Source organism: Camelus ferus, chromosome 9 (assembly GCF_009834535.1).
Source record: "Camelus ferus isolate YT-003-E chromosome 9, BCGSAC_Cfer_1.0, whole genome shotgun sequence".
NCBI lineage: Eukaryota > Metazoa > Chordata > Mammalia > Artiodactyla > Camelidae > Camelus > Camelus ferus.
Genome location: NC_045704.1, coordinates 40,881,020 through 40,953,108, shown reverse-complemented (window position 1 = coordinate 40,953,108; position 72,089 = coordinate 40,881,020). Strand labels below are relative to the sequence as shown.

At 36.5% G+C, this 72,089-nt stretch overlaps 2 long non-coding RNA genes and 1 other non-coding gene across 3 annotated transcripts; 1 reads left to right on the top strand and 2 right to left on the bottom strand.

Moving 5' to 3' along the window:
- Positions 1 to 6,773: 6,773 nt before the first annotated feature.
- LOC116666082 lies at positions 6,774 to 25,361 on the bottom strand. The gene is made up of 3 exons (XR_004322956.1): positions 25,274 to 25,361; positions 19,108 to 19,110; positions 6,774 to 6,784 (listed from the first exon to the last, which is right to left on the bottom strand). It is a non-coding gene; the product is annotated as an uncharacterized LOC116666082 (long non-coding RNA).
- Positions 11,589 to 11,660, bottom strand: TRNAD-AUC. The gene has a single exon. It is a non-coding gene; the product is annotated as a tRNA-Asp (tRNA).
- A 14,252-nt stretch (positions 25,362 to 39,613) lies between the features above and the next one.
- LOC116665772 lies at positions 39,614 to 51,956 on the top strand. Its single transcript, XR_004322438.1, has 3 exons — positions 39,614 to 39,624; positions 46,164 to 46,166; positions 51,595 to 51,956. It is a non-coding gene; the product is annotated as an uncharacterized LOC116665772 (long non-coding RNA).
- Positions 51,957 to 72,089: the final 20,133 nt, after the last annotated feature.

The following is a 72,089-nucleotide window of genomic DNA, read 5'->3' as shown; positions in this document are numbered from 1 at the left end:
ATGGTGGAAATATACACAGCTATATCAATGATAATGATGAGAGGGTCAGTCCACAAGAAAGACAGCACGAGGTGCTCTATAAGCACAATGGAATGAAATTAGATATCAATAACCAAAAGAAATTTGAGAAACTGAGAAATCTGTAGAAATTAAAGAACATATTCTTAAAAACCCAATGGGTAAAAGAATAAATCTTAGGAGAAGATGGAAAATATTTTTGAGATGACTGAAAATGAAAACACAACATTATATGATGCAGCTAAAGCAGTTCTCAGAGGGTAAATGCCTCTTAAAAATAATAAGAAGAAAGATCTAAAATTCAATAGTCTAACCTTCCATACTAGGAGACTGGAAAACTGTAATGAAATAAACCCAAAGCCAGCAAAAGGAAGGAAATAATAAGAGTTAGACTGGAAATTAATGAAACAGAAATCCAAAAAACAATAGAGAAAAGTCAGCGAAACCAAAAGTTGTTTCTTTCTTTGAAAATATCAACAAAATTAACAATTTTTTTAGAGAGATTGTTCAAGGAAAAAGACACAATATTTAAATTATTAAAACCAGAATAAAAAGACTGGAGGTGGGGAGAGTATAGCTCAAGTGGTAAAGTCATGCATAAGGTCCTGGGTTCAATCCCCAATAACTCCTCCAAATATAAATAAATAAATAAACCCAATTATATTCCCCTCATAAGAAAAAAAAAAAAAAAGACTATGCATTATCACCTACCTTATAGTAATCAAAGGATTGTAAAATAATACTATGAACAATAGTATGCCAATAAAATAGACCACTCAGATGGAATAAACAAATTCCCAGAGACACTCAAACTACCAAATGTGACTCAAGAGGGAACAGATAATCTGAATAGACCTAGAACAAATAAAGAGATTGAATTAGTAATTTAAAAACTACCACCCAGAAAAAAAAAACCCTACAAAATACTAGCAATACAGATTCAGCAACATATAAAAATTTCTATACAACATGACCAAGTGGTATTTAGAAATGCAATGTTACTTGAACACACAGAAATCAGTTGATACAATATAGCATATTAATTAAAAAACAAAAAACCTATAAGATTATATCCATAGATGCAGAAAAAGCATTTGTCAAAATCCAACACACTTTCTTTATAAAAACACTGAACAATCTAAGTAGCAGGACTTTATCAGGTAAGAGCATCTGTGAAAAGCCCACAACAGTATAGTAGGGACAAGGACAAGACCAGGACATCAGCTTTCACTGCTTCTGTTCAACATTATGCTGGAGGTTATAGCAACATCAATTAAGCAAGAAAATGAAGTAAGTAATTACTCATATTAGAAAGAAAACAGTAATATTCTCTCAATTCAAAGATAATGTGATTTTACATATAGAGAGAGAAAGTTCTGAGAAATCCATTAAAAAATTTTTTTTGGTGGTAGGACATACATTATTTTATTAAAATGCTTTGTAAAGTTTTCAAACTGGATCAGATTTATCACCCTTACAAGCTCACAATTTATGTAACAAACTGACATAAACTGATACTCATTTTAAAATAAGATTAAGGAAGGCAGTTGCAAAGAATATGGAATTTATTTTGTGAAATCTTGGTTTGTAGTTCTCTTGAAGTATTTTTATTAACTTTATTGATATATAATTTATACACCATAAAGTTCATTCAGAGTGTACAATTCAGTGTTTTTTAAAATAAATTTACAGTATTGCTCCATAATCACAATACTTTTAGAATATTTTTATCACCCTAATAAGACATGCTTTGCCCATTAGCAGTCACTTTCTATCCCCTCTCACCTCCCCTCCCGTTCCCCCAGTCCTAAGCAACTACTAATCTAGTTTCTTTCTCTATAAATTTGCCTATTTTTGACATTTCACACAAGGCAGAATTAGGAAAAAAAATTATTGCAGCACAATTCCAATTATGATATAGCCAATCTTTCCTTATGCATAAGCATTTACATACGTATCTCCACATTGAAAGAAGCACACCTAAATATTAAAGTTGATTGTCTAAAGTTTTTAATATGTATCATCATTTTCCAACTTTTTGCAATGATACTGTGTTAGTTCTTGATCAAAAGTTGTTTTTTTTAATTTTAGAAGTTTTTACAACATTTAGGTAACATTGAAGATGCTATGAAATGACTGTAAAGGGTATATATGATCTCTGTTTTTATGAAGTAATGACATGCTAGAGTTTCTACTTAATGATGAATATTTCTTTTTCAAAGTTAGCAGCTTTGCCTTTTTAGTCTGTATTTTTCCTATCCTTTACTATAAATTTTATTGCAGCTTATATATGAAATAGTTTGCAAGAGGCTTTAAAATTCCTGAATGATGCCCAATACAAACGTGTAGGTAAATAATATAAAAGATTGATGAATTTAATACAGCTATATTAGCTAGCGATAGATGGAAGAAAAAAAATCATTATACTTAAATACATCAGCTTGCCTTTTCAAATTCGCTAACAAGGAGAAATGTTGACTGATTTGGATTCTCTCTTTTCTTGTCCCCTTGAGGAGTTCCTTAGATGTAAGGAAATGTGTCAAATTTTGGGAACTAGACAAACTATATCAGAATTATGCATGATGTTTATTAAAAATGTGAGATTTACTGAATCAAAAGCTCTCTAGGCAACGTCATGGAATTTAACTACTCCCTTAGATGCTTCTAGTGTAAACAGAAATTCACAACCTCAGAATGAGAGCTGAGGTGAGAGACTGGGGGTGTTATAGACAGATAGACATATGGCCCCCCGCCAACCACTTCTCCCACAATACCTTCCTTTTCTGGAGAAGGCACTGCTTGATTAAATGACTGCAGTTCGGCAAGCTTGAGTTTCTCGACTGTGGCCAGAAAGGCTGCCCTGTCCCTCATCCAGGGCCCTACTCCTATAACCCTGCCTTCCTTTGCATCCCCATCACAAACTCAGTCCTGAAGATTTGAGGGGCCCCAAGGACTGGGATTTTATCAACATGGATAAGAGCATTCATGTGTGAAAAAACTAGTGCCCCCACCACAAGACTGCAGATTTATTTTATTGTACTTTTCCTAAGCATGGCTTTTCGGGGGCCAGATTTGCTTTGTATCTGTTGTTTACTTTTTCCAGGATGGCCTTTAAAAACCATTATTAAAATTATTAAAGGAGTTCAGGAAAGTCTCAGGGTACAAAAACTACTCTTGTGCCTAAGCCAAAGGGAAATCTCCTAAATGTGAGTTCCTTGGACTTACTAATATGAATTTTCAAGGCTTCTTTTCCCTAAATTTGAACCAGCCTCTGGCATATATTCCTCACTCTACAAAACTATGTTAGTGTTTCTGATTTCTGAGTTGGCAGTGTTTACTGTTATGTTCAGCTGTTTCTTTGGTGTGTTGTAGAGCACAGTAAGCCTGTAAGTCACTCTCTGGAGTTAGAGTTTCACGGTCAAAGATATTTTGAAATCATATACCTGGATAATCTTAACATAGACTCAGTTTCACCTCCTCTTTTTATTTGTACTAGTTGACACGTGGAGGCATCCGTGTTCTACAAGACACACATTAAGGAATGCTGTCACAATGCCTATATTATGTATTTTTTTCATGTAGCCAGATTGAAAATAAACTTACTGGTTGACAGATGATTTCACCACAAATGGGCAAGGCCAAATATGATCTTCTGAAGTTGGACACCTCTGTTTCAATATTCAGATGGGCCCGTTGAGTCAGTTTGGAAAAGATGGTGATTTTCGGATGGTTAGAACTCAGGCCAATGCACTGCTGTGTACTGGATGGGAGTCTGTGTGTTAAGGCATAAAAACATGGCATCAGCTATACTGTTGTTCTCTGCTTGCCTCACGTTGTCTCAGAAAGATTACACACATTCCCTACAATTTCTCTAAAAAATGTTGATGGAGCTCTTCAAGTAAGGCATTATTGACCTGTGCATGTTTATGCTTATTTTGTGGCTGGCAAGATTATTTAGCTAAATTATTTATTCTGCATTAATACTCTTACTCTAGATAACAAAGAAAAGGACTTAAGTAAAGTACTAAATAGGCCACATTCATGAGGATTTAAGTCAAGTGAGAGGTGAACATTTCTACATCGCCCATATAAGGAGAGTTACATGGAAAAATAGTCTTGTAACGTGTTGCTCCTAGGCTGCCAATTAGTGTTTTGTTAAAATGGCTATAACTATCTGGCAATTACAGGATGTTGGAGTTAAAGTTGCCATTAAATTTAACCATATGAGGTACAAACAGAATATTCAGTTTTCTATTGATAATTCAGCTGCATGATCATTCATAAGTCCATTTATTTACTTAACAATAATCATCAGTGTACTAGTTGTCAGGTCACTGACTTTAGCTGTGGAAAGTAGAGTGCTAAGCAGGGCTTATAGGACTGCTGACATCAAGAAAATACGTTCTTAAGAGGAAAAAGATGTTTATGCAAATAATTATAAATTGAAGAATGCCATTAATCTCATAACTGTGGGCAGTGGAATTTATTAAGTGCCTCCTATGCATGGGTATTATGCTATACTCTTTATAATTAAAAATATATTGATTTGCTAGGACTGCCATAAAAAAAGTACCCTAGGCCAGGTGATTTAAACCACAGACTTCGATGTTCTCACAGTTCGAGAACTTAAAAGTCCAAGATGAAGGTGTTGGCAGGTTTGGTTTCATCTGAGGTCTCTCTCTTTGGCTAGCAGATGGCTGCCTCCTCACTGTGTTGTCACAAAATTACCCCTACCTTTGTGTATGTCTGTGTCCTAATGGACTCTTCTAGTAAGAATGCCAGTCAAGCTGCTCTCCCTTCTGGGTGAGACGGCCCGCACTCTGTCTATGGAGGGTGCAACTATCTTTTCTTTAAACTGAGCACCTAACACCCGCACCTGGTGGCCTTTCCTTGCCTTCTGAAACAGCCTGCACTCTGTCTATGGAGTTTGTACCTCTCTGAATAAATCTACCTTTACTCAAAAAAAAAAAAAAAAAAAAAAAGAATGTCAATCATATCAGAATAGGCTCACCCTAAAGATGTCATTTTAACTGAATCACCTCTTTAAAGATCTTATCTCTAAATATGGTTACATTTTGAGGTACAGGTGGTTTACGACTTCAATATGTGAATTTAGGGGGGGAAACACAATTCATCCAATACATTAAGTATAGCTTTTTCTTAATTCAAAGATGAAAACTCTAAAACTCAAAGTGGATAACCAAGTTACCATTGGGGGCCTAAGTGCCTTATGCTTCAAGACTCTTTATATCAATAATTATAGAAGCATTTTCAAGAAGTTACCATATTTCATGTTGGGAATTTTGCATACAGTAATTCATTTGACACTCAGCAGCATTACAAGATAGGCACTGACAATCGCACCATTTTAGAAATGAGAGAAGAATGAAAAAAGAAAAGTGAAGCTACCAACTCAGTGTCACATACTCAGTAGGAGTCAGAGCCTTATACTAAATCTTTTTTTGCTCCAAACTTATGCCTTCTTTTCTGGAACTTGCTAGTTTCAAATCTTCTGACTCATGAAAAAAACACATCAGCATATGTTATGATATTTGATTTTATAAATATGACCCAGTGAGGGTAACATTAGTATGTTTGGAAGATTGAAAGAAAAAAAAGGCTGCCTTCTTGAGCACACTGGCATCCAAGCTGAGCCTAGATTTAAACCAGAAGAAACAGACAAAAATACCACAAACACATAAACAATCTGCCCTCTGAACCTGAAAAACAATAGATACACATTTAAAATATTCCAGGATCTTTTTTCATTGCAAATGCTTTTGAGGTCAACGTGTTAAAATAATTCTACTTTCATTTGATTAACTTTTCATTAGTAATAAAAAGAACCCCTTATCTCCTTAGACAAATCCAAAATATCTCTCTGGATAAAAATTCAGTGAGTTGTGATTTGGAGACCAAAGAAGAAAGAGACTATCTATCTAATGGGTAGAGATGTAAATGAGCAGTGTAACTCAAAGGGAAAAAATAAGCACCTGATTCTGAACACTGTCAGCTTGAATAAGAATGAGAGAGTCCATCTGTCTGAGATGGTAGAAATGTGTGACCTCTGGAAGAAGTGGAGAGGGATCCTTTAAAGATGAGAAATGAAAATGTCACCAAAATTTTGAGAAAATACTACTTCCCATGAGCAGATTAATGAAGCAGAAGCAAAGCTCCAACTGTCAGCAGCTGAATTATTAGAGGAGGAAAAGCAGAATCTGTGGACAGGTGCAGGCTTGTCCAGAAATTGAAAAATCTTAAAACAAATCTCCAAGTGAATCACAAGGAGCTTCATTTGACTTTTATCTGAACACTTTAATGGTTCATTTGCTTTAGATTTTAACGTTTCTAAGAGTTCATTTTTTTCTTACATCTATACCTATTCTCTCCCAAAGAGCAATAGTCACAAATCTGTGTCAAGAATTGCAGATGGGAAAAGTGAGCAGACCGGCATTACACCAGTGCACTCGTCATATACGTCAAACACCCCAAATGCAGGCATGCCTTTGGAAAACTTCTCTAGCAGGTTGAACAGAAAGAGTGGTGAATTAAAATCTGCACCTTGAGTCATCAGAAATAGGTTTCAATCCTGTCTATGCAAAAATATTTCTTGTGTGACCATGGACAAGTATATCTAAAATCATTAACTCAGATTTTTCATTTGGAAATACCCCTTGATTAGGGTATATTGTGATGACTCAAAGAAGTAAAATATATAGAGCACAGCTGTTCCCTTTCCTTTTCTCTGTAATCTCTGCTCTTCTGACTTTGCTCTGCTCTGGTTTTGTCTCCCAGAACTCACCTTAGCGGAGAAGCGTGACGTCTTTATATCATTTCCCTCGGCTACAGAAGAAACCATTTGAGATCCATAGTTAGGGAGGAGTCAGACGTTCACATGACAGTTTTCAGCTCCAAGTATAACAGTGAACAATGTGCTCAACTATGGGCAGGAAGAAGTCAGGGCCGCTCACAGAGGCTTCATTTATTTTTTCTTTAAATTGATGAATAAGAAGAATCTACAATATCATTAGTCACCTGGATGCAGGAATTCAGAAAATTGTGCCTATAATGGATAGCAATCAACTGCCCTAATTCAAGGATCTAAAACAAATTTAAAGTTTAAGCACATTGATTTCTGCAGTTGAGTAGTTCATGAAGTTTTCAATGAGCCTTTTCTATCTAGGAATGATACAGATTTAGATAGAGATGTACATACATATTTTGTGTATGTAAGTGTGTATATTAAATAATTTGTAAGGTGTTACTGCGGTAATCGACTACTGCTGTAACCGCATTTGTTATTTATAACAGTACATTTATGCATATAATAGAATACATGTGTATATGCATATGTGTGCATAATTTATACTATTTTTCTTATAAATTAAAGAAGAGATTCATAATTACTACAGTGGATGCTGATGCACTGCACAGTCCCACTTTAGGAATGAACAGCTTAATCTTCCACCTGATCGGAGTGACGCCAAAATAACCCTTGGCCCTCAGTTGTCAGTCCTCCTTGTGGACTGTCTCAACAGAGTTGTTTCTGGATGCCTCTTCCCTAGGGCACCCTTCATGTGGCAAAGATACAAAAGCTCAGCCCCCAGAATTGAATAGACATCCAGCTCTCCATCAGCTCGACACCTTCCTTTCTCGACAGTCAATCTAAGAATACTCCCTCTTGAAAAACCTTGCATTGCCATTCCATCTCAGAATCTGTGTTCCAAGGAAGAAAACCTGAAACAGATGCTCAGAAGGAAGGGTCCTTTGAAATGCGAGAGATAGATCGTTAGCAACAGAAACAAAAACAAAATTAGAAAAGTATATATGATAGTTGCTTTTTGAGGGGATAAAAGACAGAGGAAAGGACAGTGATAAAACACAGTGATGGCACCTTCCCTGATGGAAGGATGGTGTTGACTGCGCACAGAGCACTGTTTTGTTTGCCCTAGGGCCCACTTAGGCTAGAATTTTGTCTCTGCCTCTACCTAGCTGGTGAGTCTGTCAGCAAGACACTTAAACCCTCTAATACTTCTTAGGAGAGAGTACATGCCTGGCACATAGCATTGTGTTTGGTACACAACAAACACTACATCAATTAGCAAACAAATAAATTGTAAAAGCTTGTAATCGTTAGCAACTGAATTACCCCCAGAATTGAAATTCCACAGGATTTTTCAAATAAGCTCTTTTTCCATTTTGCTTTATAATAGAGAGGTCTACCCATATTTACAAATCAAAGAATACACAAGATGATTATTTGTTTACAAAGCAATAATCCCCCCTCCCAAAGGATTTATCATAGAATCCCTTTAAAGAGAGGGTGCTTTCATTTGCCAACCTACATGCCCTTTCAGCACTTCTCTACCCTGCTCTGTCCCAGGAAACTGGTCTATATGGGTATCTCCTTTTCTCACCACCTGCCGTGTATGTCTGGCCGATGAGAGATACCATAGTGAGGTCAGAGGGTGGGAGGACATTCAATCAGGCTAACGCCAGGTCCCCTGTCCACCTAGCTCACTTCTCCCTGTTCCAGCAATCACTGTTTTTTCTTGTTTCATTAGTCCTGATATTTATCGCATCTTTTGGCTATTGTTAGATCTAGGACATTTCACTATCCCTTGATTACTTCTTTATACTCTGATCATAGCTTGCTAAACAGTGACTTTATTGGACTTCTTGAAAATTATTCAGCTTGAATGTTCCATCCCTCTCTTCCTCCTGCTGGTATCTTGACTAACTTAAGTGAGTTCACCTGGGGGTTTAAAAACTGTGTTTTTATTTGAAAAAATATATTTTCATTCATATGTTTTTCAGAATCACTTTTCTTCATCATGTGGAGCATTAAGGCAAATGATCTGAGCGGCATTGAATATGAAATCTCTATAATTTTACTCAGAAAGTAAACTTGTGTACTCAGTTCTCTTGAAGTGTCTCAAATGAGCAAATGGATTGATAAAAGTTATTTTAAAATGGAAAGACCTCAACCAGAAGGTTTGCCTACAGTGACAACTGTTATTTCTTTAGGTTTTTTTTCATGCTGAATACCTCTAAGAGATAAAAATAGATTTTTCTTGGTTTTGGCCAACTTAAAAAAAATGTTAAGAAAAAAATTTGAAGCTCTTAAAGAAAACAAACAAAAAGATTTTGTTCTCAAATATGTTAACTACCATTAGCTCAAAGCTGAAAATTGCCTACAAAGCAAAAATATATAAAAATCATAATATAAATCAAGATACAGCCAGCTCCTAGAACATCATGTAGGCACTAGAAGTGGCTTTATGAAAAAAAAGCAGTAGTGCCTTGGTGGAATATTATATCTTCATGTTAGGTGAGAAAAAAAATCAGGATATTCACTTTTAAATGTGAGGATTTCTAGAAGAAAACACATAACGGCTACTGATATGATTTCATCCAAGTTGTAGGACATGGGTAGTATTATCTGCTACGTTAAATTTTTTTAAGTTTCAAATTGTTAGTAATATGTGTAGAATTCATTGTCAGAAAAAAGTACTCATGGTATTTTCATTTCTAAAATGAAAAAAAAAGTGAAAAAACAGACTATTTCTTAATATATTTTAATGTATTCAGGGGAATGAATTTGTCTTGGTAATATACAAACTAGCCTGGATTTGGAATATTAAAGAATGAAGTGAACAGCTCCAAAATTACTGCATCTATATCTATATCTATATCTGTATCTGTATCTGTTTTTTTGGTAAAGATCTTATTTTAGTCATAGAAACTTGGATAAGAAGAACATCACAGGTATCATCCTAATTCCGTCTAAATTATACTTAATTCATGCACTGATCTTAGTATTATCTCTTAGAACTTAAGAAACTGCATCAATTCAATATAAATTTTTCCGAGACAAAGAAGTACTAATATACCAATGCCGGGGATTTCAGAACAAAATCACCTAATTCTCTGGGATTTAACTCATGGTCTTTTTTGTCACTTTGACATATTTTTGTTTCAATACTGCCAGAAAAATCATAGGAACTTGGCATGATGTTACTGTTAGGCTAGGAGTAAAAAGAAACACACAGACACACAAAACTTTAAAAATATTTTTTGAAGGGAGCAAATATTCAGTTTGGAAAAAAACCCAAGTGTTATCACAAGTTATATCAGCAAATAATAAACTGCAAAAGAACACCTGTATGATAATAGTGCATCAGGATGGTGTATCCCCATTTAGAAATGTTAGTACCTCTAGTCTCCCTGATCTGGTTCTTCCAACCTCCCCTTACTTCAGGAAGACCTGGAATACTATGCAGTACTAGCTTTCATTGCACACGTCCGACGTACGCATTCTTTGTCAACGAATGCACAACCATCCTTGAAGTGGAGGTAGTAAAGCTTACTTAGTATTCTTCTCTTTTGTGAATCTAGGTGATTTTTGTTGTCTATAATTATAAATAGCATCACAGTAAATGGCGACCCATGTTGATATTTCTATAATGTAAACCTAAATCAAGCCAGTTGTAAACATGCAAATTAATTACAGAAAAATGTATTGATGCTTTCAATTTAATAGGACCCAGTCAATTAGGCCTAGCCTTCCTTTAGTTTCATCTTTCTTGAATTCTTTACTCAAAATATTTAAACATCTCAATGTCCTGAGGCCCTTCTTCCAAATATCTACACATTTCTCTAGATTCCCCCTACTCTATCCTGTACCTAAATTGCTCCTAACTTTATTGTCCAACCACTAAAAATTCTCATTATTTCAAAAAAAAAAAAAAAATCCTTAAATATTGCCTCTGGTAGGAAGCCTTTCCTAATACTCTACTTAAGATTAAACTCTCTTTCTGCCTTTCTCCCACAGAATTTCACATGCCTCTCCATCAGTATTTACCACACCCTATTGTTGTTTCATGTCTATAACTGTTAAAATCAAGCCTAGTCTCTGCAGGTTTGGCTGGGAGTGACCTGGACCGTGGTGTTCCTCACCTCACTGTAATGTGTCCTTGGAAGCTCTAGAGTTAAGATAGATGGAGACTGTTGCTTAGCCTCATTGTGTTATTTGGGGATACAACTGGTTTTGTGAAGCTCAGTAGTCAGGCAGGTGTTGGACCTCCATGACTCAAATCACAGACACCTTGTGTCTTATTCATGGAAGCCGTGTATAATCCGTGTAAGTGAAGAAGCAATAGACACTGCACTCAACCCACAGTCAGTCAGGTTTCCCATCATTATGAAGATGTCATATCTGTTGTGTCTGTTGCCCTGTGTACTTTTATGAATCTAAGTAAATGCAGTGTTAGATTAAGGCTTAATTTTGTTTCATGAGTCTGATTATCAGCTGAAACCCATATCACAGCTTTGGTGCTTGAATTATAGAAATACATAATATATTATTTATACTCATTTGCTTACATTTTTTTTTAAATAAACTATGTGCTGTGCTGCTCCTTTCGGACAGTTCCCTCTTAACATAAAATTGTTGGAAGATTACTCACATAGTTGGTTTCTAATGTAATTTATTTTTTATAACATAACTTTTGTTTTATTTTTTTTTTTGGTCAGAAGGAGGTGATTAGGTTTATTTATTTATTTTTTAGTGACGGTACTAGGAATTGAACCCATGACCTCGTGCGTGATAGGCATGCACTGTACCACTGAGCTATACCACCCCCACAACTAATGTAGTTTATTTTTAAATACTGTTTAAATAAAATAAGAACAACAGAAAAACGTGTTAAGAAGATGCTTTTTTCCTAATGATTTCGTTTTGTTTTTTCAATACAATTGAAGTCTCTTTTATAAACTATATACAACCTCTGTGTCTACCTCAACTCAAACTGACACTGTAGAAACACAATTATCCAGAATAACATTCTCCAAGTAAGCAATAATGACTTCCTGTCATATTAACTTTGTTGCTGGCATTATCTGGACCACTCGAGAGTCCGCCAGAATGCCAATGGTCAGTCTTGTCTTTTGCCTTCATGATCTAGCTATACACTGAAAATATATGGCTAAATTTTGACATAGACCATTTTGCAGTCTGAGGACACAATTAGACCACAAAATTCAGAGATGTATTTCGTCTCTGAATTTGTACTTTGCATTCAAATAGGGCTCAGCGTGAAAAAAAGTAGATAGTATATAAAGGAGCTTCTTCAAGTTTATCTAGCTACTGGTTCACGTAGTGAAAGATGATTGGGCAAATCACTTGGCCATGGGTGTTGCAACCCCTCTTCTTTGAAGAGCTGGAGCAATCCTGGGTGAATACTAAGTGATTGACCATGATGTAGGTTGTATTTGATAGACTTGAGGCTGAGGAGTGGAGGCAATCTTAGGGATTAGATAAGCCAACAAGGAAAGATAAATTATATACTAGAAAAAAAATACAAAGAAGCACCAATCATGTAGAACATGCAGTTTGGGGACCGCATGAAAAAAATGCTACTTATGAAGTCAACATTAAGGGAGGTTAGGAATAAGGTTGGGTAGGGACTGTTTCTTAATTTGGATGGAGAAAGACTTGTGGAGAGGTGTGTTCTACGGTTGTAAATGACCAACAACATACTGGAAACTGGAGATGAATGTTCATCATTAACTCAGCTTGTAACAGTGAAGATTCCTGATTCTGACAACAAAATCTTCTTTTGTATTCTTTTGGTTTCTATACATTTTGCTGAGGAGAAGCCACAGCTTATATCCATTGTCCAGCAGAGGCTGGTCCCAACACCAGTTTCTAGGATTCTCCTGGTTTTAAAAATCTCATGCAATACTGGAAAGAAAGGTAGATATTTCTCCTTTTTTTAAATAACTACATTTTGAGAAGAGTTTAATAATTCTTCCAGTGGCCTGTCTGAGGCATCAATCTGTGGAGATTCTAATTGAATCCAGCATCCTTCTGGTTTATAATATCATAGGACACTGATAACCCAATCTGACTTGAGCAGGCATGCTCATCATTTCTTAAGAGGATTCATACAAAAGGGTCAGCATATCCAAAGAAGCATGTTTATCTTTCTCTCTTTGTAGGACTGACTACCATCATTTCCACAAGAGAAGAACATCAGTACCATAGCCCACGTATTTATGTAGCAAGTACTTATCACAAATCTTCTGGGTTGGTGGTTCCCACATTTCCACCTATATAAGATCAATTTCAGAATTTTTATAAAATGCGTAGGTATAACCTCTGGCATTCTGAATCGGGTTGTATGAATTATGGTCCTACATTTTATTTTAAAAAACCTAGTGACTCTGATATTGGTGGCCCATAGACCATACTAAACATTATGTAGCCATCGTAAGAAGATGTGTTATGCATATACTCTGTTCTCAAGGAGCACACAGGGAAGAAAGGAGAAAGCTGGGGGGGAAAGGAAGCATAGAAGGAACTGTAAGATTATAAGAAAGCATGTGACAAAAGAGGGGAGAGGTCTCATAAAATAGTGAGTGTTTATCTTTCATGCACTCTGCAGGGTGTTTTATATACATTATAGAATTTATGGGGGAAATCTCCAATCTGCATGTAACAAAATGGGTTAACTTAATGAATCAGTCAGGGGACCCATATAAAGTAACAGAATAAGAATCTTATTCCACGTCAGTCTTTCAAAAAAAATCAATAGTTTTACAGTGATAGCACAGCCAATTAAAAAATGTGTGCATGTATAATCATAATGCAGAAGAGACAAAGGCACTCCATTAATACAGGGACAACATTCTTTCCAGGGTGGAAAATAGCACCGTGACAAGCTATTTAGTTTAAGTAAAATTCACTTACTTCCTGTATTGTTTGGAGAGGATAATTAAGGATTCATTCAAGAGACCACTAGATGTGGAATATTTGACTTGTAGTTGTTATTTTCATGTTGACACACAAGAGCAACAACTAGATACATTAAAAAAAAAAGTTAAAGTCCTAAAAATCTTATATATGTATGGTAGCCAGCTCTTATTTTTTTAATGATCAAATGAGTCCCTGAAAGGGTAACTTGTTAAAACTCACAATAAATTAATTTTGCTAGCAAGAATTTTTGTCATAAAATACTTGTTTTTTGGCATAATATTGAGTCATGAGAAAATGATTCCCTTTTCAACTCCCTTTCAATTCTAATTTCATCAAAGAGAAAGTTTTCATTTTGGTCCTAATCTTTCAAACCTCTGTAAGAGTTGCTCATCTGCTTTTTTAACAGAGGGAAAGGAAGCTTCAGGCTCTAAGTCTTGGTCAGAGAAGGAAAATCTGGCTAAGATTTTACAAAATACCACTTTGTTTTCATTGTATTTATTTTTATGGTCACTTTCTATTTATGGCCAAGTGATTCTGGTCTCCCATTTTACGATAGTGATTAGAATATCCCTTTCTAAATAAATGTACTTCAGAGTCTATGTCAAGGAAAACATTAATAGGGCAGATGGTAGGTAGTTAAAGGCCAAAGATATGAAGACCATGCAAGAATGACAGTCATTTTGGAAGCTCTGTTTTAATGGAAAGAGTCATGAACATTAGAATCCACTCTAATAGAAGAACTGAGTCAGAGGCCCTGGTCACAAGCAAATCACTTCAGCTCCTTGTAAATGGTGGGCAGTGATGGGGAAAATACCTGTTATGCCCAACTAACTGGATCAAAGGGAATGAAAAGATGGGATGGTTGATAAACTTCAGAGGGAGAGTGAACAACATAGGCATACAGTGTTATTATCATTACCCTGTGCCCATAGGATTAATAATCTTTCATTTTTTTCTAAACCAGAAGAACATCTAGTCATACCTGGATTCTGAATTCTTCAGGTCAAGGCTGGCTTCTCATGGTGTCACTGGGAAGGTCTAGTGGTGGGGATGGGGACAGTCAGTGGAAGGACAGGTTACCATTTTGTCTCCCCTCTTCTGGATAGAACCCACCTGGAGTGGCCTGGGGCCTCAGTCTCCACCCATATTCACACCCCTACTCCCAAGTCAGAGGCACACCAGGGTCTTGGATGTGGCCTTTTGTGATATATTGTTGTTCAAAACAGGTGTTTTGCTAAACTGGGTGGGAAGAGTAGTGTAACAGATATTCTCATGGATCTTGACTCTGGGGCTCCTGGGTGGTTTAGTGTAGTAATTTCTCCTGGAGGATTTGGATTTCGATCGTTGGCATCCCATTGACCTAAAATTCCCAAATACACTCTTTGGTAATGTCTTCACTGTCTGCCAACAGGGTGCCACTTCAGTCGGATCACTTGTAGAAGCCCCTGGGTGCCAGCACCGTGAGCAAGTTGCTGCCTTCAAGCTCTGTACAAAAGTTGAAGGCAAACACTCCTCAAGTGCGAAAGCTGCCAAAGGATGTTTTTGACCAGAAGGATCGACCCTGTGCCTGGATGTCCTAGGTGGTGTGGCGGCAGGGCAGCAGGTGATTGCAGTGGGACTGATCCACATTGCACTGCGGGAGATCGTGTTCTGACGAGGCGCCCACGTACCCACATCATCCCTGCAAGGCGAGGAATGGACTGTTGACTAATTAAGTCCTGAATTCTTCATTTGGGCCTGGAATGGTGGCATTGGCCATCAGCAGGCCATTGGCTACGATGCCCAGGAAGCGTCCAGTGGGAGACTGTAGGATCCTGCCTCAGTTCCAGCGCATATGAGAGAAGGTGTCAGACTCCAGTGGATAAGGTATTTTTTCAATGTCTCCCCTTTATCTGCTGTTACTTCCCAAAACACAACCTAAAATCCTTCCATGCCAAATGTAACCATGGATGTGTTGTACCAGCCATGCAGGTCTTCCCTTTTGTGTCAAGGCAGCTGGGACTGCAGGTAGCTGAAGACTATCAACTGGTCTTTCTTGAGGAATTGCCCTCAGCCAAAGAGAATGTCCTCATCCAAGATGGTGCCTCCTCCCAGGTATGCAGCCTGCATCCTCTGAGTGGTAAGTATCAAGGTCTGCCTGCCTTTACTTTAAGACTGGACAATTCTGAAGGGCTGACCCATCACCAAAGCTCCCCAAGTGACTGTCTGAGCCTTTTATTGCAGCTCAATCACAACCCAGTACCTCCCTCTAAGCAACCCTACTGCCTTCATTCCCTTCCAGGTGTTGATCTTGAGGACACTCCTAATATGTGAGCCTGGGCCTGTTGTCCTAGGAACCTGACTCAAGACATCAAATTATTTGTTATTCCCTTCAGATGGTTTAATTTTCTGTGTATTAATTATTGTGAAATGCTACCTTTTGCTATATTCTTCCACGGACACTGCTATGTTATTTTCAGCTTAAATTGCATGTTAATTAGGATACCAGTGGGAAATTGATGACATCTTAAATTTATTATAACTTCAGGAGGGATTGCTAAAGGGACTATTTTAAAAGGTAAAGATAGAATAAATAGAAAACACCAGGATATTCCTTCCTGCACTGTGGGGGCAGAGTGATGCCACACTTGACTCCAAGGAGATGAGGAAAATGAAAGAATTTAGGGGAAGAGCTTATAGAGAGGACCGCATTGAGAAGGGCCAGGGGCTCTTGGCTGAAGGAAGCAGCTGATTCAAGCGTACCCTGCAGGGAAGGATCTGAGACAATAAACACATCAGGATGAGAGTAAGGGGATGAGCAGACCTGGACAGAAAATGGAAGAGACAGGAATGCCCAGGTACAGTAGGTATCTCAGAACCACCCACAAGAATGCCTGTTCCATCATTTGACATAAGAAGTATATTCCATTTCATTATCGTGGTCTATTTGTATGTTTATTTCTGAGGAAGATTTTGAGCTTCCTAAGATGTGGGGTTAGACATTGCTCATTTCAGAATTTCTAACACCTAGCACAGTGCTGAGTATAGAGCAACTTCCTCATTCCTTGCTTACTCTTTGCTTAATATCCTCCTCATCCTTTGATTTGCCTTTGCTGAAGAATAGGTAACCTGCCTCCCTCTAAAAATTATGCACTGTGGTTTCCTGGGGGATGTACCTGGAGGTGTTAAAGAGAATGGGACATCAGTCTAGAAAGTTGAAGCAGCTGACAAACTTTGGAGATGAATGTGGTGATGGCTGTCATCGCCATAATGCCATTATGTTCAGAGAAGTCAGTAAAAATGTATTAAGTGACTTAGTGAGTGGAAGCAGTTAATGACACAACTAGGGCGAAATACGAGTGCCTTCATGTCTTGCTCCGCTCTTTCTTGCCAACGCAAGATAAGACCGCTTTAAGTGAACGATGAACATGAGTGAACTGCTAGCATCCTCAAGAGCAGACACGTATTTCAGAATCGTGTATTAAAATCACACTGAAAGAAGAAAAGCGGATAGTCTGCATCTCTTTGGAAGTAAGGAGGTTACCAAAATATGTTGTCAGAATTCAGTCTTGATGAAAGGAATTCGAGTGAACAAATCACTGATCTTAATCAACCACCGTTGATTGTGTAGCATTGGGTTGAAAACAGTGGAGGCAGGTTCATCAAGCAAGAGAGAAATGGCAGTCATGAAGGTCCTCTCAATTGAAGCAAGTGTGGGAAGAGAAGGGGGAATTTAAGCCTGTCAGGGAAGAGGCTCTGCCAGGTTTCAGAGGCCAAGGAAACAGGCCCCAGATGGAGTCCTGTGGACTTCTGCCATCTCCTTGGCTGGGCTGAATTTCTGCCATTTGCCTGCATCTGTCAGTGCAAAAGGCAAAATCTCTCCCCTCCCACCCACCTACTTCTACCTCCACCAGCCCACCCCAGCCTTTTCAAAATGCATTTTATTTTATTGTCTCATTACTTATTGGAGACAAGCTCTGGAACTCCTCTCTCCACCCAAAGCAGCCCACTTCCTGCTGTACAGGAACTTACTTTTCTGCCTGGAGCAGGTGTTATTGTTTAAAAATATCAGACAAAACCCCTTTAGCTCCTATAAAAAGCATAGCTTCAGAAGCTTTATATAATTTTCAGAGCAAATGGCATCAAGGATTTGCTCTTGCACCTGCCTGCTCTGCAGATTTGCATAACTGCTCATTGCTGTACAAATGTGGCACAGCGTTTGGTTCTATTTAACGCAAAAAACAGAGGCCCTGTCCATCTGTAAAGCATCTTCCAAAAGAGTCACAGACACTCACTGTGCTTAAGCACATGAAAGAACAAGGGAAGGTTTCAGAATTTTCATGCTAAGAGAAAAATTTTAAAGCACAAAATATTAAAAATTGACAGGATAAGGCTATGCACATATTTTTGTCTCTGTAAGATTTAAGCGTCTACTTGAATACATTACATTCTGAACATTAGGCATTGGCTTGTGGGAGGATTTTCTTAATAACATTAAGCTAACAAGCCTAGTTTGGACCAATAATGTGAACAAATGGTCTTAAATTCTAGTACCATTGGTGTTGATATAGTCTAATAAATTGTCCAAAATTTAGAGTTTTCAAAATATAAAATATTTAAAAGAATAATAAGGGGGGAAATAGCACAAAGGGGAATTCAAATAGAGTTAGATTGCCGCTCAAAGTGCATACTTTTCTTTACGTCTTGCTTCAAATATAAATCTTTTCAAACACATTGTATTGAGCAAAGTAGTGAGCTCTCTGTCAAACTTGTTTTTTCTACTAAGTGCTGTTCTGTGTCCTTTTTAATGATTTGCTATCCTGTATCTTGTTCTCTCTATCCGGTCTTACTTCAGATTTTCATAATTACTTGCCAAAATTAATATAATAACTACTACAATAGTCTAATTATTGGTATCACAGCCTTTAATTTCCATACCAACAAATTCATCTTCTATACTTTAATTTGTATGATTTTCTTGGAAAATAAATAGGAAAAGGTAATTATCCTGTTAAAACAGTATCACTTCCTCCCATTACCCATAATAAAATATCCAAGGTCCATATTTGAGCTTTTTTTTACTTCATTTCCAACCTCTTTTTCTGTTGGTCCTTTACCTATTTTTTTTTAATCACTGTTGACATTTTATGCCAAAGACATATAAATTTTAGATTTGTTTTTTATTGAGGTAACATTATATAAGGTTTAAGGTACACAACATGATAGTTCTACTTCTGTTTTCCCACAGCATGCTCACTACCAAAAATTTAGTTTCCATTCGTCACCATGTAGTTGATTCCCTTTAGCCATTAGGGAGTCTTCCCCACACCCTCCCCCTCAGGAACCACTACTCTCTTCTCTGTATCTGTATGTTTGGTTTGGTTTGGTTTGTTCATTCATTGTGGTTTTTAAAAATATTACATGAGTGAAATCATATGGTAATTGTCTTTCTTTGCCTGTCTTATTTCACTTAGCATAATACCTTCAAATCCACATGTTGTTGAAAATTAGACTGACTAATCTTTAATGTTGTGTACCTGGAGGAAGCTCCAATTTGAAAAGATACATGCACCCCAGTGTTCACAGCAGCACTGTTTACAGTAGCCAAGACATGGAAGCAACCTAAATGTCCATTGACAGATGACTATATATATATATATATATATATATATATATATATAGAGAGAGAGAGAGAGAGAGAGAGAGAGAGAGAGAGAGAGAGAGAGACATAATGGAATACTACTTAGCCATAAAAAAGAATAAAATAATGCCATTTGCAGCAACATGGATGGACCCAGAGACTGTCATACTGAGTAAAGTAAGCCAGAAAGAGAAACAAAAATACCATGTATCACTTATACGTAGAATCTTTACAAATGACACAAATGAACTTATTTACAAAACAGAAACAAACTAACAGACATAGAAAACAAACTTATGGTTACTAGGGAGGAAAGGGTAGAGGGCTAAATCGAGAGTTTGGGATTTGCAGATGCTAACTACTGTATATAAAATAGATAAACAACAAGGTCCTACTGTATAGAATAGGGAACTATAGTCAATACTTTGTAATAGCCTATAATGAAAAATAACATGAAAAGGAACATATATAGTATATGTATATGCATATATAATTGAATCACTATGTTGTACAGCAGAAATTAACACATTATAAACCAACTATATTTCATTTAAAATATATATAAAGAAGTTATACAAGTAAAAAAATTTTTGACGTTGGATGTGGAACCTGTCCTGTACATTGGAGGGTGTTTAGCAGCACACCTGGCCTCTGCTCACTGGATTCCCATACCATTGCCCCACAAGTGATGACAATTAATCATGGCTCAAGGCATTGCCAAATGTCCCATGGTCACAAAATTTTGTCTCATTAAAAACCACTGATCTTAACACTGGTTTCATGGAACTCATGTGTATCCTTAAATGTACAAATTCATTTACATATTAATTTTAGTATCCACATAACATATTCCTACTCATCCATCATGATCAAACTCAAGTGCCATTGCTCATGTGAAGTTTTCTGAGGTCCTTCTAACAGTTATTTCTTTGTGCCACATAAGACATAACCCTATTTGATCACATAATACCCTGTGTTGAAATGTTTATTTCAGTCTTGCCCATAAATCTTTGAATTTATCAATGTAAAACTTCTTTTTTTAACACAGATCTTTGGTTATGCTATTACCTAGTAAAACAGACTGCCATGTGAGAGACAGGAACTTACTATGTTTGAAAGACTGATTGAGTGATCAACAGCATGTTAAGATGATGAACAGATGTTTGCCTATGTGCCACACACTAGCATAGAGTAGATTCTCAATTAATATATGTTTAGAGAAGTCTGTATTGTATTTAGAGAAATCTGTATTGTAACGGCACTCATAATGTTGGGAGCCTGTATAACACTATGACACTCCAGGAACAAATCCCATAACCTTCCTGGATATTCATTTCAAATTATGAAATCTCTCAGAATATTATCCTTTAAGTATAAGCTAAGTTGTTCATGTAAAAATTATCCTTATTTCATTTCGGATGTGCTGAATTAAACAGGTTCCTGTTCCATCTTGTCTATGTTGTAACCTTTACTAGACTAGAAGATGAATCTTAAATGGCCCTGGATAGTCTGTGATCCATGCAAAATAATTGCAGTCCACTTATCTCTCTCTCTCTCATTTTTACCCTTTTCTCATTGGAGCAATTCTCTTATCCTTCAATTTTTTGTGTGGTTTAGCATGAACTAATGACTGTACATGTATGCCTAGGAAAGTTTATAGTCTGAATTATAGCAGGAACGGCTTTTGACACGAATTTGCATTGTGAATATTTGTTATAAAAAATAAGAAAAGAGGAATAAGGTAATGGACTGTTTGTGAACTCTCCTCTCTTCTCTGACATCATGGGAGTCAGAGGAAGACAGGTCAAGATGGATGGCCAGATCCTTAAATGGTTTATAAATTGGTGAAAACTCAAAGAAAGGATAAGGCTCTGTCTTTATCCTCTTATTGTTACATTCTAGTTCTTGTGACAGGCCTTAAAATAAGCCATTTTCCTTCCCTGTGTCAATAAAGCAGACACAAAAACTCTTCCTTGGTGATTTCAGTACACTGGGGAACTTTTCTCTCTTGATTTGAATGGAATGCATTTAAAAAGTGATGATTAATTCTGCAATGATTTGAACAGCTAGCAGTTATAACTAGAGTAGGTTAGTAGATATTGGATCAGGAAGTGAGGATGAATGAAAGTACACTTCAGGAGATCTGTGTGTGTGTGTGTGTGTGTGTGTATACAGATATAACTGTATCTATACATATACCCATATCCATCTGTCCATCTGGAGAGAGATTCACTATAGGAAATAGCTCACAGGATTATGGAGGCTAAGTCCCACAGTCTGCTGTCTGCAAGCAGAAGAACCAGGAAAGCTGGTGGTATAATTCAGTGCAAGTCCAAAAACCTGAGACTTAGGGAGACAGTGTTGTAAAGCCCCATTTGAATCCTAAAGCCCAGAAACCAGGAGCACCAATGTCTAAGGGCAGGAGAAGATGGATGTCTCAGCTCAAACAGAAGGACTGAATTTGCCGTTCCTCTGCGTTTTTATTCTACTCAGGCCTTCAGTGGATGGATGCTTCCCACCTGTACTGCTGATTCAATGCCAGTCTCTTCCAGAGACACCCTCACAGACACATGAATTCATGTTTTACTAGCTATCTGGGCATCTCTTAGCCCAGTCAAGTTGACACATAAAATTAACTGTAACAGATGTGTTCCAAAAATATAGAATGAAAAATAACATAATGGAGAAAAGAGAAAAAAAAAGATTGGTGAAGCATGTAAAGACTTAGGCCCTCGATTCTTTTTCTTTATTAAATTGAAGTGTAGTCACTTTACAGTGTGTCAATTTGTGTCAATTTCTGGTGTACAGCATAATGTTCCAGTCATACATATACATACATAAATTCCTTTTCAGATTCTTTTTCACTATAGGTTACTGCAGGATCTTGAATATAGTTCCCTGTGCTATACAGAAGAAACTTGCTTATCTATTTTATATGTATTAGTATCTGCAAATCTTGAATTTCCAATTTATTCCTTCCCACCCATTTCCCCCCAGGTAACCATAAGTTTGTTTTCTATCTATGTGAGTCTGTTTCTGTTTTATAAATTAGTTTCATTTGTGGTTGGTTTTTTTTTTTTTTAGATTCCACATGTGAGTGATACCATATGGTATTTTCCTTTCTCTTTCTGACTTACTTCACTTAGAATGATGATCTCTGGGTCCACCCATGTTGTGGCATTATTTTTCTTTTTAATGGCTGAGTAGTATTCCATTTTATAAATATAGCACACCTTCTTTATCCAGTCATCTGTCGATGGACATTTAGGTTGTTTCCATGTCTGGTCTTTTGTAAATAGTGCTGCTGTGAATGGGCCCTTGTTTCTACTTCAGTGTATGTGTTTGCTGATAAATGAATTAGAAGCCACTTATAAATAAGAATTTATTATTGATATAAAGATCTTATTAGTAAGCATTAACACATAATTAGCAAATAACCTGGGATATAGCTAGGTTTAGAATATCTAGACACATTTTGAAATCCTGATGCTTTTAACACTATCATTCTATTCCCTGAGCTCTGGTTTTTTGGTCCTGGACACTATCTGGAATATAACACATTTCTTGCAACTTATAACTGTTGATGTAATATTGAGTAAAGTTTGCCTTACTTTGACAATTTAATACAGCTTTTTACTTTACTTAGAGTTCTGAAAATGGTGTTAAAAGTATTTTTAAGGTTATATATTTTACAGTTATAACATTATATATATATATATATATATAAAACCCCCTCTTCTAGAAAGGAGCTGAACATATGAAAAAGTATTTTTCTCTCCCATAGTCATTTTCCATGACTTTATGGTCTATTTTCCATGAGCAATCAGCTTTTTTCTTCTTCATGCTATCACATAAATATTGTTGTTTGGGAGGATAAAAATCAATGGCTTGATTCATATATCCATGTATCAAATATGTTATCCAAAACCATTTTCTAATATTGAAAAGCAAAGAGAAAAGTTATTTCTCTCAGAAATTGCAATTTGTTTTCTTGTGACTTATCAGCAGTGCCTGCATAGTTTCAGAAAATCCCATAACCGGATTTGTTTTTCCAAAAGAAGTGTTGGGGAGGTGAGTGTTCAGCTTTTCACACCACAGAAGATTAATTACTCTGATAGGACAGTGGAAGACATGAGAAAATGATGAAATGGAGCTGATTGGAAAGTGGAGGCCCTAGACTTCGGCAGACTCCCAGGGTACAGCAGTCCAGATGAGGCAAATATGTCACGGTATTTGTTACAATTTATTGAATTAATTTTGTGTGACACTTTAGAGCACTATCCGACTGCTGGTACATAGTAGGCAGACAATAATGATGCTCATTTTTGAAAGAGGGATTACTTGTCCTCATTGAAACTGTAGAGTAATATGCAACTTGGTTTACTTTCTAGAAGTAGGATTCACAACGTTGACTCTGCCTCTCTTCTCTGCCTATTCTTACATCCACATGTGCAGAGCGTGTAAACGGTGCACATGTGCACACACACACACATGCACGCACATGATTTCAGTTTTTAACTCCCAGTCAGTCCATGGTGATTTTCTTGACATAATTCAGTAAAATGTATTACTAAAATTGCTCTTACTTCATAATGAGTCCTCTGTTGTGAGGACAAATTGCCAAACCATGGACTCTGAAATGGATATGACGTGACACAATGAATTAAAAATCTAATCTCCTCTCATTGTATAAGCACCATAAGTCTTCTAATCCTATTTTTGTTCTGAATATTCATAGTCCTTTGATAATGAGATTCTTTTCCTGGAAAAAAAATAATAAAGGCTTCATTTGTAGTAGGAGATGTTAGAGTGGGTCTACTTGTTGATAATCACTTGAGGTAATTTAATAATTTACATTTCTTTCATGTGTGTTTGAAAAGTATACTCTGTTATAGGTAATAGGTACTAGAGTCACTCACATCAAACCTTGCCTTCTCATTCCCTCTCCTGTGAAATAAAATATCTGAATCAAGAATTACCATATCTTAGAGGCTCAGACTGTGTAATTATGCCAATTTTCAAGGCAGCTCAAATGGTTAGATAAAATGCATTTGAAAATCAGTATTTTGCACTGATCACTTGATTCAGTCTCATTAGATAGCATTACCTTACTTCCAGACATCAATTAATGCAACAGCTAGAGGATGAATCTCTCTACATTCTGGGCTTTAGCTTGCCATCATATTAGGTGCAGAGAAAAATGAAGGACACAGAACACTAGGCATGCAAAGAAAAAAATTAAAAATGATTATTGAATGTGATTATTTGAAAGAATAGAAATATTTTGAAGCCAGAGCTGAAGTCATGGCATCTCAATGCAAAAAAATAATTCCATAGGAGATTTAAGTCTTTTTTTTTTTTTTTTTTTCCCATAAAGCCCTGGGCCTTTTTGCCAAGAACACGGCCTAGGGTCGACTGAGCTTTTGATCTCAGAAATCACCAAATGAGTCCTTTTCTTTTACTAGTAAGGAAACCAGGTCCCAGCAGTGGTGGCAGTGAGCAATTTTTAGAAAGGCAAAAAGAAATCAGCAGGACCAAAATTTGAAAAGGAAAAGAAGAGGGAGAAGGAGAAGATTAAGAAGATTCTAAGTGTTAGGGACCTCCCAGCGTATTATGGCCACAGCCAAAACCAAGCTCCTGCCTCCAGCAGCCTTTCTCTTTTAATAAACAGATAGGGCATATCCATTCTGTCGTTCAGATTCTCCCAGGAAAAGAGCTCTTCCTTATTTGCATCATATGTTGAAGGCTACCTATTTGCTAAAGTAAGGACAGTTAGATTCCAAACATAAGAATGTGCACAACCTTTACTGCAACATCTTATTTTTCTTTCCAAATGACCTTTATGAAGGAGGCAAGGTGTTTCTTTTGAGACCCACATCACTTCCCCCATGTGTGGCCATGCCCTACATTTTGCCTAATGATGCTGAGTACATTACAGGTTATGAAGCAAACATATAATCTCACCTGCATGCAGGCATCCTCTCCACACAACCAGGTTTCTACATACCAGAGAAACTGTTGAGCATATCTGGTCATAGTGGGTAAGGATGAGACTCCAAACTCTGCCACTTGTTTTGACCCCGTGAGACCCTGACATGCCCTTGAAACTACCCAACCTCAGTTCACCACCTAGTTCTCTGATTTGTTATTTTCCTTCTGGCCCTGTGTTCACTGTAAGTTTCACTTCTCAGTAATCAGCCTTGGCATCTCATTTCTCCTTACTGATTACAACTTGTGATCTCTCTAGTTCCTGCTTCAAAGGGTTTGTCCCTGGACACCTCATCTGAGCTATTTCCTGAGAAGTAGTCATAGAGTATACTGTCCAGGTGGGTGATGAACTGGGCTCTGCTTTCCTTTTTGTCTGTCTGGACAGCCCTTGATTGTCTCAGCCTTGGCCAGTGCCTGTCCCCAGAGAGGGTAAGACTGCTGGTCTGAAGGCCCAGGGAAGAATCAGGGAGTGGGCACCTCTCGGCCCTGTGTCTGTTCACAGGTGTTAGTGGGTTGGTGTGCAGGGTGTCATGAGATCTTCTACCTCATAACAAAATGTCTGTGAGTTGACTAAGGCCATACCTCCAAAGGCTTTGCAATATTTTGGACACCTTGAAATCCAAGTAAGAAAAAAAAAAAAAGCTGGTCTTCTCTGTTGAGAATAATACCACTGAATATTCTTCTATGAACTGAGGGGGTAGTGATAACAGAAAATCAATGAGATCAAGCTCTGCTAGGCAAATTTCCAAAAGAACACCATCTTCCCCAAAGAGTCGGCAGGCTTTAAAGGAAGAAGCACTGTGTCTTTCTTACCCATGTTTCCTGCAGTTTCTTGAGCACATCAATTAACTTTGAGCTTCAGTCTCCGAGGATGACTATGAAGCTGACAATTTGCTTTGCTTATCTGGAGAACAGGGCAGGACACACTGAGATAGGAGAAAAACGGTTTTGTACACAATTGTGTATTTTTTCTTGTTTAATGCCCAATATATTTATCTTTTGAATTTACAAAAATACAGAAGAAAAAACAAAAGCTAACAATCTCTTAAATATCAAAAAGGTATTCTTCTAAATTAGGCACAGGCAGAAAGGTGTAGACAATATGTAAATGTGTGGACATGCTCATGTTCCATTATCATATCTTTTTTTAAAACTGTTTTTTGTTTGTTCGACCACAGCATTAACTACATTTACTTATTTATTCATTTTTGGGGGGGGGGTAATTAGGTTTACTTATTTATTTATTTTTAGAGGAGGTACTGGGGATTGAATCCAGAACCTCATGCATGCTAAGCATGTGCTCTACCACTTGAGCTATACCCTCCCCCTTACCATATTTTTAAATGAAGTGAGGAAATAAAGAAGGGGAAATTCCACATTAGAGTCACCACCTAGAGACAGTTTCATGTTTTATAAATCTGAGATTCTGGCAAGGCCCTGGGATCAGAAGCACTCAGGATCCTGGTTTCTCTCTTGGACCAAAAACAAAGTGTGAAGGCAATGTTATCCTGGGGCATAATCCTGTGTTTAGATAGACTCTGCCTCTTGGCTTGTGTCTTTGAAGAAAAGCACTCACCCAGCAGCCACTGCTCACAGTAACTGACCATTGTAAACGGTCTTTGTTGTCTTGCTGTCCCAAACTTTCTGTACAACTTGTTTAGAAGGGAACACAGTCCCTGATGTGTGCTGAGCACTTACTAAGTTGTGCCATTGGACAGAATGTTCTAGAACATGTTATATCAGTGAGTCCTCTCAACAACTCTGCTCAGTAAGGACTATTATGTTGTATTTTTTTATTTTTTGAATAAGGAAAGTCAATTTCAATGGCATGTTCAAAGTCCTATAGCTGGTAAAACCAAGCCAGAATCAGAACCAGTCTTTTTGAGTCCTAATGTCATGATCGTCCCCTGGTTTTTTCATGACATCACACTAAGGGAGTCAAGAAGAGGAGCGTGGAGCTTCTCTTACGGGGTCAGTGTTTCCAGCTCAGGGTACTGGGAGTGATGTTTTCTCCAAGCGAAAATAGACATTCAAACAGCATGACATTTAGGCAAGAAAATATAAACAGTCTTATTCTCTGAATAAACATCACCAGTCTTAGCCTAATAGCTTCTCAGAGGGATGCAAGTCTGGCTCCTTCAAGATGGCCTGAAAAGCATAAATACCCATAGTCCCTCTCTCTGGAGCTTTCACTTCAGAACGTCCAGGCTGGACCCTGAATGCCCTCATCTCCCTCCCCACACTGCCACCGCTGGGTGATTCCTACGAGTTGCTGAGGTTGGGACTGACTGTTCTACTCTATATTCTTCATATCAGGTTAGGTCAGAATCCACTCACAGAGGCAGAATAGCAAACATACTTGCCAAGCCCTGAAAACATCTTATGCTATCTTTTTGGGAAGTCAAATTTTGGACATTTAGAGAGGCTGTCTGATATGGTTATTAAGAACATGGGCACCAAATTCAGAATGCCTGGGTTTATTACTTATTATTTTTTGTATTTGAGCATGTTATTTAAACTCTATGTGTCTGAGGCTAATAACACATTCTACAATTATGAGAAGATCAAATGAGAGAAGCTACAGTAAGCACTTGGCAATCTGTTACTATTATTATGGATGCTGCTGGGTACCAGTGGTATACCTGTTAGCTACTGCACAATTGATGTAACAAATGATCCCCAAACTCAGTGGCTTACAACACTAAGCATTTGCTCTTACACTCAGGGAGGTACAGGTCAACTGTGATTTGGCTGAGCCTGTCTGGATCTTAGCTGGATGGATTTGCTTCAGGATGCAAATACTGTTGAGCATAGCTCTAGGCTCTGGATTGGGCTCAGATCTGTTCCATGACTGTTTGTTCTGGGGCCTAGAATCCAGGGCCAACAGATGCCCAGGGAATACTTTTCTCACAGTTGGTCACTGATGTGCAAAAGCCAAGTCGAACTGTATGGGCACGTAGAAGGCCTCTGCTTGAGCCACTTATGCTAACATCCTACTTGTCAAAGCTGATCACACAGTCAAGGCCACATCATCTGAGAGGGAAAATAGATTTCATCAACCTGAGGTTAGGGGCAGCAGGGGTGAAAATATATGGAAAAATAATCAAAACTATCAAAAACTATGGTAATAAAGATTCTCAATTAATAAATATGATGCTCTTTAACATTTGTTCTGAGACTATAGTTTACCACATCCTGTGCTAAACACTTGATACTGATTTTTCTTTAAAGATATGAGAATGAAAAACCATTGTCACCGTTACCGTCGTATAACAAGGACTGCCCCTAACTGCCTTTTCCTTCTCTGGGAAACACATTTATGCTATAAAACTTCTTTCATTTCTTGTAATAATTTATATCAGAGCAACCGATTTCTTCCAGGCTGTATCCTAGAATTCCTAGAGACATCAGAAATGGGCAGATATGGCAGAGATGCACACACTCTGGGGCCTGCGTATTATCTGCAGGAGAACATTGGCTGGGATTTGAGTTGAGGATGGCCAGTTTGATTAATTGTGCAAATGTTTATTGCAAACCACTGCTATCCTAGTTTCATGCCAGGAAGAATTTAAAAGTGAGTTTAGAAACTTCACAAGATTTGGTAAGGAAGTTAACTAAAGAGAAAGGTAAAACATAATAACAGTAATACTGAAATAAATAAAGCAGATCATAGAGGCACTTAAGTGGAAGATTAAAGTGATTAGACATTATTGTGTGGGAAGTTAGGAGGGATCGACACTGGCTGGTGAATATAAGTATGCACGAGATTCATCCCTCTAGGAGTATTTAAAATATATGTAATGTGGGTTTACTACTAATATAATTTTAAAGGACAAATTTTTAAATAACAAGAAAAGTGATCAGCATACCAATAAAAATTGAAAACATTATATAAACAGACTATTCATTGATGAGAAAATACAAAATACCATTGATATTTGAGAGGTTCAAGTTCAATAGTAATTTAAAGAAATATGTAATATAAATAACAACAGTGTCATCCTGGTGTTGTTTTTTTTTTCCAGAAGTTTTCAAAATTTTAGAATTGTTTGTATTTGATAAGAACACTTAACATGAGATATATACCCTTCTAACAAATTTTTAAGTTTATAATACATTATTTTTGACTATAGGTACTATCAAAACCTTTTTAAAAATTAAATATAGTTTATTTATAATATTATATTAGTTTCAGGTGTACAACGTGGTGATTCACTGTTTATATAGGTTATCCTCTATTTAAACTTATTATAAAACATTGGCTATATTCCCCTTTGCTATACAATTTATCCTTGTATCTTATTTATTTTATACAGAGTATTTTATATCTCTTAATCTCCTGCCCCTTTCTTGCTCCTCTCCCAAACCTCTCCCCATTGGTTACCACTGGTTGGTTTTCTATACCTGTGAGTCTATTTTTGCTTTGTTATATTCATTCCTTTGTTTTATTTTTTAGATTTCACATATAAGTGATAACATATAGTATTTGTTTTTCTCTTTTGGAGTTACTTCACTAAGCATAATGCCTTCCAGATCCATTCATGTTGTTGAAAATGGAAAGATTTCTTCTTTTTCCATGGCTAAATAGTATTTCATTGTATATGTATACACTACATCTTCCCAAAAACGCTTTTAAAGGAGGAAATATTACTAATATATGGCAGTGGCAACAGTGTAGGATAATTACAGTCTCATAAATTCTTAGTAGAAATGTAAATTGGTCTAGTATTATTAGACCAAAATTTGTTAGCATCTCTAGAAGCTTTCAATGTGCATTACTTTTGTTCAGTATTTACATTCACAGATATTTAACAAAGAGAAAAACCATAACAACAACAATAAAAATAGAAATAAAAATCAAACAAACCAAAACTATATCTGCATCCAAAAAAAAGCAAGTGGACATTTTTTTGAACTCTTTCAATAGCAAAACCGGGACTGAATTGAAAGCTTACATTTACTGAATAGTTATTCATGCTTTTTTCTTTTTTTTTTTTAACATTTTTTTATTGATTTATAATCATTTTACAATGTGTCAAATTCCAGTGCTCAGCACAATTTTTGTCATTCATCGACATATACATACTCATTGTCACATTTTTTTCTCTGTGAGTTATCATAACATTTTGTGTATATTTCCCTGTGCTATACAGTGTAATCTTGTTTATCTATTCTACAATTTTGAAATCCCAGGCTATCCCTTTTTTCTATCCATTATATAGAATTCCATACAACAGTTTTTTTTTAATACTCTGGTCTTGAGAAATGTCACAGAGAACCCAGTGTCTTTCATGAATGAAGTGACACTGATAGTTGTCTTACCGGCAGTGTTTCTGGGTTCAGGAGCTTGTCAAATGGTGTTTGCATTTTTCTCTTCCGTTTTTCTTTTTTTCCTGTGAAACGTGTTTCAAATATTTTTTTAAATGTCTAATTTATCATACTCTGGGCATATACAAAATGGTGTAAAAACTGGGCATACTTTTCCAAAGCCACAAGGTCTGATAAGATATGTAAACTGCTAGCTTGAATTCTAATGAAGAGTCAAAGCCTAAATCAAATCTCCTTTCCAGGTCTCTGTCAAGAAGAATTGCAGTGGCCTTTCCAATTAATTATCATTGAAGGTAAAAAGGAAAAGAGAATATCTGTAATTAATGCAAGCAATAGATAATACACTCATTAACATTGCTCCTGTATCATTTTGTGAAACATAGTTTTTTGTTTGTTTGTTTGTTTGTTTGTTTCTTTAAACACTAAAGGCTTCAGGAACATTTTACACATTTGTTTCAGGCATTCACTCAAATCTTAATCTTTAGATTCATTTATAGCTGAAACAACTAGCTATATAAATTACAATGCGAATGGTAAACTGGTAATTGATTAGTTCAGTGTTTACAAAGGCTATATTGTGTGCTTCTCAGCCAGAGAGCTACCAGAAGAGTTTACCCTCCACGTTTTTTTGGGGTGGGGGGGAACCTTAGAAGGAAATATTTAACCCACAAGGAGGAAATGGAACAATGAGAATAAATGAATCTTTAGTATCGACAGAGAAATCTGCAGTGGGTGATAAGTAGAGGTTGTTAAACTCATTATAAATGTATTGATTATGAAAAGAGCATGGTTATTTCAAGATGGTAGAGTGACAATGGGCTGTGTTGCGAGCTATTAGGGACTCATACGTTCCTCTGGTCAGCACTAAGCAATTATTACTTTTCCTTTTCATCCGAGTAATTGCAGTTGTAACTAGGCTGAAATATGTTCTTCTTTGCTTAATTTCCAAAAGAATATAATCACTGACAGAGCTTTACAATATTTCAAGAACAGCAGGCTTCAGTATTGTTATTTTACAGATCAAACTGCAATGAGATCATTGGCATGGCTTGTCCAAGTGCTGCAGTCAGTGTTGAGCACAGTTTTGTGTGGCTCTAAATCAGCACTCTTTCCTTTGTTCCACACCTTCTTGTGTTTATAAAATACTAGTATCTGGATCAGATGACATAATGCATATAAAAGTCATTCGTGCACTACCAACTTCTACTTAAATGGAAACTATGATTATAAAACAAAGCAAAATGTGTTTCTTTATAGTTAGCAAAACCAGACCCATTTTAACAACCTACATAAGCAAATTCCGCTCCAACAATAACCTAAATCGTTAAGTTATAAAATGGTAGTTTAATGTCTTTTAAGCAAATTTTCCATTGCCTGTTCCTTGGCATTCACTTCTCAATTTTGATTTCTTAAACCATGTAAAGAGTAAGATAGGGCTCCTTCTCTCAAGGGTATAATATTCTGAGGGGACGAAACTAAGCATAATAATTTCTTTAAGTATAATCATGATAATAATACAACCACACAACAATTGAAAGTAAAGTGAATCATTAAAAGACAGAGACTAAATCCCAGGCTTGAGGCACATGAAGAGTTTTAGGAAAATATTCCCTTAAGGAAGTAGCTATTGTCTAAATCTTGAATAAGTAGAATAATTTGCACTTGATCCCTAGACATCCAGCTCCATCCCTGTGATTTAGTGGAGTTAACAAACAGCTGCTCATTTTTTTCTGTTCCGGGAATTGTTTAAAGCACTGGATGTGCAAAATTCACGGACCCACTGTGCCCCCAAGAGGAAAGACAGGTTCTTCCAAGATAACTGCAACTCAGAGAGCAAAAGTGCTGAAGTGAGAATGTGGACGTGGTGGTGTGTAAGCACCATGTGGAAGAACTAAGAAGTCAAAGAGGCATTTAAGATAAGCCTTGAAGGACGGACCGTAGTTTATCTGGTACAGAAGGGTGGGAGATACTTCTGTGAGGAAGAAGCACTGAGAAAAGATATGACGGCGTGAAATTACACACAGCTTGAGAAAGCATACATGTTAATGTCAGGGACAATCCCCGCCAGGAGCTCTTCTTCTTCGCTTCAAGTAAATGTTAAGATTTACAAGACTATCAGAGGTCACACCTGGTTGCAGCTACTCAAGCTTAGACAGTAAAGCACAGCGTAGCAGCCAGTCAATATGCCTCTTGCAGAAGTGCATGCCACTGTTCACATAGTTAACCAGCAACTATTTTTTGCCAGCTCCCCTTACCTCCACCAGGTAAAAGCTCAGGGAATGGAAGAACACTTACATCTTGCAGGTATGTGATTCAACCTAGGTTAGAAGCCTCATTTCCAACATGATCCAGTATCTGTTAACCACTTCAGTATCCTTTAACTCAGCTTCCAGGGTCTCTACGTGGGAAATACCAGTGGAAAGAGTCCCTTCTATATAGAATTTCAAAGCTATGGCTCCAAATCAAATTTTTTGTCATCCATCCCAAACCATGACACACTTTAATAATCAGGGATTTATTAATAATAATAACCAGGGGTTGTTTTTACCATAAGCAATGCTTCTTAATAACACACTTGAAAAATCTACCGTTATTAAATCTTCATGGGCGCAGAGAAAGGTGACCAAAGGTCAAATTCTCACTTAGAATGTGAAAAAGTTTATTAACCCACATAAGCACACTAGTTCTCAAATTTTAGTTTGCAAACAGAGAATCTCCCTGTAAAACATTCATATTCTCCAGCCTAAACTTGATTTTATACATACAGTTAGAAGACAAAGGGCTCACATATCTGAATACGAAGGTGCTTTCCAGGCACGTTCTGAAATATCAGATGGTTTGAGAACCATTGGCACGGTACCTAGAAAGGAAGAGGGAGAAGTAGTTGGGCACAACTTATTCATTCATCTAATGCATTTATTTAATTCTTTTGCTAGAAGATATAGGCAGAATTGTGAAATGACCGTGTTCTTGTATAGAATTTGCAATTTTACTTAAAGCAATGGAGAATTTTGTCTGAAGCAGCAGAATGATACTCTTAGCAAGGTTTTTGGTTTGTGTGTTTGTTTTAAGGTAATGACGCCACTATTTGGTCAGTTGCGTGAAGATGGGGGAGTGGGGTGGCTAAATGGAAGGAGACCAACTGTGACTATATATATATATATATATATATATATATATATCTGCTCGCGGCTCCAGTTATTTCTAATTTAGGGTAAATGTTCGAGGAAACAGCAAGGTGGGTAGAGAGGAGCAGGAAGTTTTCAGAGGCTCACCAGAGGCACATTACACAGATCTTGGTACCAGGGCCCTGGCAGTAAGGGAGAGGAATTGGTCAAGTGTCCCTGTGAAGGTTTCCTAAGGCTAAGGAGGAAAATGGTTCTCAGAGAGTTTAATATGTATTCATGTCTCCCACCTCATTTCCTGCCATAATCTCTTTAACAGTTTGTTTTCTGACCATGCTCTTCCATCTTTCACTTGAATGTGCCATATCACCTGTAATTATAGAACATTTGCACAAACTTAGTCTTCTACCTGGGGTAATGTCATCATCATCATCTCACACACATACACATACACATAAACATACACATACACATACACACACACATACACATACACACATCCTTTACTCAAGGAAGTCATCCCTGATTACCACTGGAGGAATTCTCCCAGTCAAATTCCTCTTGATATCTTTTAACTGTATATCACAGGTTTTTAACATAGTATTCCTTTTATGGGCATTTCAGTATTCATTTAGACTTTCCTGTAGATAGTGAGTTTGATGAATGTAGGAAACATGTCTGGTTTTGTGCCTTGCCCAGTCCTTTGCACAGAGTGAGTACTTATAAAATTATTTTGAGTTCATTAATCAAAGGATAAGTGCATAAACAAATCACATAAAGAATATCATGGAAGAAAATTTTTGTCATGGTTGGAAGAAAAATGTAATTTCATTTTGTAAATTAATTACCCATAAGATACCCAAATTTCAAAATGTTCAATTAATAGTGAGAATTTGATAGGACTAGAGATAAGTATCTGACAGTGTGTATATAAAAAGCTACAAATTCTTAAATTATCATGATTATTGAGATTTTACATATCCAAAACACAAGAACTTACACATGACAAATGAGGCTTATCATCTTTTGAAGGAGAAATTCCCTAGAGAAGTATTTATGAACAAGTGGGAGTTACCAACTGGCCTTCGAGTCTTGGTAAAATGTTGACACTAGAAACCTCATCTCATTTCCAGCTAAAAGAGCAAGGAAGGTTAGGACCCTGCAGCCACTTAGTCCTTTTTGCTGGAAAGCACCACTTTTATGATGTGTTTTAATCGTCACAAAAGAACACTTGTGATCTCATCTTCATCTTTTTTGAGAATAAGGAAGAAAATGGGTTTTAGAAGTCAACTTAGGGTAGCACAGTAAGGAAATAAAAATGGCAGGTCCCCCAAACAATCTTTGTGTATGTAATTTTTTAACATCTCTTTCATATTTCCTGACCTCTTCAGGTGCCCTTCACCTGTCAACTCAGGTTTCTGTTTAATGTTTCCCTGAGATCAGGATGGCTAAGTCCTTTCAAGTTTTATCCTTTTTATAAATGGAAACATCCCCTAGGCTACAGTCTTTGCTTGGTGTTTCCTAAAAACAAATACACACCTGTCAGAGATCCTGGCTGTGGCCTCACTCAGATGAATCAGAGTCATTTCTTTGAGGGAAGGGGGAGTAATTTCTGTGCCTTTTTTTCATCACCTGCTCTCTGCTCCAATTATTTCTAATCTGTAAGCCTCTTTGCCCTTCATCCCTCTCAGTTCCATCTTCTCTCCCTTGTGCAGGGTGAGGGATCGCTGTTCCCATGCACGCCTGTCAGGATGCCAAATCACCAGTTAGCAATTAAGGAAGCTCATTCACAAACAGACATAATCATTCAATTATGGGAAAGTCAGAAGGATGATCTTTTTCCATGATGCTGGCATCCTAAGCCACATCAAAGAGGCTGGTATTTATTTCAAATCATTATACCTTGATGACTGATCAGTTTGACCACCTTCCTATTCTGTGGGACAAACAAAAGGAATCTTTGTCTGCATTTTATGGCCATTTATCATTCCCCTGGCTTTCAGATTGTAAGGCTGAGATCAAAGGAAAAGGGAGGAGTGGTTTTCTGCAGCCAAAGGCAAAGCATGATCATCTCTCAGTGTTTTCTAATTGTTAAATATCACCTCTGCAGACTTTGTATTGTGGAATAAACAAACACTGGAAACAGTAAGATAACTAACTCTCGATATATTGTACACCAAATTCTATTTATTCTCTTTGATTTTAGGATCAAAATATGCTTCTAAATAATCCATCTGAATGTGGATTCCAATCCACATATATCGCTAGGCTCTGCCAGTAATTTGCTGTGTGATTTGGTCAGGTAGCCTTCCTTGTCTGGACCTAATGTTTCACACATACGAAATGGGGACTTGATCATTTTTGACATTTTCATTAGCAAGTTAAAGACTTAGCTGTGATATTCAAGGGATGCACCAAATTAATTTACTTGTTATCATAGTTGTTTTTATTCCATAAGCAAAATTCATAAGAAAAGTGTGTTGTGAATATGAACACAAGAATTTTTCTACACAGAATATACACCTATAATATGATTTTATGCCCATATACCATTTCATTCCTATAAAATGTGTAATCTCGGAGTAGTCTAACAAGTTTGTTTAATCACAAAGTGCACAAATATGCAAATATAGCACATGATATGAAAGCCTCACATAATCCTTTATTTACTTGTTTATTTATTTATTTATTTTCTTTGGTTTTTTTTTTGGGGGGGTGGGGAACTAGGTTTATTTATTTATTTTATTTTTTATTTAATGAAGGTACCGGCAATTGAACCCATGAACTCATGCATGCTAAATGCTAAGCAAGCACTCTACCACTGAGCTATACCCTCCCTTCCTCACATAATCCTTTAAAATCTGCTTCTCTCCAGGGGTAACCACCTTCAACAGCTTAGTATGTATCCCATCACAATCTATTTTATGGATATATATATGGATGCTATTGGCATTTACCTTTCGTTTTACAATAATAGGGTTGTACTTTGCATATTACATTGTGTGTCTTTTTCTCTCTATTTAGCAATATGCTTTGCAGTGCTGTCCACATCATTGTATAGATCTATCTCAGTCATTGTCTTTGTGGATGCCTGGTAATTAATGACATAAATGTACCATAATTCAATGTATCCGTCTGTTGGTAGACATGTAGATTTTTAATTTCTTTTCATTTTTACGGTGACAAAAACGCTGAAAAAAAACTTTTGATTTTTCCATTGGCAACTGTATTTTTTAATCTTTTTATTTGCAAGAACTCCTGGCATACGAGTAGTGACTCCATATATATCTGATGATTAATTCATGGAAAGATGTTGTTATATGTTACCCTAACAATGGATTTATACTTATAGTGGTGGGAATAAGATTCTCTACCACTTTTTGCCTTTTACTCTTATTACCAGATGGATCCAGGAAACCAGAATCAATTACAAACATCAGAAAGGGCAAGTAACTGAAAGATTCAGAAGTGTTATTACAATTCTTCATCAAGGGAGCAGAAGAATGTCTAATAGCCTTTTCCTTCCAAATCTTCTCTTGTCTGACGTCCAGAAGATGACAAGATTACAAATCTAGAAGAACTCCAAGGATGGGGGGGTGGGCAGGGAGACTATCAAGAGATTTCAATCCATTCATCCATCTATTCCTTTTATAATCCATTTGCTCAATTACTTATTCATATAGGAAAGGTTTCTTAAGCATTTGACATACACTGGTCACTCTACTGGATGATAAAATATATTACTTATTACCAAGGAGTCTGGTAAAAACATTTAAAAGGATGCTATTTATTGAGTACTTACTGTGTTTTACTTACTTTACCATGTGAATCTAATGTATTTATTACAACAATAGCACGGAGTAGGGTTTTTATTTAAATTATGTAGATACATAAACAGAGACTCCGAGAATGACTCCACTCAGTGTATACAGTGTGACGTTAGCAATCTGCCCTACACAATCAGACAATAGATTCTGAATCTAAGCTAAGCCAGTGATCAGTATATGTTTAGTTTCGATGTTCAGTTTTCCAATCTAGGAAATGAAAATAGTACTCACACTGCCCAGCTTGTTAAGTTGAACTTAGCACAAGACCCAGAACACCAGGAAAGAAATGATATTGTTGTTTTCATCTGTGTTTCCTAGTCCGAGTACTTTTAGTGTTCAGTATGGGCCCCGGTGAATGAAAGCAGAAGTCAACTGATTAGCCTTGCCATGAGGTCTGGAGAAAATGAGATGGTGATATGTTTCAGCTTAGCTCCTGAGAGTAAGAGAGAATTCAGAAAGTAAGGACAAAAAGCCTACTTATGAAGTCGAGAATGACTGTCCTGTAAAAATTAAAAATCTATGTAATGGGAAAAGGCTTAAACAAGGTCAAAAGGGAAGGGAGGGTCCCAACATTACCATCCCCCAAGCCCCCGCCCCACATCCAGAGAGTTCTGAATCACCACCTTTGCCTCCTTTTACTCAGTTGTTGGTGATTTAATCACGTTTCCCTGTGTCTGCTGATGACCACTAACCAGAGCAGGATGTGTTCACAGTGGGCGAGAGAGTTTGTACTCTGCATTTTTTATTTTTTTACCTCAATGAGAGTTGTAACTTCAGTCTGACTTGTTTGTCCTTGGAGTTGCTCAGGACCAGTACAATTCAGATCAGTTCATTTGGCTGCTTTGCTTTCTTTTTGCTTCTCTCTCTACCATTTTTAGACAGATGCCTGGAAGAAAAACTTGTTATTTGAGACCAGACAGCATGGGTTTTAATCTGGCTTGTACCAGTCCTAAGCAGTTGATTTGGCATGTTGCATCACCAAACTGAGCCACAGTCTTTATCTTTAAAATACAATGATAATATTTAATTTCCAGTGTTGCCGTAAGTCATAAATGGGATAAACGAGGTGAGGCACTTGGCAAAAAAAAAAAAAAAAAAAAAAAAAAATACACGATTAGTACATAAGTTGAGGACTAAAACTGAATAAGCTAAAAAAAAAAACCACAAAAGCCCTACACATATTTGAGAGTTTCTTTTAACTATTGTTTGTATAACCCCTGATTTGAAGTTTATATTGTATCTTTCTTATAATCAAGATTGCAGTGGATAATACTGCTTGGGCTAGAATCCCCTCCAGCTGTTCTTGTTAAAAAATCAAAGTTGAAGAGTCACACCTCTAGGAAAGTATTTGCATATAGATAAACTCAGTAGTTACTCTGGACCTTTTGACCCATTTCAGTCTCTATGGGCGACAACTCTTAGTACTTTTAAATAGCTTTCTTACTCACTGCTAACATGACTCCTATTTTGAAGCCTTTAATAAGCCTTTTTAAACACTCTACCTCCATGCATAAGAGTAGAGCGTAAAATTTAATGTCACAAAATAGTCGGAACCTGGACTTAAATACCGAGGAACTGAGCTTTTGTAGTTACTGAATGGTATGATCCCACCAATTTTCCCATGGAACACCCAACTGTGTCTTTTGAACAAAACTTGGTTGGGGAGGGAGGATGGTGGGAACAAGCCCAAGGATCACTTTAAACAATTTTCAACACTAACCCATAGCTTTGCTATAGGCCTAATATAAAATCTATTTGATTTTATCACCAGTAACATTGTGATATAGTTGCTTTATTACTTACGCTAGCTGACTAACTACAAGGAGGATTTTATAAATGAAGACACATCGGCTAAATGAAGGTGGAGAGAAGTGAGGAGATTATAAGGAAATAGTTTGAAACACTGCAGGGTGTTCAATTTGCCTGAGACAGTGTTGAAGGGAGACAGAAATGAAAGCAGTGCTGAGGATTTCTCTCTCCCTCTCTCCACCTGGCTAAGACCCAGTCTTCCTTCATGCACCATTTGCTTTCCAAATTTACCCTTACACTCCTCCCAGTCTGATGAAGGTTCTCTTTCTCTATTCCCTTGACATCTGGCACTTTCCTCTTTGAAAACACCTTCACAGTGGGCTATAATGTAACAGTCTACTTAACTCTTATGTCTGCAGTACTGTATTGTAAGCATCTGCAGAACATCTTGTTTAGAATTACATCTCCATTATCTACCATAGAGTTGGTGCTCATCATATCTTTATTCAAATGAAGTTAATGAGGGCCTTTGTAGCAGGTGAGATCTTAATAAAATCATCAGAGCTTGGTACTTCATTTCATTGTTCCTAAGCTTTGATCTCATCATATGCTTAGTGATCATGTACTACGTACAACAGAGATTCTGGTCAAAGGGATAGAGGGGTAGAGGGAGACAGACCCCTAACCATGAGGAGATCATATGCAGGCTCCTTAGCTCTATAGCTGGGCCCATGTGTGAGTTTCTATGAAGAGCTCCTATGAGGATCTTAGAGCCATGTATGACTGCTATGAATATTTATTGCTTTTAACCTAGGAGGCCACTTGGTTAGTGGTAGAATTAAAACCATGGTTAAGAAGAGGAGCTAGATCCAAATGGGAGAAGTGGTACCAAGTAAATCAGGGAAGGAGACATCGAAGGAAATTAATTCAGAGTCAGGAAGCAGCTCTGAATGCTATTCAGCAGAGCAGGTGGATGGGGAGACGATGTTAGAGTTTGACTTCTATAGGTCTCTGGATGTCACCACTGAAAATGGTTTGGCAAGCATTAATAGCCTGGTCGTATTGTTAAGTGGTGGATGAGTGACAGCTGGCTTAAATAACCTATGGAGATCAGGGAAGGAACCGGAGAGCTTGACTTGAAGAAGCCCATTGCAGCGCAGCTGTAAGTACTATTACAGGGGCATGAGAGAAGGACTGTGGAACATGGAACAAAAAGAAACTTAATTTCTTTGGAAGGATTGTGGAAATTTCACCAAAGAGGCAACAATCAAATGAGGTCAGGAGGAATGAAAATCACCTCAATTATAATCTTCCGTGTATATATAGAATTCTTCAGGTTAAACAAAGTGCAGCAAGCCCCATTACCATTTTTCACACACAAACACACACACAGTCTTGCCGGAGAAGATCAGGCAAAGATGACTATCTCTAGCCTAGAGATTAGGAAACCAAGGACCATACAGAATAGGATTTGTCTAATGCCCTCCTTTAAGCACTATATCCTGTGATTCAAAGAAAAATTTTCCACTTGAAACCCTCTGTTTTCCCTTGTACAACATGCTGCCTTTCCACGGACCTCTGAGGCATTTAAATACAAAAAGTCTAAATGAGAAAATAATATCCTTCAGGAAAATTTAGTTGTTTAATCTTCTCCCAAGAATGCTAACAATTTGATAAGAAAGTCAAGAAAATTTAAAAAAAAATCAACTGGGCCTTATTTGGGTTGGCCCTTTACAGATACTATACCTTTTGATAAACAATGGTGGAAGGTAGGTAATTATGCACATTTATCAACGTGGAAGCATTCTAGCTCTTTAAGAGTCCATTTTCTTTCAAAAGCCGCATAGGTGACTAAGCAAGACATTCTGTGTGAGGATCTCAAATGAGATGTAGCAAGAAAGGAGCACTGCTCTCCAAGACCGAGACTGCTGTAATCCAGAAAACGCTCCCTGGAGAGTCTAGCTGGAAAATGGGAGATGCTCCCTCGGAGTTGAAAATACTGGGTTAGGAGTTGACAAACCTGTTTTCTATTCCTAGGAGTTGTCACTGAGGGACCCTTGCCAAAGTATTTCCCTAAACTTAGATAAAATACGGTGTTTGATAAGTTCTGTGTTAATTAGCTTTAACAACCTTTATTAGTTTCACGTGGCTTCTATGTAGCAAATTGCCAAACACTTACCACACACATTTCTGTTGTTCTAAGCCACACTCTGCTGATTGTTGGGCAAAGTACTAAACTTTTCTTGTCTGTAAAATGGAAATAAAAACTGAACCTATTTCTGTCCTCGTTATAAGGATTCATAACGCAAATACTGATAAAGTACTTAGTGCCTTTCACAGGATAGGCACCCAGTAAAACAAAACTTTTATTATAATCTGTTACTATTTTCCACCCATGAACATCCTTCATATATCAAAAGATCTTGTCTACCAAAGACACTACATGTATTCAGTAATATTTAATTTCGTTCCTAATGTTTTATTAATCAAAGACATTTATCATTGCCTGTCAGAGCTGATTCAGCAGGAGATAACCGGTGTGTCCACAATGAGCTGATACAACACTAGCCAAAGGAGCAGACTTTTAACATTTTAACCAGGATAGTCATAGTCTGAGCCAAAGTTCCAGCACTGGTGACACTTGTTGAAAGAGTGGAAATACCGGCTTTATCTCTAATTAGAAATTCAAACATTAGATTTTCCTCTCTGTAAACCCTTTAAAATCTTATTTAATTATTCATTCTTTCATTCCACATCTTCCACCCCTACCCAGGGAGCCCAGACCTCACTGAGAACTCTGCTCTTAGGCAACGTGGTGTCTTTAAAGAGACCATCAAAGCTTCATCATTGCTTTGGAGGCTCTTCACCTGGAGCTGTGTGGGGGGAAGAGGCCACCACGTGAAAGTTGTTAATATACAGCTTGCTCCTGGCCTTTAAATAGGCCTATCAGAATGCCAACTCGAGCAAGCTCAGCCATGAAACCTGCTGAAGTTTACTGCCGGGGGTGGACGAAGGCGAGACAGGGCTGCGGCTAGCGTTCTATGAGGTTTTTAAGAAAGACAGAAATGTGCTCCTTTTACATATTAGATGCTGGGGTGAGCTAATTGCTGAATCCATCAACGTCCCTCTGCGACTGTCGTGATGAGCTTTGACTGACTCTGCAGCCTGGTTTACAGCTCTGTAACAACTTTCGTCCTTCTAAAGGCCTTGCAGAAATGGAGTCTCTCCTGTCCTTAGGAGGTGCAGACGGCAGGCATCAGGAAGCAGTGCTACCAAAAGGAAGAAGGCAAGGCAAACGATCCTGTTTCACAGATGACTGCACTGCTTTATCTCTGTGCACATTTATTGGTGTTAAAATGGGAAATTCATGGACAATAAGCTATATATGTGCTCTGTCCTCCTCCTCCTAGAGCTTAAGTTCTCTGTCTCATCCATTTTCCAGGGCTCCTGGCACCTACGAGACACTGAAGCTTGGCCCTTCAACAGATGGGGAGGCAGGTAGGACTCAAATCTTGTAGCGACAAGAGATGAGATAATTTTGCTGACGTATTTCATGAATTTAGACAATGTGTTTTGAATGCTTATCTAATGCTAGCGCTGTGATTTATAGTTGACTACTCACAATAAAAGGAAAGACAGGGGAACTGAAGCTGTGAGTGGTTGATATCAGATATGGCGTTTGGGGAGCAAGGTGCAAAACGAGGAGTTGAACTAGGATAGTTTGAACTCAGAGTTGAGTGCTGTACCACCTTCTGATGTGCTGAGTTGCCAGCCTGCTCTCTTAAATTCCTATTCTCTACTGATACTGTGCCAGTGACCTTCCGTGTCCATCAGGCTGGTTCTTGGCAACTTCGTTCTCTGCCTCCCCACTAATTTCTTGTTTGACTCGAGACACCTGTTTCCTGCTTCCCCAGAGTACAGAACTGTAGCTTCCTACAAACAGATGAAAGCTTGTGACCTGTGACTTGTACTGCGGTCTTGCCTGAGGATACTGACCCCTGAACAATTCTGTTATGAAGAGCATGGTACAAAGTAGAGTGCGTAATTCCACATTCAGGTGTGACAGATTATACTCCTTTGTCTTGTGCGGCGTTTTTACTGTGTTTTGCTCCACGCTTGTGTTCAATATTTAATTATATTTCACTGAGATGCAGAACAGATAAAAGAAGGTATTGAAAGGAGTCAGAAAAATGCATGTTTAGATCCCACGTGGGACTCCTGTTTAGCCATATCACCTTGAGTTTCAGTATTTCATTAGTAAAATAGCTTTGATAATATACACCTTGTTAAGTGGATCAGACAAGAAAACATAAAGCGGAGAGTACAGTAACAGGAACATAGTAAGTCCAGAGTAACTCCTAGCTGTTTTTTTAAAAAACTGTTCTTGTTTACAAAGGTTTTTACAAAACCAAGTCCTTCATGTTTCTCAACATTAAGGGTTTCTTTTACATCTTCAAATCTTACTCTGGTACTTAGCCCATAGCAGGTGTTCCATATAAGGTTGGTAAAACTGAACTTCTGAGACTTGTTTAGGCTCTGAATCTGTGGAAATTCTTTCTAGTATAAAAATTTTTCCCCCTCATCTAAGATTAATTCCTTGGAAATTGCAGAGGGAAGACGGAATGGAGGGCGGGGTGCAAATAGAAAAGAAGAGCGAAAAAAGATGATGGGTGAGATATTTATCTAAGCAGTCTGGCAGTGAGAGTGGCAGGCTCTGGATGGTCTCCCAGTGTGGGAGGGAAGATGAATGGTTTCCAGGGAACCCTCGTGCTGCTCCTTAAAGGAACCTGCTGTGGCCAGAGCTGGCCTCCTTGACCCTGTGTCAATGTAAGAGGCAGGCTGGGGAGAAGCATTAAAGGAACACACTCTCTCAAGCTCCCACAGCAGTTTCCCCTGGAAATATTGGATCCATGGGGACAGCCGGGATGTGAGGATGTTTGGTGTGGTAAGAAGCACTTGAAATGGGACTTTGCTGCTGCAGCCCTGTGACCCTAGGCACATTATTTGGCTCTCTGAGCTCTTTACTCATTTATAAATAAAATAACATCTACTTCACGGGGCTACTCTGGTGGTTAAATAACACAAACCACATTAAAGCTATTAAGAGAGTTTACAAATCTATTAAGCCAGCAGCTATAATCTGCTGTGTATGAAAGATACTTATTTTAGACTAAATGTGAAGAATTTTTCTTTTCAGATGCTTGTCCGTTCATCTTTACTGAAAATTAACCCTTACCTGAAATGCCGGCATCAGTGTGTTTACTATATGATCCTGTCCTCTTGGCCAGATTTCATGGGGTCAGAAGTGGATTCCTGGTCTTAATTGAAAGATGCAGACTTTTTAGAATTTAGCTGGGAGGCAAAGCTTTGTGTGTGCAGTCTCTGAGAGAGAAGAAAATGACATTGGAGTATCCCAGTCATGCCTTTTCCTAGGTGCATACTCAATACTTTCATAAGAGTCTCAGTCTCAGGCTCTGCTTCTAGAAAACTCATTCCTACGTCAGCTGGTATGGAAATGGCTTTCCAGAGAGAAGCAGCTCTCAGGCAGATGTAGGTGTCCTGCAACCACACTGCAAAGGCCATTGAGGTTTTTTTTTTTAAAAAAAAAACCTGAATGGTCTATAGAGTCTGACACAGATAGGCTATATCAACTACTGTTTGACCTTGAGGAAGTTACTTAACCTGCAAGGCCTCGGTTTCCTTATCTGTGATATCTGTCTCACAGGACCTCCTGGAGAAGTGAGAGAACAGATGCAGGGCTCTTCCCAGATGTCCTGGTATATTGTATAAAGTTAATGAGCAGCCGCCTCTTATCACTGTCATTACTGCTGCTGTTTGTCTGTGAATGACTCTGCCTCGGGTGCTCTACCTGAAGCTCTCTTTGGCTGTAATTTTTTTTTTTAACTATTTACAACTCTGCCCTCCTAACTTGCACTTAAACCAGAGTTAGAGAGTACTCTCCAAGTCAGTAGTTAAAATGGAAACATTAGTGTAAACACAGTTGGAAGAGACTGGTTGCCATGGTGATGCTTTTGCCAAAGTAACCGAGAGGTAAGTTAAATGGCAAGGGAGGCTGTAAAAAGTTGCCTTTATTTTTAACTGCATAGAGTGTGACAGATAGAAGAAAAACACCAAATTGTATTTAGCAGACATTTTTCTCTCTTTAAAATCTTTTATTTATAACAAATGCATTTTTACTCCAGTGCTGCTGTTACCCACAGTAATGTTTATCTATCACTGGCAAATATTTCTGCAGAAAGGAGGTAGTATCATATGGTGGTTTTAGATTCAGACATCCTAGATGTGAGCCCAAGTTCGGCAGTTTTCTCTTCTCAAGATTTTGTCCACAATCATCAGCCCAGGACTCACTTTCCTCATATATAAAATGTGAAGAGTAATGTAACTGACTCATATGCTTATTTAAGTATTGAATGAGCTAATGCATGTAAAGTAATTACTAGCATTTAGGGAACAATAAAACATGTTATTGGCATCCAATTGGCATCACCACTGTTGTCACTATAAGCATTATCCTCATTATTTTAAAATAGTAGAGCTTGGGCAATCCTAAGGGATCATTTAATTAAATTTTATCTTATAAAGATCACTTGATATATATCAGACAATGGGATTGACTCTGGTGACTTATGATACATGTGTAGTTTTTGGCCTTGGGGACTCATAGAATAAACATTCCTTTGGTCGACAAGCTTCGTGAAGGTGAGAGGTGTACATGTTTTGCTCACCAGTGAGTCTAAGTAGAGTGATATGTGTAGTGTGGCATGTGGCACAAGTAGGTATTCAATAAATCCTGATCAAAAGAATGAGTTAATTAATTGGATAGATTGGTAATTCTGCAGTAATGCTTGAGTAAATGAATTGGAGCTCAGAAGTAGGGCTTCAGGTCCTATGCTGCATAATGCCAGGACCTAGCCTAGTCTAGGGCTAGCCTTGAGCATTTCTCTGAACATAGTGTTAATTCTCCATCCAGTGGGAGGGTGTGTGTGTGTTGAGGTATAGGGATTAGAGGAATTTCAATGATAATCCTGTAATGCTTTTATTAACCAAGTGCAAATGAAAGACAAGCATTATAACTAGTTCTTCATAGATGTCACTGATGTGATCCCTTCCTCCAAGCACCACTCAAGAAAATTAATACTGGGATTTACAGGGAATATTTCCCCATTTATTGCGCCCTTGCTAGGCACCCACCTGATCCCTGCTACACTTTGTTATAGCCTCAGGTCCCAGGAAGAGAGGTCTTTAGTCAAGAACTCTGGCTTGAATACCACGTAACATGCTAAAGATCAAGTTGTACAAGTGTGTCCGTACTTCCTTTCCTTCTAAATTGAGTTTCTGTTACATCCATGCCAAAGATCTGTGCCGTGGCAACACCTTGATTCTGACCACATGCCCTAGGGTTATCTGTCCATTACTTGCTAAAGAGCATATTACATTAATCCCAGGCTGAGAAACGATGGGTTGTTAGATTCCCAGTCTGTGTGTAGATAGATCTTAGGTTACCATTTTGCCTGTTGTTTACTCACCACTTCCTAGAAACTAACATTTCATTGGTAAGTGCTGCATGCCAGGCACCCTGCTAAGTACTCTCATAGCCATTACTTGAACATGTCACCACAGCTGCAAGACAAGGTTTTAATACGTGTTTCACAAAAGAGAAAATGTTACAGGAATTAAGTAACTTGCATAATATAAACAGGAGGATGTGTTATCACTAGATGCACAGTGTATATAACCTCTTATGTGCAATACAGATATGAGTGTTTAGCTCTATAATACCATTCAACTAACAGACTTGAGTTGATGACATTAAGGAACCAAGTTCATGAAACTAAAAACAATAGTGAAGTCAGATTACAAACCCAAACTTTTTCAGTTCAGTTCTGGGGTTGTCTTCAGTGTACCTTGGTATCACAGAGAAGAAAAAGGGTAAGAAAAATTTATACCTAACAGGAGTATGATCTCTGGAGTGAACTGAGGGGTTCAAATTCCAGCACTGCCTCATGTTAGCATTTTAAACTTTGGCAGCTCAACATTGTTTTAGCATATCCATAGCACCTAACAGTTTATTTTAAAGTATGGTTAGACATGCAAGGTGCCTAACATAAAATTTGTGCTCAACAAATATTTGTCATTACTCATAATATAACTTAGTTTTAAGCTGGAAATAATTATGAATAAAGTGGTAATTAGGAGACATTTGGCCTCTATAAAAAGGAAACCTCTCACTTAAAATGGCAGACAGCCCCCCACCATGTTTGCTTTGAAGGAGTTTCCTGCTTCCCTAGTGGAATATTAATCCCCGTCAAGGGTTTGGAAGCTGATTAAATGAGCTCATCATTTTACCTAAGGAAGTCATTTCCTCTGCCCAAGCTTTCTGCTGAATTAGCACCTTTGAATGATACTCATGCAATATTTAACCCGTGTGGGCCTTGGAATACATTTAGTTCAAAATGGTCTTTCTAGGGCATATATAATCCAGCTAGAAATGTTTGTTTTCATATTCTGAGCCAATTCAGTAATAGGTTTCCCCCATGATCCAAAAGTAGTTGAGTGTTCCTATGAAACTTTTCATAAACTGAAATGGAATAAAGCAAGAAGCAACAACCTTGGGAAATATCTTGCTAGCAGATGCACAAAATAAATGGAGACAAAGCACAGATGCTTGCAGACACAGTTCAGGGCTACAGCGGCTTGATGCTGAGATGCTGAGTGTGGTTCCTGGAAGGAGTTTGGTGATGCCATTCTCGCTGCTCAGGGCGTAGCTGCCTCTTATAACAGCTCACTGCCAAACAAAGCTGAATGCTGATTTCAGTTTTTGCCTTTTCTTATAGAAGTGAAAATTCTCTTCGATTTCTTTAGATTAACAAAAACATGTACTAATATAGGTCTTTCATAAAAACGTAGTGTAGAATGAATTTAGAAAAGCAGGGTGACACCTGTATGTTAATAGTGATTGACTTCTGTCAGTAGGTTTATACCATCTGAGTAATTCTACATAGTCTATAGTTTTAAATATTCTCAAAAAAAAAAAAATCAGCATTGATTGGGATAGGCAGATGCTTATATATGCCAATATTTTACTTTTACAAGGCTCTCTGTATACTGTAAATTCACATATGTGCATCTACACACATTCATTCATACATACAAACATCCCTTCACACATACAGGCATAAATACACCCCTTTAATTATAGAAGAATAATTGTGCTTGATAATAACCCAACTACACATTAAATTTAAGAATAGTCTTATTTTTATCCTATGGCTCTTAAAGTCCTCAAATAATTTTATGATTAATACTGGTTTCAACACACCTAGAAAATAAAGCTCCATCATATACAGGAACTAAAACTGAAATGCCTATAGAATTTTGGTCTTGCTAATAGTCTTCAGTCTACCTTAAATAAGAGTTCAGGCCTTCAAATTTAGAAAGATAAAAACAGGATTTATAATTCAGTCATGATGCCATTCTTGCAAAATATTTTTTTCTCCATATCACAAAGTTCTCCAAAACAATGCCAAAAAAGAGACAGGCTGGGTGTTATTCTCAGTTTTCAAGTGAAGAAACCAGGGCTCAGGTAATTTAAGTAAATTGGCTAAACTCCTACACAGTCAGTAGAATAGTACATAAACTCTCTCCCTCCCTCCCCCCTCCTTTTTTTTTTTTAACTACAAATGCAATAGTTTTGAAACTACTTGATTTCCCCCCAAATTATAAGAGTAAATAGGATATTAGAGACAAAGGAGATCATTTACAAAGTTACATATCAGATAATCAAATGCTAAGCAACCCTGTTATTTGGACCTCCAAATGCTTGCCAATTAAATCCCTAATACCTGACATGCCACATATCCATGATGTCAGTTCCATATAGCTTTGAATAATCTTCATTCTCAAAACTAGTACATGAAACATAAATTCAGTCTATTGCCTCAGTGTTAGACTATGAAGGATCACATACTCAGGAACTGATCTTGGGTTTTTCCATGAAATTTCTCACCAGCCTCTTGTATTTTCCGTGTTACCGCCACCTCTGTGTAAAAGCTACTTGTCTCAGCCTTACTTGAGTCCATAGCTGGTTTCAACAGTCAAAGTGCTTAAACAGGGTGAAATTCAAAGAAAACAGTAAGGCCAATTTCCATTCCATCTTTGTCTATCATGGAGGTGAAGAATTTGGACTGTGGAACTAACTTATGAAACTAAGTTATGAAAGTGCTTACTGTTTACTAGGAATGGTAGTGGTGTGGTTCTGTCATGGTGCTGCTTTGCAGGTGAACATAACACTCAGAAAAGATACAGTATACATCTGCCTTTGTGCTACTCTGTAATTTCTTGAGCATTTTGTTATTTCTGTTATTGGTTACATTGGGGATTTGGGACCATGTTATGCATTCCTTTAGAGATGGTAATACACACACTACCCAGCACCAGGCAGATTCTAGTTCCTTGAGAATATGAAACTATCTACACACATGTAGAGTATGGGAATTGTGCTTACAGTAGGCATGAACAGAGTTGTTGTCTATTCAGATTTTTATTCTCCTTTGGTTTCTTACTCTTAGTTTTCAGTTCTTGCAAATTTGTGTCAAGATTCTCATCTTGTGTTTCCTAAAGAATTGATACCCCAAAGCTGAATGACACACTCTTAAAATTCAAACCACATTCAAGTGTGATTGATAGACAAAACCACCACTTCAATGAAATTATTTTGCAGTTTAAAGAAGAAAGTCCATCAAAGGTGTGATGACATTTTCTGCTGACCCACCCAATGTATTCTAACCTTAGTTTCATTCTTACATGATCAAGCAAAACATTTTTCTTCCATAGTCTAAGAATTTAAAATTTCAAATCATTATTCACTAAGCATCAAGATATTTTATTCCACAACTAAATCCCTCCTCACAGTCTCATAGAATAAACAGTGTGGCTCCATAGGTCTGTAAATATTATTCTCTGTTCTTTGAAGGGGAAAGACAACACAAAGCTTGTTTCTCCCCTCTCATTTCACAGCTCTAAATTAGATAATTTCTATGAAATGAGTTTCCAATCCTGTCTCATTTTGAACCATTCTCTCACTACCTTATCTTAAGATTTGATAATTTCACCTTTAGACAAATCTAATGTTGTCTTAATCTCTGTTCCTTTGATCAGTTTTATTTTTCATCACCTGCAGGCCCCTTAATCCACTTTCTATCCTTCAAGAGTGGGCTGACTGAGAAAAAACAAATGGCCAGGTCATCCTTTTGTTATAACATTCCACTTGTCTTACTCTACAGGAAAATTAAAAGTCCGAGTTCTAAACAGGTAGTGCAAAATCTCTCAGTTGGGTCAAACTCTAGCTCTCTTTCCTTATCTCCTATTACCCCTGAAGTGCTGAATAAATTAAGGAGTAAATGAGTAAGTGGAGACACAGCTATTGGTAATATGCAAAATCTTTGTCTTCATAAAATTTATAAGCAGGCATTCTATACTCTATGTATAGAATGATTGTGACTGATTTTTAAGTCATTAAAACTGGGGCATAGCCAACCGTCAGCTCTTTCTAGCCCTTCTGGAGTCTTTTAACTGAACAGTATTGGTTCATGGATGATGTGTTTCATTTCATTGCAGTGAAATTTCATCATGTATTGTAAGAAACAATTTAGACAATAAGAACTACAATTGTAATTCAAACTTTAGTATATTAATTATTTTAATCTCATTGCTTTTGGAGGGATTTTGTCAAGGAAACTTGTCTTGACAATATTAATACAGCATCTGAAATATGTCTCTAAAAAAGTGACTTTCAGATGGAAATATTGTTGAGGGAATCTTTTTTTCTACATCCTTTAAAACTCAAGCCTCTATTAGAGTTAAAATGGAGAGAATAAGAAAAAAGAAATATTGATGAGGAACATTGGATACAAAATTGCTGGAGGGATTTAATTTAAAACTTGGGAATAATTGTCTTACCCTAGTCCAAGAAAGGGTAATTTAGACCACGAGTGATGTAAGGGTACAGTTACATATCATTTAGAACGTGTGTACATTAAGATACCTTTTCAAGAACCCCAAGAATATTAACAGAATAAAACACAGCCTCAAGATCCTATACCATTAATTTCTAAACATTAGGGCTCTAATATCAGGTCCCAAAGTATTACTAAAGACAAGATAAATACGGTCCTCTTATCATCCTGTTTTGGCTTTTTCATTACATACATGCATAACCTTGGTTTTTTTAACCTGAGATGTCTAATGAAATATTCACTCTGGACAGACACCATTTTAAGCTAGGCTTCTACCTGTGACTGCAAGTCTCTGAAACCCTGAACCTTACACATAATCCTACTAAACTAATGGTGTACCCTCATGCATTACACCCTGGTACTTCTGTTCCTTTGCTCGTGCCTGCGTGCCTTCTCTCCCCCCATCCCTTTTGCTGCCCAGGCTGACTCCTGATTATCCTTGAGGGCATAAGTCATTTCTCCTCCTTCAGGAAGCTTTGCCTGTGTTTGAATTTATTCATGCTTTCATTTATATAACGTTTGCTAAATGAATTGGAAGTGTTTATAGATTTAATATTTTTATCTCAATGTCTTTGGGCTAATTACTTCTCTCGTGTTATGGGCAAAGAAACTTCAGTTCTTTGAATTTGAATAAGCTGTCAAATATCACAGAATGAAAACCCAACCCTCAGAACTTTCCAGTGACTGTCCAGTTCCTTACTACACTACAGAGCATTAGGTTTGATCAACTCTGACTCTTCATACATGATGTTAATTTTGCCCCAGTTAAAACTTCCAAAAATTTCAACTTAGTCTCTTTATAACAGCTAATCATACATGCATACATAGCACAACAAAAACACAAAAATGAATACTTAGCTAAAATACCCAAATACTGCATTTTGTAAACATTGTTTTCTTTTCAACGCATTGTGAGTCTGACTTGGGTAATACACACAGCGTGAAGCTAAGATCTATACTGCTGTTATATCCACATGCATAGCCATTACTTAAAAAAAAAAAATTCTATCAGGAGCAGAGTGGCAAAGTTAAATTGGAAGGAGGATCAAGGCCTAACATCTTATATAAAATGAATGACTTTGGAATAACTATACATTGCATTGATATTTAATATTTCACAGATGCATGTATTCTATTTGTATGTGCTATTACTTGAACAGAAGAATTTGATGAAATTCCTCAAGATCTGCAGGATTTTTAAAATTTTCATGTTACAATGAATTTCTCAGGTCAAGTCAATGGTAGCAAGGAAAAAATGGCTATGATAAATTTTTTTTTCTAATCTACTAGAGGTGTCTCTGTTTATCAGTTACTCTGTATTCTCATTAAGGTCATTTTGTCTGCAAAGCACTTTATTAGTTTCTACCAATGGAGACAGAGGACAGTGCAGGGAAGGTAATGAGAGTGAGTCCTTTGTTTAAATGCACTGACAATAAAAACTGCCATATTGTTAATTAACTTATTAATAAGAAATATGGATAACCAAAGAAATTTATAGATAAATGTACCAACGGGTTGAATATTATTATCCCATTTATATTACTATCTCGTGTCTATATGCATTTATATTTTATATTTATTTGTCAAAGGAAATGCCTGAAAATGTTAAGGTACATAGATAATCTCTAGATATGAGTATCTTTCCCTCTCTTAATAGTGGTTGTATTTGGGATTAGATTTATGGTTGATTTTTTCATTATCTTTTAAATTATCAATTATAGAATTAACTATTTTTTTCAAGTAATAGGGTACTGTAAGAAATTATGCATCTAGCTTCTATGTTAAGTCATCTATTGTCTACTAAACATTTTAATTCTCTAGTTCTTCATGTTTAACCCTGAATATTTCTTTGTGAGGTCAGCTGAAGTCTCTCTCCCAGTAAACGATTTGCAGTTTAGTTACACTCACATATCTTGTTAAGTAACCTTTCTTTCTGTATCTCTTTCACACTTGTAATCCAATCTATAAGCAGCTTGTTTCTTCTAACTTCAGAAAAAGCATTCAAAATATGAATGTTTCCCTCACACCTTCCCACTACCTGAATTGAAGCCCCCATCTTCTCTCATCTTAATTACTGCAATTAACTGCTAGCAGGTCTTCCTGCTGCCTTTCTGACCCCCTGTAATCTATCGCACACTAGTTTAAGGGGCTAGCTATTCTCCAAGACACTAAACTGGCTTCTGTTTCAAGGCTATTGCTCTAACTCTTCACTCCACCTGGTGTATTCATCTGCTGGACAGCTGCATGACTTGATCCTTCATTTTATTCAAGTTTTGTTTGCAGGGGACAGTCACAACTAGCTTATCTAAAGTTTCCCATTCACCTTTTAAAATTTTATTGGCATTTGGATCTCTTCTAGTGTAAACTGTTTATCTTTAATGGTTTTCTAGTCTAAGGTTTTACTGCATTTTGTCTTCTTGTCAATTTAACAAGTTTTTGTTGAATTTTAGCCTTTAATCTACTGTTCTCCTTACCAATTTTGTAGCAAAAATCTATTTTTAACAGTTTATGCTTTTCTGTTCTTGTTTGAGAAGTCTTCCCCATCTGTAGCTTTTACATGGCACCTCCAAGGTTTACTTCTAAAATTGCTGTTCCTTAATCTATCTGGAATTTATTCTGCATTATGATATGAAGTAGTTTAGCTTAGTTTCATCCTTTTGCCTTTATAACTCTATTTCACTATCTCTGTATTTCTCCATTGTATTTTTGTTGGCTTAATTAGATGTTGATTATTGCCTATTTTCCCTAATGCATGTAATATACTCATGAATAGGGACTTTTGTATCTTGATCATCACCATAAAATTTCGTCTGCACATAAAAAGGACCCCGTAAATGTTCAAGTAAATTAATAGAGAAACTAACATCATTTGTTGCTTTAATTCCTAAAGCAATATTTAATCTTTATAATTCTCCATGGGAAATAAACTTTATTTTTTTCATTTTATAAATGATGAAATTGAGGAATAAGAATGTGAAACAACTTAAATGACTGGAAAAGCTACATTTGTAATTCACTTATATATGCATTCATATCTATGTCATATATGCATATCTATACATCTGTATTCTTTATCTACAACATCTGTGTCTACATCAATATATTCCTATATGTGCATATATTAAACTTTGTTTACATATTCAAAATCTATCCGTTTTACTCTGTCTCCTGTTAATCACTGAAGTGAAGACTATATTTCATCTCCCTAGAGTGCCTGCAAAACGTCCCTTACTCTGTCTCTTCACTTTTTAGACTGACATCCACACCCCAATAATTCATTATTGACCTAGAAGCCAAAATGACTTTGTTTTTAAAGAAAACTTCATGTCGTATCCCAGCTTACAACATTCGAAGCCTTTTCACTGAACCGAGACAGCTGCATTACTGACCATGGCCTGAAAGGCTCCTCTCTGCTTACCCAGCATCACCTCTTTCTCCACTCTCCAGCCTTGCTAGTGTGTTCCTTTTCACTGTTGAGTAGAATTCCATTGTCTTAATCATTTGCTTATTGATCAGTGTGAATTGTTTATGTTCTTTTACTATTATGATTAATGCTACTGTGCACATTCAGGAAAAAGAATCTGCAAAAAGCCAGCAATCTATATCTGCTAGATTTTATCCACATATCCTAGCCAACACTTGGTATTGTCATTTTTAAAACCTTTATTCATTCAAGTGTGTATAGTCTCATTGTAATGTTAATTTGCATTTTTCCTGATGTCTGCAAATACTGAACATCTTTTCATGTGTTTATTGGACATTTCAGTTATCTTCTTGTGTGACGTTTCTAGTCAAGTGATTGGCCTTAATTTTAAACTGCACGAATTCTTTATTCTGAACACAAGCCAGTTAGTTACATATGTTAAAACATATGTTACATATGTTTCTCCCATAGTTCAGTGATTTCTTTTTAATTTTTTCAATGGTGCCATTGTAAGAGTCATATATTTCAATTCTGATGAATTTCTATTAAATCTTTTTTTTACCTTTTATGGTATATGCTTTAGGTTTCCTATGTAGAAAATTTTAGCCTCTCCCAATTTCATAAGCATAATATCTATGGCTACTTCCAGAAATTTCATAGTTTTAGCTTTTATGTTTGGGTCTTTGTTTCACTTGAAGGTAATTTTTGTATATGGGATAAGATAAAGATTGAGGGCCAGTATTTTTCTAATTTTATGTCGATCAAAAATAGGGTTGAAATATTTATTCATAAATTTATCATTCTAGAGAAATTAACTTTATTTGGTTGAAAAATGTCTTTATGTAGAGTGAAGGACACCTGTACAGATGGGCTTGGGGTGGAGAACAGAGCCACTGGACTGAGGGGGGCAGGTCTGTGCCCCCTACAGATCAGAGGACTAGGTTGGAGACTTTCCCTTCAGCATAGCCTTCCCCTTCTTTTTTAGGCAAGAAAGGAGAAGATGGCCCAAAGCTCCACTTACCCCATTCTAGGGGAGAGAGGAGCAGAAATATTCCAGAGGTTCCAGTTTGATTTGTTGAAAATATTAACTGTCCCTTATATTAACATTGGCAACAGTCTAACCTTCAATAATATTATACTACTTAACACATAATGTAGAAATCTTATAACACTGTAATTTTATCTATATGTGCATAAATGCTATAATTTTATGACATGGTTATTATTTTTACCTTAAAATTCAAATACTTAGGGAATTTTTAACATGAAAAGTCTTTATATTTGCCCATATATTTACTATATTTGTTGCTATGTGTTACTTTGCGTAGATTCAAGTCTCTGTCTTGAATTATTTTCCTTAGTCTGAGAATTTCTTTAATTTTTTCTGAAAAATAACTTTGCTCCAGTAAATCTGCTGGCTAAAATTTTTCTCAATTTTTTTTGTGAATAAATTTTTATTTCAACTTCATTTTTGATATTTTTTCTGGAGTAACTGATTGTATTTTTGCTTTTTCTCTCTCTTTCAACTTTGAAAATGATGTCAGTTATTCTCTGGCTTGTATAATTTCAAAAAAGAAAATGAGCTCCTCTGTCTTTAATGAGCCTTTTCTATCAAGTTAAAAAAATTTCTCTTCATTACTGCTTGTCAGCAGTTTGATTAGAATATGCCTTGGTGTGATCTTCATTGTGTTTATTTTGCTTGGATTTCTGTTTACCTTATTGAATTCCTGGCTTTCATCATATTTAGTAGCTTTTTGTCCACTTATTTTTCCATGAATCATTAGAGCTATTTTTTTAGTGTTCAGTTCCCCTCCCCTATCATGCTTTAGTCTGAATTGTTTCCATTGCTCTGTCTTCAAGTTTACTGATATTTTCTTCTAAAATGTCTTCCTGCTGATACTCCCATCCAGTGAATAATTAAATCACTGATACTATATTTTTTACTTTGTAGATGTATCATTTACTTTTCATATTTTCCATTTCTCTCCTTTGTTCCATTTCCCTCCCTGTTTTGTACATATTTTCTTTTAACCGTTGGGCATAATAAAATCAGGTGTACTTGTCTGTAAATGTCATCATCTCTATCATTTCTACATCTGTGTTTATTGAGCATTTAAAAAAATTTTTGGTTCACATTTTCTTACATATTGTCATGCCTCACAAATTTTGACTAGATCTTGGACGTTGTAAAAGTTATGTTTGTGAGTGTCTGAATTTTGCTGTTCCCCTTGAAAGAATTATGGACTGTGTTATGGCAGTATTAATTCACTCATCTATCACCTTTACTCTTTTGAGACTTGGCATTTTAAAGAGTACCTATTACTGTCGGAATTGTTTAGCCTTACTACTAAGATGTGGGCCTTTCAGAGTGTATGCTGAATGCCTGAGTGACAAATGAAAAACCTATGAACATCAGAGCTAGAAAGTCTGCCTACCTAGTGTGATTTCTGAGAAGCATTCTGTTTACAGCATACCCATCATTCTCTGTAAGGCCTGCTGGAATTTTACCCCATTTGTACATACGTGGCTTAGTATTTGGCAAAGACAGAAACAGAGTTCCTTTTTCAGGTTTCTGATGTTCTTTCTCTGTGTAGATCTGTCTTCTCCAAAATTCTGCATTGTGGCTTACTTTAACCTCCCTAAGCTCTAACCTGTGTCTCCTGAACTCATTGCTCACTATGCTCTGCTCTGAAAATTCCCATCCTGGCTTGGAAACTGGAATGGGCCTCTAGGAAGAAAACTAGGGTCATAGTAGAGTCCACCACATTTACTTCTCTTCTCTCAGAGGTAACAATCCTCGGCTGCCTGTTACCCAACATCTGAAAATAACTATTCCCGTGTACTTTGTCCAGTCTTCTACTTGTCAATGGTAGGGAGCTGCAATGGATGAATTGTGTGTACCCCTCACCCAGATTCATGTATTAAAGTTCCGACCCTTAGTACGTTAGAATGTGACTCTATTGGAGATAGGACCTTTAAGGAGGTAATTAAGGTCAAATGAGATCAGAAAGGTGGACCCTAATCCACTATGACTGGTGTTCTTAGAGAATTAGGACACAGATGCACACAGACCAAGGAACAACTGATGAGGACATGGTAAGAAGGTGGCCATCTGTAGATCAAGGAGGGAGACCCTGGAAGAAACCAAACCTGACTATACTTTGATCTTGGACTTCTAGTCTCCAGAATTGTGAGATATTTCTGTTGTTTAAGCCACCCCATCTGTGGTATTTCCTGATGGCAGCCCTAGCAAACTAGTGCAGAAACTTGTCAGATTTTCAATACTCTATCCTTTCCGAAAGAAAGGGGCTTTATAAACTGCCCAGTACCATTTAAATTACATTTTAAAAACCAAGTATTCTGCGTGTCACCTAGACACTGTTTAGAAGATTTATTTGAGGAAACACAAGTGTTATAACTATTAAATTGTATAATACGAATTGGATCTTGTTCAGTCTCTTTTATTTGAATGATTTACAGTATCTGATTTTCTGACACCACATGGCCTTGTTTCAGTAAATCGGTGAGATAGGAGCAAATGGCTTTTCCTTTCTCCAGCACTGAACACTACAGCAACTGTTGTGCATTTTGTAAATGAACACTTTTGCTATGAAAGGAAAAGAGGCAGCCATTTCCTGTATACATATATATTGAATCCTAAGGACCATGCAAGTTATGCTTATATATTATTCACTTTTTAATACACATGACACTAATTTTCACTGTACCCATTCACCAGATGAGGAAAGAGATCAGGTGAATGGCCTGAATCACCCATGGTCATGGACTAGTAAGTGAAAGAACTAAGATTCAAGCCGGTCCCCTTCCTGTTTCTGTGGGCTTTGGGGCTTTTTCCCACATTAGTCAGGGTAGTATCTACACTTTGGTTATGGCTGCTGTTCTTTCCCCATGTGAGCAGGCCCAGTGGGATGTTAAGGAGTTTTTATTTGTTTGTATGTTTAGGCTAAGAATAATCAAAACTTGTTTTACAAAAGCTTTTGTAAGCCTTTTCAAATTAACTAATGAATACAAGATTTTGCTAAGAAAACTCTTTGTGTATTTTGAAATACTTTTTGTTTTGTTTTGTACATGGAAATCCTTGGCAGATGGGTATTGCACAAATGAAAGTTACAGATACATCCACTGTTATTCTTGGTATTCCTGAACAGATTATTAGGTCCAGCCGTGTTACTACAGTTGAATGGTAAATCTGTTAGACGTTTAAAAAATTAAAATAAGTTTCCTATTCATATTGTGACACTAATAATCAACCCTGTGTTACCTGGAGCATTGGCTAGATACTTGAATGAATGCTTTGCTTTGGAAATACGTGTTGTGCTCAGACTGAATCAGATTTAGCGTTTGTTTAACAGATGGACAAGCTCTTTCATAATGTTAATCCTTGCTCAGAATTCTCACTGAGTGCTGTCATCTCATGTTGTCTTTGATTCTCTGAAGACTATGTGCCCAAACTTGGCATTTATTTGAATCTGCAGGAAGTGAAGTGGATTGCAGGAGAATTTAATTAATGGTGTTTCTAAGGGAGAAGATAAATTTATCATCAATGCACAGATTTTCCTGACTACAGAATCACCAGCCACAAAAATAGCATCTTCACAAAGTCAGTGAGCAAATAGAGAGGCCTAAGTAGAATTACCATAAATGAGGTCACTAAGGCAAGTCATAAATGCCCCCCCAAGTGGCATAACCAACACTCAGATAATCTTGGTGCCACGCTAATTACAAAGGGCCAAGTAGAGTTAGCAGTGTATACATTGACATAACCCCTAAAACAGAACATTCACTCACTTCATCATAACACATTCCCTTAAGTCATGATAAAAATTATTTCTATTAGGACACCAGAGCTTGATTTCAAGGCATGGACATTGTAATGACGTTCTGCCCTTTCCAGAATACTATAGTAGGTGCTCCAAAAACACTTAGTGAATGAGTCTTTACTTGAGTACTTCCTTCAAAGAATAAACGGAAATGAAATCAACACCAGCTCGTGATTAGACAGTGTCAATCCCAAATGTCCCAGTAACTAACTGAATGGTCTTTGGCATAATGCTCAACTTCGTGTCATGAGCTCACTTTCTTGCCTATTTTTTTGTTGTTGTTGTTATCACTCAAAACAACAGTTTTTCAAGAAAATATTGTTCAGTAAAATGAGCAAAGGAAACTCTAGTTAATGTAGTGTCCGCTTGGAGAGTAAATAGGAATCATTAATATATTAAAGGCTCTAAAAATCCTGATGGTTAAGACATGTTGCATGTTAAGTGAAATTTTTCGAAACTTACTTGGCAAAGAGATCTGTTTTTATCTACCTTATAAAATACCTGTTAATGATCCATTAAATGCTTTACCATCCAAGAGAAACAATTTGCCAGGTCTCTTATCAGATGATGTGTTCTGAGATACTCTGTTCCCTACATGATTCAGTATGTTACCAGACTCCATTTGGATGTTTAATAAAATGAAAGAAATTATTTCCTCCCCAGTCTTCACTGGTGAATATTCCTAACATCTCTGCAAAGTGGTTGTGGTCTTAGACTTTGAGCTCCATTTTTTGGAAAACCCAGGCCAAAAATAAATAAAATTCTCAAAATGGCTCATAGAACAAAATATAAAGTACAAAAGTCTATAACTCTTAGAAGATAACATAAGAGAGAATCCACATGTCCTTGGTTTGGTGATGACTTTTTAGATACAACACCAAAGGACATGAAAGAAATAGTAAGTAGGACTTGGTTAATTAAAAAAAAAAAAACTGCTATGAAAAAGGCTTGTCAAGGGAATTAGAAGACATACCACAGACTGGGAGAAAATATTTTCAAAAGACATATTTCATAAAGGGCTATTATCCAAAATATACACAGAACTCTTAAAACTTAATAAGAAAATAATCTGATTTAAAAATGACCAAAATGTCTGAACAACTCACCAGAGAATATAGATGACAAGTAAGCATAGGAAGCAATGCTCAACATTATACATGATTAGGGAATTTCAAAGTAAGACACAAATTAGATACCACTGCACACCTATTAAATGGCTAAAGCTCAAAACAGACAATCCCTAATGCTGACAAGGGTGCGGAGCACCATGAATTCTCATTCAGTGCTAGTGGGAATGTGAAATGGTACAGCCACTTTGGAAGATAGTTTGGTGGTTCTTAGAGAACTAAATGTAATCTTATTATATTATTGAGCAGTCAAGCCCCTTGGACTTTGACAAATGAGTTAAAAACTGTCCACACAAAACCTGTACACATGTTTTTAGCAGTTTTGTTCATAATTGCCAAAATTTAGAAGAAACCAAGATGTCCTTCAGTAGGTTAATGCATAAAAACAGCAGCAACAAAATTATGGTTCATCCGGCCAATGTAACGTTATTCAGTGCTGAGAGGAAATGAGCTATTGTGCCATGAAAAGACGCGAAAGAATCTTAACTGCATATTACTCAATCAAAAAGCTAATCTGAAAAGACTACATACTGAGTGATTCCAACTATACGACATTCTGGGAAAGGCAAACCTATGAAGACAGTAATAAGAACAGTAGTTGTCAGTGTGTTGGGAGAGAAAGGGATGCATTCGGTAGAGCATAGGAGACATTAAAGGCAGTGAAATTATTCTGTGCGATGGTAGACATATGTCACTATACGACTGTCAAAACCCACAGACCATACAACATAGAGCGAAGTCTAGTGTAAACTACAGACTTTGGGTACTAATGGTGTGTCGTTGTTGGTTCATCAGTTGTGCCTCATGTACTGCTTTGGCCTAGGATGTTGATGGTGAGGAGACTGTCTATGGGAGGAGGGGGCATTTGGGAGCTCTGTACTTTTCTGCTCAATTTTTCTGTGAAACTAAAACTGCTCTAGAAAAATTGAAACTCATTAAATAAATTTTCTGTTTATGACAGCTATTTTTATCAAGAGGCTAAACTAAATCAGGCATTCTCCCAATACCACCTAGATTAATAAAAAATGATTTTAAGTTTATTTCAAAAGGTATAAATACAATAACCTTAAGGATTATCCATGCGTGATACGGGAAAATGTTAAGGATTATCCATGCATGCTATGGGGAAAAAAAGGACTCAACTTCCCTCCACCATCATCATATTAAATCATCACTGATTTATTCCATCTTCCAACCTGATCATAGTGTGGCATTAAGCCCCAGCTTTCTCATCTGTGAAGTGAAGAGTTTGGACTAAAGATGAATGAGGGTACTTTCAGCTCCTTCATTGTGTTTCTCTGTGAATTGTCTTCAGTTTTGGTAGCCTGACAAATTTCCTTATAACTTTGAATTCCTATCAAAATGACCTGTATAATATATGTTAGAGTATAAGAATCAAGGGTTTGCTCTAATTTCAGTAAATGATTTTAGTGCAGATCTTAACTTTCATTAAATGATGACAACTAAGAGGACTTGGGGATCTTACCTATTCTATTTCTGCTGCCTCAGTTAAGAACTACACTCAGCAGACATGGTCAGTCTTTTCTGCTTACTTAGCTACAGATTAGATGTCAGACTTATACCAATTCTACAAATTTTGGTATTCAGAGAACCATTTTATAGATGAAAAAACTCTATCAGAGTATTTAAGTAACTTGACCAAAATCATTTCTGTAGAAAGGGAAGAAATGACAACTAATCCAGGCAACATTTAATGTCACAGTGTGTGAATTTCCAAGTACAACATGCTATATCCAAACTGCAAACCAGTGTAATTTATATGTCAACGTGTCAAAAATGCCAATATGTGCATATCCTAAATAGTTGATTGAAGACGTTATTTAACACGTCCTTTTTGGAATTCATCAATGCCTAAGGGCATCCCATACTTCAGAGTCAGGCTAGAGCCATAATCTGAAATACATTTCATTACATTTTAGTTGGGCTGACTTTTACATATTATATAATTATCCTGTTAGTGGGCAACATAATGGTCCAAACACTGAGAAGAAAATAATACATTAACAACTGTTCTTCACTATTTCTAAAGAGAATAAATCTGTTTACAATATCTTTGGATGATTTGCTGTCATCCAAGTGATTCAAAAGGTCACATGTAAGTTTTGGAAAGAAAACTTAAAATAGCCTTGGAAAAATGTTTTGATTGAGAGTTTTATCAATGATCTCATGTTGCCTAATATATAAAACTGTAAACACGTATTTTCTCATTTTGCTCCATATGACCTTATACATTTGGAAACATGAATATCCATGTTTTTGGTGAGAAAAGGATTGTTCAAAAACATTAAGTAAGACTCTTATCACAGAATCAGAGTGTTAAGATCACACTGTTAGTTTAGATGGTAGACCAAACAACTATCAGCCCCAAGCTGTTACATGCAAACAGTTCACATTCCTGCAACTTAAAACATCAGAAGCCTAGCAAATGTGTCAGCCAAATTCAAGGCATCTACTGACTTAAATGGTATATGGCTCTTTAAAACATTTTAAACATACTCGTATACATTTCCAAATGTTTTGTGTTGCATGTGGTTTCCTTTCAGGTAAACTTTTTGAAATATAATGTAAAATAAAGCGCACAAGTTATAGTGTACAACTTGGTAAATTCTCACAAAAAGGAAAAGAATAATCTGCATAATCACACTCTGATCAGGACATGAAACATAACAGAACTCAGGATACCTGCCTGAAAGGCATGATACAGGATACAGGCTTTTGTGTCTAGATTCTTTTATTTAACCTTATGTTTTTTGAGATCTTTTAATATAATTACATCCAATTTTAGTTTGTGCATTGTCATAGCTATGTATTTTCTAATTGTATGATTATCTCACCATTTATTTATCTATTTTATACTCTTGATAAATATTTTGGTTGTTTCCACGTTGGGGCTACTATAAGTACTATTGCTATAAAGATTCTTGTATTTGCCTTTGTGGTGCATATGTGGGCATTTCTCTTGTTTATACATGTAGGAATCAGTTTGCTGGATCTCATGATATGTTTGGTTTAATAGATAATCACAAACATAGTACTAAAGAGGTTGTTCCAGTATAAGAGTCGAGATTGCTCATCTTTTTGCACACTTGGAATTATGTAATTTCAGTCTTGCTAGTGGCTTGGTAATGCAATTTTATTGTGGTTTTTATTTCCATTTCTCTGTTGACCAATGATATTAAGCAACATTTCACTTATTTATTGAACATTTGGGTATACACTTTTTTGTAAAATTTCTATTCAAGGACTTAACCTGATTTTCTCTCTCCATCCTTTCCTTTCTCCCCTCTCCTCCTTCCTTCCTTTTTTTTTCTGTTTTTTTTTTTTCCTGTTGGATTGTATCTGTTTCTTATTCATTTCTGAGAGTTCCATATGTATTCTATATGAGTCCTTTGCCAAATACATATTTTGCAAAATGTCTTTTCTTCCTTGGTGGCTTCCTTCTTCATTATCTGAAGATGTCTTGTGATATAAGATGAAATTTTTATTTTTAATGTAGTTCACTAAAGAGAACTTTTTGATTATGGTTGTTAACATTATGTGTGTTAGCACTTTCTACCTTCCCAGGCAGTAAATTAATTATGCGATATGTTGCATTCTAGAATCTTTATTGTTCCTTTCACATTTAGATTTATAAACCATCTGGGATTTATTTTGTTTATGATATGTGGTAAGAGTATAAATTCATTTTCCCACTATGGCTATACAAGTGCATATTTACTATTTATTGGCAAGACGTGCATTTTTTTTTTGGTGCCCTGAATGGTTTATTTGTCATAATGTATGATACTTTATACATGTGTGGGTCTGCTACTGACCTTTTAAAAAATTTTAAAAATATTTTTAAGAGCAGTTCAAGGTTTACGTTCTGTTCCATTTTTTGTTTGTCTAACTTTGGACCAACGTAACAACATTGCCTCTGTAGTATTATGTTGTCTTAATACCTGACAGTTTAAGATATTCAACTATGTTGTTCCTTTAGAGGATATTGATGTTATTATCCATTTCATTCACATATAAAATGTAAAACAACAAATTAAAAACAAAAAAACCAAATGAATCAAATTAAAATTCTTGTTGAGCTTCATATTTTTAAAAATAGATTATTTCATTCTATTACATATTCATTTATTTAGATCTTTATTTTTCCTTCTCATTTACTATTTAAAGGTCTTGCATATCTTACATCGCATTTTCCCATTGTATTTGATGTTATTTTGATACTATTGTTACCTTCTTATCTTTCCATTTTTTTCCTAAGAGTTTTTGGCTAGTGTACATAAGTACAAAATAGACTTGCATATACCTTGCAGTTTCCAAATTCATACATTAATATTAAAATATGTTCTATGGTTTTAAAAAGCTTTCATATAAACAAGCATGGAGATTTTAAATTCTCCTTTTCCCACCAGACTGAGGAGTTTACAAACAGCATACATTTATTTTTCGTGGTTTTGGAGGCTGGAAATCAGAGATCGGGGGTCCAGCAATGGTCAGGTGAGGGTTAGGATTTCAACATGAATGTAAACATTTAGACCATAGCAATCTGCTAGCGGAATTTTCATTAAACAAAAGTAGTAATAGTGAAATCCCTTTTCTCATTCCTAATCACTGGAAAAGTTTTTCATAATTTACCACAAAGTACAGTGTCATCTGTAAAGTGTTTGTAGAATCTCTTTATCAGATTAAGTGCTGTCATTTCTAGTTCATAGTTTATTTCGTAAATGGGTGGTGAATTTTCTGAAATGCTTTTTTTTTTTAATGCATTGAAATAATCACATCGCCTTTATTCCTTAGTGTGGTGAGTTGTATTGCTTGAACTTTAAGTGTTAAAACCAAACATTCAGGAATAATCTCCACTCTGATGTGGTGTATTTTCTTGTTTAAATAATGTAGTGTTCATGTAAAATATTTTGTTAAGATATTTTCATTTATGTACATGCAAGAGATTGCCTAGTAAATTTTCATTCTCAGATTGCTTGTGTTCTTGGTGTCAAGGCTGTGTATAATAAACTCATAGAAAGAGAGAATGTTCCATCATCGTCTATTCTCTATATAATTTAGTATAAGACTGATGCTGTGTATTCTACTAGAATAATTCACAAGTAATGCTATCTGGGCCTGGAGTTTTATTTGTAGGAAATTTCTACTTAAATATGATATCAATTTAATAGATATAAACTTCTCAAGTTTTCTTCTAGTGTCCATTTGGTATTTGTGCTTTTTAAAGAATGTCCAGTTTGTCTAAATTTTCAAGTGAACTATTCATAAAACATAATATTATTCACAAAACTTATTAGAATAATTTTAATGCCTGTAGGATTTTAGTGATTTTCCCATTTCTAATACTGGGTCTTTGTGGGGGGGGGGTTCCCTTTCTTCCACAAGTAATCTCAATCTTGTTTTTGTAGATTTTCACTTTTAGGTACGTGTTTCTCGCTTCATTGGTTCTTGCTCTTATTTTCATCATTTTTTCCATATAATAAAATTAGTAGCCATTCAAATTTGACTTACGATTTCTTTTGTGTTCCATGTTTTTAGAACTGTATGGCTTAATATTTGAGGCTTTTCTATGTACTTTTTGTTGTATATATTTAAATTTAATCCATTGTTTCAGGACATTAAACTATGCATGATTTTAATCCTTTAATACTTCTTCTTTGATCATTTTTCTAAGTACATTTGAAAATTTTGTGCATCTGCAGTCATTTGTAGTGTTCTAGGTAATGTCAGTTAGGTTAATCATTTTGCTAAACTATTTTATGGCCTTCAAATTTTTGTCTAATTATTCTATCAACTCTTCATAGACTTACATTAATATATTTACCTAACTGTCGATTTTTCTGTACCTCCTTTTAGCTTAGGAAGGATTTTGTTCATGTATTTTAAGTTATTGTTTTAGGCAAATAAAATTTAGGAGTACTATATTTGCCTAATAACTGATCCTTTTAATATTATGAAATGCCGCTCTACACATCCAGCAACACTACTTACCTTGAAGGCTAATTTGTCAAAGGCTAGTAGTGCTGTGTAAGTTTCACAGGTGTCTGCATTACATATCCTTTCTCAGTTAGGGTCAAACTTTGTATTCTTATATTAAAACATCGTCTTCTGTAAACAGTATGTTATTGGATGTTGTTTATTTACCCAGCCTGCCAGCCATTGTCTCTTTGTGGAGAACTTAATCTCTGTGTATTTAGCGTAATGAATGATATTTGGGTTTAGTCTACTTCATTAATACTTCTTTATTTAATCCACTTAATTTTGTTACTCATTTTCTCTTTCTTGTCTTCCTTTGGAGTCATCTATTACTTTTATTTTATTTTCCCCTTAGATTACAGTTACATATTTTTATCAGTTTTTTCTGTTATAGTAAATTACATGTTACAAAATTTACCAGTGTAATCATTTTTTTCTTTCTAGTTTTAGTGAGCTATAATTGACATACAGCACTGTATAAGTTTAAGTTGTACAGCATAATGATTTGATTTATATACAGCACAAAATAATTACCACAGTAAGTTTAGTGAACATCCATCATCTCATATAGATACAAAATGAAAGAAAAAAAAGACATTTTTCTTATGATAAGAACTTTTAGGACTTACTCTTACCAGCTTTCATATATAACATTACCATAGTGTTAATTATGTTTATCATGGTGTATATTACATCCCTAAGACTTACTTATCTTGTAATGGAAGTTTGTGACTCTTGACTGTTACCCTCATCCAATTCCCCTTGCTCTTCCCAACCCCCGCTTCTGGTAACCACAAATTTGATCTATGAGTTTGTTTTTGAAGTGTAATTGACCTACTACACCATGTTAGTTCTTAGTACACAGCATAGTGATTTGATATTTCAATATGTTCCAAGTGATAACCATAATAAGTCTAATTACCATCTGTTAACATGCAAGGGTATCACATTATTACTGACAGTTTTACCCAGCCTCTACACTTCATGCCCATGACTCATCTATTTTGTAAATGAAAGTTTGTACTTTTTAATCTCCCACACCTTTTTCTCTCATCCCCTCTGGCAACTCTACACTTGTTGTTTTATACAAGACTCTGTTTCTGTTTTGTCATGTTTATTTATTTATTTTGTGCTTTTAGATTCCACATGTAAGTAAAATCATACAGTATTTGTCTGTCTCTTTGTGACTTATTTCACTTGGTATAATACCCTCTAGGTACATCCATGAGATTTTATTCTTTTTTATGGTTGAGTATATGCCACATCTTCTTTATCAATTCATTTGTTGTTGGACACTAAGGTTGCTTCCTTCTCTTGGCTATTGTAAATAATACTGTAATGAACGCAGCATTGTGTATATCCTTTTGAATTAATGTTTTCGTATTCTTCAGATAAATGTCCAGGAGGGGAATTGCTGCATCATAATGCAGTTCTATTTTTGATTTTTTGAAGAACCTCCATACTGTTTTCCATAGTGACTATACCAATTGCATTGCCACCAGCAATGCAAAAGGGTTCCCTTTCTCCACATCCTCGCCAATACTTATTTCTTGTCTTTTTGATAATGGCCATTCTGACAGGTATGAGGTGACATATTGTGGTTTTGATTTGCATTTCCCTAATTATTATTGAAGTTGAACATCTTTTCATATTGGCCATCTTGTATCTTTGCAAAAATGTCTATTCAGTTCCTCTGCCCATTTTTAAATCACGTTTTTGTTTTTATGTTGAGTTGTATGTTCTTTGTATATTTTGGATATTAACTCTCTTATCAGATATATATTTTACAAATATGTTTTCCCATTCTGTAGGTGGCCTTTTCTTTTTGTTGATAGTCCATTGCTGTGCAAAAGGATTTAGGTTAGTTCTATTTGTTTATTTTTGCCTTTGTTTCCCTTGCCTTAGGAGATCTATCCAAAAATACTGCTAAGATTGATGTCAAAGCACATATGCCTGTTTTCTTCTTGGAATTTCATGGCTTCAGATCATAGTTTTAAATCCTTAATCCATTTGAAATTATTCTGCAAATGGTATGAGAAAGTAATCCAGTTTGATTTTTTTGCATGAAGCTGTCCAGTCTTCCTAACAGCATTTACTGAAAAAGATATCTTTTCCTCATTTTACATTATTGCCTTTGTCATAGATTAATTGACCATATAAGCATGGGTTCGTTTCTGGGCTCTCTATTCTGTTCCATTGGTCTATGTGTCTGTTTTTGTGTTAGTACTGTACTGTTTTGGTTACTGTAGCTTTATAGTATAGTTTGAAATCAGGGAGCTCAATAGCTCCAGTTTTGTTCTTTCTCAAGACTGTTGTGGCCATTCAGTGTCTTCTGTGTTTCTATACAAATTTTAAAATCCTTTGTTCTAGTTCTGTGGGAAAATGCCTTGATATTTCATTAGGGATTACACTGAATCTGTAGATTGCCTTAGGTAGTATGGTTACTTTAATAATATTAATTCTTCCAATCCATAAACAAAATAAATTTTATTAGTGATGTCCTAAATTTCTTTCATCAATGTTTATAGTTTTCTGAGTACAGATCTTTTACCTCCTTAGATTGGTTCCTAAGTTTTTATTTTGGATGCAATTGTAAATTTAATCTTTTTCTTAATTTCTCTTTCTGAAAATCTGTTGTTTGTATATAGATACACAACAGATTTCTGTATATTAGTTTTGTATACTGCAACTTTACTGAATTCACTGAGTTCTAATAGTTTTTTGGTGGCATCTTTAGAATTTTCTATATGTGTAGTATTGTGTCTTCTGCAAACAGTGACAGTTTTACTTCTTTTCCAATTTGGATTTCTTTTTTTCTCTTGTTCAATTGTAGTGGCTAAGACCTCCAATATTATGTTGAATAACACTGGTGAGAGTGAGTATACTTTTTTTCCTTCCTGATCTTAGAGAAAGGGATTTCAGCTTTCACAGCTGAGTATGATATTAGCTGTGGTTTGTAACATATAGCCTTGACTATGTTGAGGTATGTGTCCTCTGTACTCATTTTGTTGAGAGCTTTTATCATATCATGGATGTTGAACATTGTTGAAAGTTTTTTTCTGCATCTATTGAGATAATTATATGATTTTTATTCTTCAGTTTGTTTTTGTGGCATACCACCATTGATTTTCAGGTACTGAACCATCCTTGCTTCCCTGGAATAAATACCACTTGATCATGGTGTATGATCCTTTTAATGTATTGCTGAATTCAGTTCATTAATATTTTGTTGAAGATTTTGACATCTGTGTTCATCAGTAATACTTGCTTGTAATTTCTTTTTTTGTGATGGTTTCCTCTGATTTTAATAGCAGGGTAATGCTGGTCTTTAATGAGTTTGGAAGCACTCCTACCTCTGTAATGTTTTGTAATACTTTGAGAAAAATAGGTGTTTATTCTTTTCTAAATGTTTGGTAGAATTCACATGTGCAGCCCTGTAATCCTGGACTTTTCGTTTGTAGGGTGTTGTTTTTTTTTTTTTTTTTTTTTTCTTTCTTAATAGTGATTCAATTTCAACACTGGTAATTGGTCTGTTTATATCTTCTATTTATTTCTGATTCAGTTTTGGAATATATATTTTTTTAGGAATTTTTTCATTTCCTCAGAGATGTCCATCCTGTTGGTATATAACTGTTCATAGCAATATCTTGTGATCCTCTGTGTTTCTGTAGTGTCAGCTGTAACTCCTCCTTTTTCACTGCTGATTTTATTTATTTTGGGCTTCTTTTTTTCTTTGAGTGTAGCTAAAAGTTTATCAATTTTGTTTATCTTTTCAAAGAACGAGCTCTTAGTTTCATTTGTCTTTTCTATTAGTTTCATTTATCTTTTCTATTGCTTTATCAGTCTCTATTTCATTAATTTCTGCTCTGATCTTTGATTTATTTCATTCTTCTGACTTTCGGTTTTGTTTGTTCTCTAGTTGCTTAAGGTATAAGTTTAGGGTGTTCATTTGAGATTTTTCTTGTTTCATAGATTTTGGATTCTTGTATTTTTATTTTTATTTTCATTTGTCTCCAGACATTTTTTGACTTACTCTTTGATTTCCTCAGTGACCAATTGATTTTTTTAATAGTGTATTGATAGCTGCCAAGTGTTTGTGTTTCTTGCAGTTTTTTTCCTTAAAATTTATTTCTAGCCTCAAAGTGTGGTCAGAAAAGATGCTTGAAATGATTTCATTCTTCCTAAATTTACTGAGACTTTTTTTGTGTGGCCTAGTATGTGATCTATCCTGGAGATTGTTCCATGGGCACATGAAAGTGATGTGTATTCTGCTTTGGATGGAATGTTTCATACATATCTTTAAATTCATTTGACCAACTATGTCATTTAAGGCCACTATTTTCTTACTGATTTTCTGTTCTGGATGTTCTGCCTGTGAGGGTCTTGGGGCTGGTGGGTGAGGCCAGATCCTGGGGGTTAGTGCTACCTAACTGGTGAGTGGGGCTAGATCCCTGGTGGCTGGCTGAGGGGCTCAAGCATACCAGAGCTGCTGTCCACCTGCTCTTGGGCAGTGCTGAGGCCCAGGGTGTCCTGGGGTTGGTGCCGACCTACTGGTGGGCCAACCTGGGTCCTGGGGTCTCTGGCTGTGGGGGATAGGGGTCCCAGAGCTGGTGTTGATGGCTAATGGGTGGGGTCAGGTCTGGGGTCATTTTGTAGGTGGGGCTGTGTCCTTACTCAGCTAGCTGCTTGGCCCTGGGGAGGTCCCAGGACTGTTGCTAACTGGCTGGTGGGCAGAGTTGGGTCCTGGCTTCAGTAAGCTAGAGGGAAGACTCTAACATGGTGCTTGCCAGCACCACTGTGCTTGTGGTAGAACAAGCTCCCCAGAATGGCCACCACTAGTGTCTATATCCCCAGGGTGAGTGCCAGTTGACTCCTGCCTCTCCAGTAGTCTACAAGATCAGCAAGTGAGTCTGACTCAGACTTCTTTCAAATTACTGATTCCGCCCTTGGTCTTGGAGTGTGTGAGATTTTGTATGTACCCTTTTGGAGCAGAGTCTTAGTTTAGTCTTTTTTTAGTCTTAATCTTAATTTCCTACAGCTCTCTGGCTCCCCATAAGTAAGCTTCACTGTCCTTCAAAGCCAAGTGTTCTAGGGGCTTGTCTTATTGGTACAGGACCCCTGGGCTGGGGAGCCCAGTGGGAGGCTTGGACCCCTCATTCCTTGGGGAGAACCTCTGCAGTTGTTATTATCCTCCCATTTGTGGGTTGCCCACCCAGGGCTGTGGGGTTGACCATACTGTGTCTCCACCCCT